This window comes from Mya arenaria, chromosome 17, assembly GCF_026914265.1.
Source record: "Mya arenaria isolate MELC-2E11 chromosome 17, ASM2691426v1".
Classification (NCBI taxonomy): domain Eukaryota; kingdom Metazoa; phylum Mollusca; class Bivalvia; order Myida; family Myidae; genus Mya; species Mya arenaria.
In genome coordinates, this window is record NC_069138.1 from 2,104,924 (window position 1) to 2,163,586 (window position 58,663).

Sequence of the window (58,663 nt, forward strand, 5' to 3'; positions counted from 1 at the left end):
TTGTTGCCATCGACAGCTTTTGCTATGACCTTATTCAAACGTACCATGATTGCCATTTAAGATTATGAAATAAAGGATGTACGCCTACTTGGTCTGTCTGATGAAGTCGGGTTTGTTGAAGTCTTTGTTAACAACAATTGGCGGACATTGTGTAATGATGGCTTTACCAATTACTCTGCAGATATGATATGCCAATATCTTGGATTCAGGTAAAACGTTTAACCAAACTATTTGTAATCGAGCTGGTCATGTTATCCGTGCATGGATCTTACTACTGTACCTGATCAATTGATTTAAGTTTGCTCTTTTTAATATTATAAAATTAAACAAAACACTTATGCTTATTAACGCTATTATCGAAGGCGAAAGCCGATTGCTTTCAATTTCGGGTTTAAATTGTTTTAAGCTGGCCCTAGTTTTATAGACTTGATTAGGGCTGTATTTCTAATCGCATACCTATTTGCTCAGTTCTGCTTTTATAAAACAGGACTCTTGTATATTCGTTGCAGCAATTCGAAATGGTATACAACTGATTTGGATCAAACGAACAGTGATAATCATGTCGGGTCCTTGATTTGCGACCAAAATGATAGATTATTACGAGATTGTGAAATTTTACCTAAGGCATATTTTGTTTATCGATATGGTTCAACTACTGAATGTTCTGGCAACAGAATATCCATTGCATGTTCGAAAGGTTCGTATCCATGGCATCTGCAGCGGATTACATAGATATTTATGTAACTCTTTTGAACAATTATTAAATGTTGCTGTATTGCAAAGTATATAAGCTTTCACCAAATTGAATACAGCTACATGTCCAATACCTGTTTGAGAAAAAAAGTTTTATCACTCATTTTTTCCCAAATTTTAACATATCTGTCTCCAGCTTCCAATTTTCTGATTATTAACATCAATAAACAAAACCGTAGCATATGGAACAATGACGATGGTGTAGCAAAAACAGCCTATATACAATTATTTTGTTTCAAAGACTGCTTCAAAATCAATAAAGATAAAGAATAAATTGTATCAGTATATTTTTAGTATTAATTGATCTTACATTAAAGTTCTCAATATGTCTGGATGTGAACATCTTTACTTACCAGCAAGCATAAAGTTGCGTATTCAATCTAAGACTGATATAAATGTCGTTTTATTCATAATATCTGCAGGTCAGCCAACAAGCACTGATTCGACAGTAAAACAAACCAACAACGAGTGCCTGGATACATATATAGTTGTGATTGTGATGTCCGACAATTTGGGTCTTGCGTTATGTATCCTTGTTGGAAGAATGTGTTATTGCAAGCGGACAAATGTCGGTCAAATGTGATGAAATTACATTTGGATATACAATTGTAATTATATACAAATATATGTGTTCTGCGAAGGTAATACAGCCGGGTTTACCACTTTCCAAATATTTCTTTTTCAAGAAATAAAAATAATAATTCTAAAACATGAATTAAAAAAAAACACACTAGTAAATGCAATCGCATTTAACACCTTATGCTGTTATAATACTTAAACGTTATAGTTTTTACTACTTCCTACTGAAATGAACGCATGTATTTTGTATTTAGTATCACAAATAAGGTAAAGAATACGCTACTCATGCAAGGACCGTACTATTTTATTCAATACAAGTTTAAGCAATTTTAATTTTACTTTTCCAAATAGGTAGGCTTTGTTTTTCAAATCGACACCAAAAGGCCAACGAGGAAAGGTATGATTATAATTTATTTATATTGATGTTTAGGGGAAAATATATATGTCAACACTCATCATCGACATGGTACATTACTAACATTTATGTATTGAGCAAATTTGCACAGTTAAAATTGCCTACGCAAACGCACTGGCTCCAAATTCACTAATGTCTTGAGTCTGGGTTTATGCGTCTTAACGAAGTTTATTTTTGAATGTTCGATTACAGGGCTTACCTAGGTCATTGAGACTCAACATCAAAATCTGTAAATATGAATTGTTAAATGGTTTGTCAAAAGGCAAGATATTATATTGATACCGTTTTGAAAAAAAAATCAAAAAAATCTGAATCTCAAGTTCAGAATCAAGACTGGCCCTGGTCATATCAACCATGGACACAATTAAATTGTGGTGCAAGCGTGAATTCCTTTATTTGGTCCATGGGTCATTTAAACAAACGTTCTCAGAAGACTCGAATGTGGTCATCTTTATTTTCTTTCAAATTAGTGATGGTAGAAGTGTTATAAACGTCCAAGATAGCATGTTTTACTATATGTTCAACTTTACTATTTCTTTCTTACTTACTAACCAACTTTAGATCAACATGTTATGCTAAAAATATCCAAATTGCTGAAAAACAATGATATTACACCGATATGCCATCGGTATTTCGTTGCATAGACAGTTTTCATTTATTTATTTGATACTAGTTTTTGGTTGTTTTTTATCACTGTCGCATTACAGGTGGATCTGAATTTGGCCTCAACGCACATAGTACAAGGCTTAGTCTGCCCTTGGTGTGAAACACACAATGTAACAACATAACATACAAAGGGCATAGGGCAAATATTTTGTATCGCCTTCTATTTCTCTGTTTAGGAAATGCTTTCACTTAGCAAGCTATACACTAAATGGTTGAATAAAATAGCGTTGTCAATAAAATATGAAGTTACCGTCTAGGAACGATAAAAAAAGCTTCTTTATCCCAAAATATCAACATCATGCTTTCAGAGCCCAACCGAATTCGCAGAATAAAACACAATCTGGAGGACGTTCGCCGGTGTCAGTTTTTAACAAAAGTGGTGAATGCAAAGGAGATGACGAAAAGTACAAGAGTTTTGATGACTCTGGTGATTTTGGACTGAATTCCAGGACTGAATATTATCAAATCAGGTATACAAACGACGGTAAAATGCCTACGAACAATTCGATAACGAATACTTCTGATGATTATTTGCAACTGGACATGGGGAACGTCACATCGGATGCAGATGTTCAGCTTGATGACGACGGCTACTTAAAACCCGTTCCAAAAGTTCAAGCAGATGGCAATGTTCCTGGAAAGTTATCTGGTTAGACCCAAATACGGTTGTTTACTCGTTAAACATATGAAATTAGAATATTAACAAAAATGCATGTATCTCACTTGCTTAAACAATTAATATGGAAAATAAGATTCATCTACGTATACCCAGGCGTGGAAAAACACAACTTATATTCAACAGTTAAGCATACCTTTACTGACAGAGCGGACACATGCTAAGCCTACATATAATGGATATCTGTTTAACAAAAATAGTACGTCCTGTGTGCTTCTATGTATATATTTTTTGCATTGAAATACGGGCACACAAGAGATGAAACATAGCTTTATTCCAAAACAATATTGTATATTAGTTTTGATTATTAAAAAGTAACTTTTATGTATTTTTATTTTATATAATAATGATTATGTGTGTTTTAATATAACGTCTGCATTATGCTTATATATTGATCTCTGGTTGTTTAGTTCATGTCAAATGCTCATCTATATAGCCTTGATGTTGAATATAACCTAAACGCGTAAGAACTGATTATGCAAAACATATATATATATATTGTCTGAAGACAGATCTGTGGAGCCATATTTAATCCCATTTAGCTTGTTAAGTAAGTCACGTGCAATCCAATAGAAACATGTACATAATAGCATAGGTGGATGATGTGAGGTAAATCCAGACAAACATTTGACTAACAAATGCTATTCATTTTCATTTATTTGTTTAATTTGTATCATCAACACTAAGTATTTTCTATGTATATCTTCTGTTTGATAGTATTCCTGGGTGTTTTCATACTATGGTTGTATTACAAGTTTGAGAATAACTTCATTTCATATGCTCATATGCGCAATGAAAAAAGCTAAATAAAACTGGCGAACTTGCTTTCTCCAATTTATTGAGAATACATTGTTAGTGCCGTGGATGGAAGACATTTATCCGGCATGGGGGAAGAATCGGGTGAGCCGATTCATAAATTACCTTTAAAAAAATTAACAAGTATGTTTTAAACATAAGCCGGACAACTGTTTTGCCTGTTGACAATGACACATTTGGTGTCTAAATACCCATGTTTAGATGTGTCGAAAAATAGTTCTCAAAACTATTTATTTGTATTCAATACGTCTTTAGTAAAAGTAATTGCATTTTAATACTTCAAGATCTATTTAAAACATAAACATTTTTGAAAGTGCATAAATGTGGTTTAATCTCCAAGCATTATAAGATCATGTAAGACATATTTCTTAAGTCACAGGCTTAAACGTTCACGAGTGTTTACAAGTAAACGCTACGTGTTCAATGAGACTGAGAAGAATGGTTTAGGTTTTAAAGAAGGTCACCTCACATAAATCAAATTATTCAAATAGAAACAAAAAGTAAGGGTTAATAAAACGATCGGTTAAGGTTGAGATATTTCTTTAAAGCAGAAATGATTGACATTTGTTTACTATAACATATATACTACACCAAAGAGACCAAAATAAATGCATATGGTAATTACACTAAAACTTCCTTATCATTTCAGTATGTTGGTTTCTTTTTAATTTTAGTGTAATTCCTACTTTGAATTAAATTTGTTACCGGTTATTAATCATCTGTATGGGGTTGTGATCGAAACAATTTTATATAATTCAATATGGTCGTTGATTCAATGCAGAACTGTCAACAAAAAATCAATTTAAATGTAGAATCTTATTATAATCTTATATTTTTCGTAAATCTAGTACAAAATATTGAAAACATAATGATTAAACCATGTCTTTGTAATTTAATATTTGCGATTTTTGGATATTTGTTTACTGAAGAGATTTGCTATATTAAGTCATAAAACAATCTCATTTGTTGATAGTGCATACTTTGCAAACCGCCCTTCCGTCAAATCTTTTTAAACATTACACTACATTACATTACATTGTGAGCCGATACCATCGACATTTCTTCAAATTATCAGTTTAAAAGTGCTAGACACCAGAAGGTCCCTATAACGGTTAAGATAATATTTTGTCGCAGACTCAGCTAAGCTTACCCGTCTAAAAAAGCGCATAATGGTTTACTAGTTTATAGTGTGTCTATATAGCATTTAAAAGTCATGTGAATATAACGGATACATACACTGAATTTAAAATGGAAAAATACTAAAAAACTGCGAAAGATACATGTGTCGTAAGCAGTATGATACATCAGTATGTAAGGTTCAATACGTTGTATATAGCGATATCAGTTTTATGAATTTTTTTCAGAGTTCCTTTCCCTTTGTTTGTGTCTAGCCTTTTTAAGCACTGCACCGCAAACAACTATACTGGTGAGAACCGATCTCATATCCTACTCCTGAAATATTCCTTTACAACATGATTCCTGGTTAGAAACGATCTCATCGCCTCTTTTCCACCCATCATCTGCTGGTTTGAACAGATAGCATCGGTCTTCCTAAAACTAATTACATATGCTTGTAACAAGAACATTAAGTTACTTAATAGAATATGATGCCCTAGGACCCGAAATCAGGTGATAGTCCACATATATGTTGCCATCCTATTAAAAAGCACACGTTTTCCAGTGCTCCTAAATATCCTAGAAGGACAAAGGTCTTTTGTTTAAAGAGGGATTGAAATCACCATCACAAAAAAACTACTAAACTAATAAACACAAATACATAATAAAGATTCTTTTACATGTAACAAAACATCATTAATTTAGGTGACTATGCATCGTTTATTGTAGCTAGGTCTGTTTTTAATTTATGCATCACTGGTATCAAATGACTTAATAATAGATTTAATTTATGCAAAGTCATAATCAGCAATGGTCAATAAAGTGCACAATTGCATGCAGTTTATAAAGTGTCATAATCTGTTTGGGATTTACATCTGTACTAGTGTTATTCATATATTAACCGAGACTGAACAATGGTGTTTGCAGAAAGGTAAAAGTTTAGTGTGTTATCGGAGTAAAATGTTGCAACGTTATATATATATATATTATTTTGTGATGTTTGACAACTTTTTAATTTATTAGTTTGAAGGTGTCAATTTTTGAAACATGTCATTAGATACCAATTTTGAAAAATGGCTTGAGATTAATTTATCCGTTTATATGTTAGTTTTACTTTGTTCTTCATTATTTTTAAGTTGATGCTAGCTCCTTATAATTTTAACCTTATTAATACATATAACTGTTCGGACAAGTATGAGGTAATGTGCGCCAATTTCTCTATGTAAAAAGGAAATGACGTCATGATCATATTACAAAATTATGACGTCATTTTATTACTTATATTGATGTTTTAACCTTTGATGTACATGCAACTGCAACATATTTGTTTTTAAAAGAAATTTAAAATTATAAATCATTCTTGTTTCATAAATTAAGTCATCAGACATAAATTAAAAAAAAAAAACGTTTTTTAACCTGTCTGAAATAAATGTTTTATATGGCAGGAATACATGTTTTAACCAGTCTGAAATAAAAAAGATACCCGTCTGTAGTGTATCTTTCAAGGTCGAACGCGTCAGTTCCGAATACAAAATGACTTATTGCAAAATATTAACTGAGCCAATTAATTCGAACGGATGTATGCTATATCTAGTTAAACAATCGTTATAGTTAAACCTGAGTAGGAATATTTTAAATTTGATGTAAGGATGTATTATTATTTCTGGGCACGAATAATTTGATAGTATAAAAGGCCAGACCATTTTAATCTTTTCGTCTGACGGATTTACGAAAAGAACGAAATGGAGCTAGCAAGCGGGAAAACAGTAAATTTTCCATTACGCTTAAAATAGTAGCCAGCATAGGTGCACACATTTAGTTTCAATATATAATAATTAATAATAAGAAGGATGGTCGTAAACAATTACAACAAGTTTAAGGAACCAATTAGATATAAAAGCAACTTTATATACATCTTACAGTATTTTGGAAGTTGTCAGTGTCATAACTAAGCATTATTTTTGCAATGCGACATAAAACATGGTTTCACTTAAAATTGATATTTAGAACGCTGGTCGTGAACAATAACAACATAATGCACCCTTTAAAGTATAAGTGAAATCCACCACCAAAGTAGCATTTATTTATTTACACATACTTTAGTCTAGTGGAAGTTTTCAGGGTCTTAACGAAGTATCTGCTTGCGTTGCTACAACTAGCATGGCTTTATTTCGAAGATTTTTTTAAGAATTCGTGGAAGGAAAAAATGATAGCTCGGTAAAACAAACTTATTGTTTTTTCTTCATGTTCTTAGTATGGTATATACATAGAGGATACATTAATTTTGGTGTTACCAAATACCAGTCGTGATGCACCTTGCACTCGTTCATGCCAGGTACTCGTTACATTTAAGGTCAGGGTCAAAAGTTAAAATTAGCTGCGTATCGTATGTTGGTTGTTTGCTTATTAATTGCGCAAATTGAACTTTAGCTATTATTAAAGTTACAACGGTTTAGAAAAAAACAAACAATGTGGGCCCAGTAGTCAAACATTGAATTTCATACCCTGTTTAGAGGATAAGATAGGGGCCAAATATTATTGGACGAGAAACACAAACCAAAAATAACTCCACAAACAGACCACAAAATCATCAAAATTGCAAACCCACTTTTCAGTACATAACTATAAAAGCAAGCTCGCTCGTTTTACTCTGCTTGTTTCCATGTTGATGCTGGCTGCGATGAGGCGAATATTTCTAATTTTAAAATAAGTGATAAACATTAGTCAATTTTGCAGTTAAGTACATAAGGAACTAGTTTAAACCCCTAATATAGTTGTAAACTGATTCTCTTTTTTTCTCCGACCGTTTCGGCGTCGGTAATCACGTCATTTATTGATACGCATATTTTGATTTGTGTAGTGTCTGTTTGAGGTTTTTGAACATTTGTCACTCGTTTTGCAAGACAACAACAAGGCCAAACGGAACACATATAAGACCCACAACTCTTCAATACAGCAAAATGATCAAGGCTTAGCAAATGCCAAACAATAGACACAGGGCTGCTAGACAACACAAAGGTCAACTACAAATACCAAAAAGAGACACAGCGCAACAATATAACTTAAGCATCAAGACCTAGCAAATACAAAACAAGAGACACAGCACTGCAATAAAACACAGTGATCAATGTTTATCAAACACTAAACAAGAGACACAGCCCTTCAATACACAACAGGGATCAAGGTCTATCAGACACCAAACAAGAGAAAGAGAGAGAGAGAGAAAGAGAGAGAGAGAGAGAGAGAGAGAGAGAGAGAGAGAGAGAGAGAGAGAGAGAGAGAGAGAGAGCACTGCAGTACAATACAAGGATCAGAGCCTGGCAAACACCAAAACCAAGATACACTGAGCTGCAAGACAACACAAGGATCATAGCCTAGCTAACACCGAAACCAAGATACACTGAGCTGCAAGACAACACAATGATCATAGCGTAACTAATACCGAAACCAAGATACACTGAGCTGCAATACAACACAAGGATCAGAGCGTAGCTAACACCGAAACCAAGATACACTGAGGTGCAAGACTACACAAGGATCATAGCGTAGCTAATAACGCAACCAAGATACACTGAGCTGCAAGACAACACAATGATCAAGGCCTTGCAAATACCATACAACAGATACAGCGCTTCAATACATACATATATGGGGATAAACCAGTTTGAGGGTGCTCACCAAAGATATATAAATACATTCAAACTTAACAATTAAGCCTCATAAAGCCTAGAATCAACCTGTTTTGTCATTGTGTTATTGTTATTTGCATGTTTTCTACAGATGGCTAGTGTTTATATCTGCATTTCTGGCGAACTTGATATTGCTGGGTGTAATTTTCTCCATGGGGACATTATTGTCAGATATTATGGACACATTTAACGTATCCCGTTCCGACGCTGCACTTGTGCAGTCTGTGAACATTGCAGTCAGTCTTTGTTTTGGTAAGTTGAGTTTGTGTATTTAATCGAATAACCACTTTCAAAGTTTAACATTTTCATTTAATAAACAGTGAAAATTATAGCGTCAATCCCAGTGGCTTAGAGGATTGCGTTTAAAAGCACAATAGTAACAACCAGACAAGCATCATGCACCAACTACTCATCAAATCGTCATTGTTAAGTATTACGATAACCGCATTGGTACTTTTGAAAATCAGAACTCAGAAAATTTGACAAAATTCAGTAAAGCTTATGAAGTTTATGTTCCAGGCGTCTTCCACGGAAGCTTGCTTCATAAGTTTGGTGTACGAAATGTTGCGTTGTGTCTTTCCTTCATCATATCCATAAATTTTGGCATCAGCTTTTTTGCTACGTCAATAACATTTCTAGTGATATCAATTGGAGTATTTGGGGGTAAGTACTGGAGAAAGGGACGGAGTCGTGTAATATACTTAAATTATTTTAATATTTGTTCGTCCGTGTTCCGTACATATGTTCAAGGACGGCATTTTTAAAGCGGCATTTTGTATTAAACACAAAATACGATATTTTTTGTATCATCATCCATAACAGTAGAATTATTCCATGTGATGCCCAAATGTTGAAATAATTTTAAGCGATTTATTTTCAAAAGTATTGCTAAAAACAATTTTTCAAAGAAAAAAAAATGTAAAAAAACACATTCATCTATTGATAAGTGATCGATTCAGATGTGTTGTTATGTTATGTTATGTTTGCACAAAGATTGGTTTCAAGTGACCCATAGGTGTCTTGTAACTGGGCATAGCATTAATATATATATATATATATATATGGTCGGATATACCTTAAGAAATATGTGTAATTGTGTATCATCTGTTTAATTTGTAGGTATTCCAGCCAGTGGTATTTTCATAGCAACTTCCTCTGTTGCCGGTCGTCATTTCCATGGCAAACAGGGACTATTTGTCGTATCCATTGTCAATGTTGGGTCAGGCCTGGGTGGAGTCATTTTTCCTTACGTCTTAAATTATCTGACGTTAGTGTTCACGAGTTCATAGTATTGTTGCTGGCTTAATTAAAAAATGCATAATCATGTTTACCTATACACCAGTATTTTATTTAAGGAACAAAAATATAATTATGGCTGTCGTGTTGAATTTTATAACGAGATGAACAGCGATATATTTCTTACCCTTCTCTGAACGATAAACCAATATGATAACTAATGCCGAGATCTGTTTGAAAACTTAGGAACACACACATCCTTGTTTCAGGGACAACTTTGGGCTACGGGGAACTTATCTGATTACTGGTGGGATTTTCCTTAATATGATACCGTTGTCATTATTATGGAAACCTCCTATAACAACGAAATCGAGGCCGTCAACAAATTTGCAAGATTTAACTGGTGTAGAAAATAAGGCTTATAAGGTCAGTAGCGGTGACCTTGATAATATACCAACGAACAATAGCGATGTTATTGCTATGGAATTAAAAAAAGAAACATTAACGTATGTAAAAAGCGAAATTAATACAGACAAAGGCGGAGAATATACTCTTTGTACTACAATGAAGAAACTCGTTGCAGACAAAGCTTTTATGTGTTTTGCATTTGGACTTGCAGCAGCTTACTCATGTATCACAGTATTTTTGGTGTATGTGGTCGACGTACTTCAGGACTCGGGGCTATCTGAAACCAGTGCTACCCTAGGTCTACTTTTATTGAACCTGGCAGGCATTCTTGGACGTTTTCTCCCAGGGTCTTTGACACAACTTAAACATATAACTGTGTTGACAGTTCCAAAAATTGCATGCATAATGATTATATTATCGCAGCTGGGATTAACACTACTTAATAGTACTTATACACATTTCTTGTCGTGCATAATAGCGGGAACAGCCATTGGAATGTTTGTGTCTACTTTTGGTGTGGTTACTTTGAAACTGGTTGGCATTGAGCGACAATCAAATGCAATGGGACTATGTTTAAGTCTCTCGGGGATAACAAATGCCTTTTTGGGACCATTAGGAGGTATGTGCTTTTATAGACCAGAGAGGGGTTTCTGATAAGCCATAAGACTGAATGTGAAACTGCTCGCGGTGCCCTTTTAATTCTACGTAAACGCAATATAAATGCGATCAATACTTAACAGTGCATGTCTTTTACATTTTGGATAACATTATATTATGAGAACATCTGATAATAATTAAAATGCTATGTGTTTCCAGTCGGATTAGTTTCTTGTTAAGGTATTCTATGAACAACAATGTACAGTTTGGTGCCTAGTGACCCCATATTATTTTGATATCATTTGAAAGGCTTAAATAGGGTCTATGTTAATATTGTAGTGCTATACATATCATTATGACGCTATTTTGGCCTAAAATATTGCCAACCCGTTCATTTACTTCCGAGTTTAGTTGAAACAAAGAACAATAAATGCAAATAGCCATAGTTTTATAATATATTTTCGGTCATTACATTTTTATACTAGAAATCAGTAAGCACTAGACATTCAAGTGAAACCAATATTACAAAGCATCAAAATTGAACATTGCTACCAATGGCTGGATATTACAAGAACATTTGAACATCTGATACCATAAATGTAATCAATTTGGTTTTCAGGCTGGATCCGAGACAATTCAGGATCCTATATGATTCCCTTTCTACTTTCGGCCTCCATGGAAGTCCTGGCGATCGTTCTACTGATTATGGCTCAGTTTTTCCGATCCAAAGATCGAAATAAAAGAGCAGTGAACAGAAAGACGTCTGTGTTTTATAACACACGGTTTTGATGTGCATTGTAACTAGTTTGACGTCCTCAGTTTTATCTGTAATTATCAAACGGACACCAAAAGAAGGACAATCAAAGAAGCCAAGCAGTAACAAGACAAACCCAAGCCTCAAAGATGCACGTGACACACACACGCACGCACGCACGCACGCACGCACGCACGCACGCACGCACGCACGCACGCACGCACGCACGCACGCACGCACACACACACACACACACAATTAGCAATGTGTTCATAATATGCAATCATTGTTTATCAGTCAAATCCAATGTATGTTGAATTAACTAAACAGGCTTATTGTGGTATATGTCTTTCAGTCTGTATATCATACTGAAATTCAGGTACATGTAGCTGATTTTCTTCTGTAACAATAGTGTGTGTATGCTCACATAGTTGTAGAGTGATCATATGTGCTCTGTTGCTGATACTTTCCCTGTTAAAAATGGTCCCCGCTTGCTCACAAAATTGTACAAAGATCCTAGGAGCACCTTCTGTAGCCGATACTTTCATTGTTGCAATGGGCCAGTCGTATAAAATTGGATAAGATATCCGCATAATATTTTGGTTAGTTTGGAAATCAAGCAAATTGAATATTATTTGTAAATTGCCATTATTGGATAAATATAAGTTGACCCATCATAAACATTCCGACTATACCAGAGAATTAATCGGTTTGATACAAGAGGCTGCATATGTTTGCTTAGCAATACATTGTTCCTGGCTGTTCGCAGTAAGTCACGTTTTTTCGATAGAGGAATAAACGAACAACTATATACCGTTACTTTGGCTTCGGCGCGAACCCTGTAGTAAAGTGTCTCTCTATTAAAATTGTTACCATCCATAAAAGGTTTATGGGCTGCCAAAGCTCCGGTCTTATAGCGCATTGTTAAAAGTAACACAATGTTGATCATACTTCAACTATTTAATGTAGTGAATATATCAAGGTATAATAATACGTCGTACTCTGAAAATACAGTAATACGAATCATTATCATAATATAAAGAATTAATACATAGTAATTCACGTATATGCATAGTTAATAAGGTAATGACTTAAAATCGAATATTAGTCGAAACAAATAATTGAAGAGTTAAGCTTGGACTATCTTGTGGCCGCGAGCATTGCTAAAATACATAGAAAACTAAAAACAAAAAACAAACACATAAAACATAAGACTAACACAGCAACAACACATTTTAGATACCGGTTGTGGATCAAGAAGTCTATTGCAACTATATGTTGCTCTCTGCATCGTTTGCACTGTGTTAGTCCGTCTGGTTGTAAAATATGAAGCTGATTAGTGCGCATTAGAAAGTAATATGTATTCCGCCATGTTGAATTGTGAAACAATGAAATTACTACTGTTCAACAGAAACCATTAGCAATAAGACATGATACAATGACACCTTTCTTGAACAATGTTCACATCATATAAAATAAATGTCACCTGTTGTAACCGCAGAAATCAGCTTAACAATGACATCTGAAACTCCTTCCAAAACTGTACAAACAATGGGTCACACCCGATGACAACAAAAGGTCATACAGGTCAATATACCTTATAAAACATCACTTATATTAAACCTAAGGTCGAAGGTAAATAATCACAATAACATCACACTTTAGTGATGACCTGATTAGAAGTATAAAATGTATACAATGTAAAAAGAGTATAATGAGTAGTGTACGGACGAAAGCTGGGCGTGTGGTGTATTGATCTTACTGCCTTTTGTGCGTTTTCTGGTTCAATCTAGCAGTCATTTTATTGGTTGTAGAATCTTTAATTTGACGAACATACAAACTCTTAAATATATGTTTATAATATCATAGGTGTTTTGGTATCGGTAATTTGCATTTACAAAGAACAGAACAAATAACTGACTGCCTACAATATATGTGTATATTGTTGTTTGTGTACTTTGAAACAAAAATATATCAGGTTTCATTAAGCTTTTAATTATAAAAAACGTTTTTAGCAAGATTCATATAAAATTTGTTGACAAACCCATAACATAAGATTGTACCTTGATATTGGAAACGAAGTCCATTTTAAAGCAATTTGTATTAGTGCATTTATCAAAGATAACCAGCGCAATATTGTAACTTATGCAGAATATTTATATTCCCTTTCTAATTATAGGATAAGTACATGTAAAATGAAAAAAAAAGTGTTAAACCGTTCGAATTGAATTGTCAAATATTTCAAATAGTCTATAATAAAGCGGATTTTGGAAAACTATGTTTGTCTAATTTGAGAAGAGATCCAACACGTTTGCTGTTTTTGGAGTTCTGTGCTTCTGTTCCATGTTCCTTGCTTGTGATTTGTTTTGTGTTCTATGTCTTTGGCCACCCCGTTTACCCTGTGCCATTAAACGGGGTTTATGTTTAAACTTCTGGCTACTGAGCTTGTTTCTGTAGTTTTTCACATTAGTATCATTCTCTTGAATAGTATTTGTTACATTAATTTTGCTTTTCTGAACTCAAGTTAAAACGTTAGTGAACACAGAATCTGTATTCATGAATACTGCTAGCGCCATTTACTTGTAAGTCATTCTGTTCATACTTAAACCATTCACAGGTAACATTCATAACATTATGTATCAGAATTCATGCTCAAAACGAGTGATCGTTTTGGTGATGCTTGTTTGTACTGCCGCTGGACGTTTGGGACTGCAATATTATAATATTAGTTATCTAATCGCATCTAGGCTGGACCATGATCTGTTGTGCTTCTTTGATGGCATTAAAGCGAAGCTCCGGAAATGCACCCTCTCCCTGAAACGTCAAAGTATGTTGTGAAACTACCTTTTAAGGGATACAACTAAATAAGAATATATAAAAATATTTCCCTAGACCTTGAAGAATGATAATAATGGAAGTGTTTATAATAGAAAAGTATATTTGATATACATCCACGAGAGGCCAGCGGAGTAAAATATGGCAATGCAATAGGTGGAATACGGACAAATGTATGTTGTGGTATGAACTGTTTGCATCGTGTGGGGGGGAGTTCGATGTCCACCATAAGTACTTTCTCATGACCTCTCAAAACATACACACGTACTGGTTTCTACTCAGATAACGGTCTCGAGCGTATTTGTATCACAATTTAGCTTGAAGCAATTAGTATAAATAAAGAAAAAAACAACTGTTTCCAGATGTATGATGCGTATGTAAAAAATGTAATATAATGTATTAGTATACCATATAGTGTGACGCAGTGACAATTTGAATGTCATATAAGGGCAAATAACTGCTTCAATATTTTAGCTATATCATGACGTGATTGCCTTCCTTATACACATACAGTAGTGAAGTCACAATTCAATGTAATAATATTTATATATTATCGACTACTATTGGTCGACTGTTCAAGCATAATATACACGTTTGAGGAATTTACTAATTGTGAGGTCAGCGTTCTCTGTTAAAATCACTGACTATGATATGTCCAATCAATAAGTAAATAAGTCGAGACCATTTTGACAACACTGAAACCAAGATACCCAATAAATAATTGAACAAGTCTAGACCATTTCGACAACACTGAAACCAAAATACCCGATAAATAATGAGCAAGTCAAGACAATTTCTACAACACTGAAAACAAGTACCAAATCAATGAGTGTACAAGTCGAGCCCATTTCTACAACACTGAAACGAAAATGCCTAGAATATAAGTGAGCAAGTCGAGCCTATTTTGACACACTGAAACCAAGATACTCAATAAATAAGTGAGAAAGTCGAGACCATTTCAACACACCGAAACCAAGATACTCAATAAATAAGTGCGCAAGTCGAGCCCATTTCGACAACACTGAAACCAAGACGCAAAATACATAAGTGAGCAAGTCGAGCCATTTTGACGTCAATGAAACCAAGATACCCAATTAATAAGTGAGCAAGTTGAGCCATTTTTACAACACTGAAACAAAGACGCCCAATACATAAGTGAGCAAGTCGAGCCATTTCAACATCACTGAAACCAAGATACCAAATACATAAGTGAGTAAGTTGAGCTCATTTCGACAACACTGAAACCAAGATACCCAATACATAAGTGAACAAGTCGAGCCATTTTGACGTCACTGAAACCAAGATACCCAATTTATAAGTGAGCAAGTCGAACCATTTCGACAACACTGAAACCAAGATATCCAATAAATAAGTGAGCAAGTCGAGCCATTTTGACAACACTGAAACCAAGATACCCAATTAATAAGTGAGCAAGTCGAACCATTTCGACAACACTGAAACCAAGACGCCCAATACATAAGTGAGCAAGGCGAGCCCATTTCGACGTCACTGAAACCAAGATACCAAATACATAAGTGAGTAAGTCGAGCCCATTTCAACAACACTAAAACCAAGATACCAAATACATAATTGAGTAAGTCGAGCCAATTTCGACAACACTGAAACCAAGATACCAAATACATAAGTGAGTAAGTCGAGCCCATTTCGACAACACTGAAACCAAGATACCCATAAAATAAATGGGTAAATCGAGCCATTTCGTTAACACTGAAACAAAGATATCAAATACATAATTGAGTAAGTCGAGCCAATTTCGACAACACTGAAACCAAGATACCCAATAAATAAGTGAGCAAGTCGAACCATTTCGACAACACTGACACCAAGACGCCCAATGCATAAGTGAACAAGGTGAGCCTATTTCGACATCACTGAACCAAGATACCAAGTACAAAAGTGAGCAAGTCGAGCCCATTTCGACGTCACTGAAACCAAGATACCAAATACATAAATGAGTAAGTCGAGCCCATTTCAACAACACTAAAACCAACATACCAAATACATAATTGAGTAAGTCGAGCCAATTTCGACAACACTGAAACCAAGATACCAAATACATAAGTGAGTAAGTCGAGCCCATTTCGACAACACTGAAACCAAGATACCCAATAAATAAGTGAGTAAATCGATCCATTTCGTTAACACTGAAACAAAGATATCAAATACGTAATTGAGTAAGTCGAGCCAATATCGACAACACTGAAACCAAGATACCAAATACATAAGTGAGTAAGTCGAGCCCATTTCGACAACACTGAAACCAAGATACCCAATAAATAAGTGGGTAAATCGAGCCATTTCGTTAACACTGAACCAAGATACCAAATACATAATTGAGTAAGTCGAGCCAATTTCGACAACACTGAAACCAAGATACCAAATACATAATTGAGTAAGTCGAGCCAATTTCGACAACACTGAAACCAAGATACCCAATCAATAAGTGAGTAAATAGAGCCATTTCGTTAACACTGAAGCAAAGATATCAAATGAATACGTGAACAAGTCGAGCCCATTTCAACAAAACTGAAACGAATATACCCATTGAATAAGTTAATAATTCGACAGAATTTTGCCAACACGTTGTTTTTTATTTCATCATGTAGATACTAAATTGTCTAATTAATCCGTGCGTGTTATAAACGCATTCAAACATATTAGAATAAAAGTCCAAAAACGCACATGATATGATACGATTGCGAGGATACGAGATACTTTATTGGTATTCATTGACAGTGGAGTTTAAATTGAAAAGATTATCAGGACCATGCTATTCGATTTTTAGTTAATACCTATGATACTGCGCAATGTTACTTGTGTCACCCTGTGTGGGATTCTATTGATCATCCCGAAAATTGACAATTCGTATACACATTTAATTAAACCATAATACCCTTAGGTAACTATGATAATGTTTTGTATTTCAATAAAAATATTTTGAAAGATAGTACTGACCGAATAGGGTCTTATCAATCTTCTTGAACATGACAGTACGTTTATACATTCTATGATACCACAATATCCTTACGGTGTTTAAAAGCATGTTCTGAATTTTAATTAAACTTTGGTAAGATATTCTCTTTAGTGCATGGGGTACCATCAATCATTTTAAACATGATAGTTTTATTAAACCTAGGATTATAAGATTATACTGGTATGATATTTTGTGTCGACTGGACACTATAAATTAGAATACCATGCAAACGCCAAACTAAACAGGAATCATGGCCGCTGGAATATTTACCGATATGTAACAGATCGTTATTTACGCAACATTTCTAATATATTAAAAATGTTTATTAACTTAATAATGTTATGGCTTGGTAGTATATTCAAAACTCTTATAGTAAGCATCAACACACATACGCATTTGTACAACGTATGCATAATTTGCTTTATTTTTATCATTTTAATATTATTATACAGTTTGAATTTAATAACTTATCCTTGTAGTGTTCATTATGATGTTACATTTGTAATTTAATTGCATGTCCCTGATGTGTTTTTTTTTCATTACACTAAACATTTGTTATTTACTTGCGTGTCATTGTAATTCATTAAATATTTGAACATGAGTAATTTAGTAGCATTTCCCTTTAGTTTTCTTTACATAAGTGTACTTCGTGTATTTGTGTATTTCATTGCTTGTATATTTAATAGTTGTATTGTATCATTGTAAATGTGTTAATATTGACACTTCAACTTCCAATCTTAAATGAACTGCCTTTTGGCCATTGCGATTATTTTCCGATAAACGCAATATCTCCGGATATGATCCGGTCGCGAATTATCGCTTATTAATATTCAGTGCATAAATGTTATTGTTTACCATGCAATGGATTGTGTCAGCATACTACGAACAGTTTAAATCAACACGTTATAAAGCGTTTATTTATAAAAAAAAATATTAAATGTATTTATGCCAAGAACATTCCAATGGAATATTTTAAAAGTGATTTGTAGTGACTTTTTCCGCAAGATTGTGACTCATTTTGATAAACTGTTTCCGGCAACAGTTGATCGTTATATTTACAGATTGGGTGAGAAATATTTACTGTAAGGCTTTCTTAAATGAAATTAAGTGTTTTTTTAACAATTTTAGAAATGAATTTTGAACTATTGGTGTAAATTTTAGTTATGAATTGAGTGCTTGATGTCGATATCGGGGCTATGAAGGCAGTTGGCATGTTAAAGAACGCGAGAGACTCCCCTCACTTTAACCAGCTCAAGGGAGATTATATCTCGATAATGAAATCAATACCGCATTGTCTTTCTAAATTGAACTGCTTGTACTTGCATTTTACATATATTTTTTGAACATAAGTATTTAAATTGATTGTTCTGTTATTATGAATATCAATTTGTAGATTTGTAATTGAATTGATTGTCCCTCATGGTTTCATTGTATTATTACTGCATATGTTATATTTAATTTACTATTTAAGTATTCCTTTCCAGTGTGCATTTTACTGTTCGTTGCATCAGTAGAAGGTATGTTAATGTAATACCAATTGAACGTATTATTTAATTAAATTTCTTATGGAGAAAAATATCATAAGGTGATGCCCTTTCAATGTGATAATCATGCTATTGAAGAATTGTAGGACCAAGACTGACTTTAGCTTAACAAAAATGTACTATTATGTACAAGTTATTTATCTTGTCAGAAAAAAATGCATTTATTTATTCTTCGGAACATCAAACTCTACGCATCCAATCTTTAAATGCAATGTACAAGTTGTAAATATGTTGTTATATTATGTGTCATATTATGCCTTATTTCTTTAAAAATTAATGAATTACGGCCTGAGAAGATTGTAAAATAGGTTCAGACCGATCAAGTTGATGACAACATACAGTCCATCTAGAATATAATTTTATTCATTTATTTTACGTTTAAGAAATCATCAGATAGTTCTCACTTAAACGAGACCAAGTCATATGCGGTCAACAGGTCTTAACTTTTAACATGATTGATTATAATAAAAGAACAAGCTTATTCGTAAATCTGTTACCTGAATGGTTTTTAACTTTTTCAGGATTCCTTGTTGACGGGATATCGACGGGATATCGACAACACCAAAGGGTAATTTAAGTGTCTAGCCCTTACTCTAATTGGCAAAAATGTTTTTAATTATTACAAATTTAACGCAATGTCAAAACTATTAGTTTATGGTTTGTTTTTTTGTGACAAAAATCATATAATTTTGCTTCGGCTTGATACTCAAGTATTATAAAGAGGGTTAATATTATATTAAGTTAAAAGGTATCACCACAAAATTTTAAACAGTCTACATGATTGAAAACGTTTTCTAAGCGAATGAAACACATTGTTTTTGGGCTTGAATATATTAAGACGCCTCGTTGACCACATTTGTCCAAACCCTAATAAATCCCTGCATTATTTATCCCGCTCTTAATATTTCTACAGCTGTTTGCATTGACAGCAAGAATGACTGCGATTTTGTCAACATGACCTACAACATCTGCAACAATGTTCAGCTTGCAAAGGAGCATTGCCAAAACTTCTGTCATTTATGTGACGCTGGTTTGTGTATTTAAACTACAATATATAAGTGACTAATTCTGAATTAAACAATTGACAGCACTGTCAACGCAAAAAGTCTGAGTCATAGTCATTCATAGAATATTAGACAAAGATACACTCCACTGATATGAGCATATTGGAAAACATTGCGTTTGCTGGCATCCATGATTTATTAAGAAGTTTTCCACCACAACACCACTCACTGAAATTAATAAAATCTGATAAATTAATAGACACCTTTCGAATTAATAACTTCATTTTTTTCCAGTCGACGGTCATTGGTCAGCTTGGGGTCAATGGAGTGGATGTGACGTCTCATGTGGGGATGGAACTAGGTCACGTGTCAGGTCGTGTGACAATCCCGCACCTGCACACGGCGGGGATGACTGTGCAGGTTCCGAACATGAACAAGACGTTTGCTCATTGGACATATGTCCTGGTATTTTTTTACGTTTTGTTGAGAATTATCGGTTATTGTTAAATTGCTTGGGAGCATTTTCGATTCCTAGTATGAACACTTGTCAAAACAATTCTGGTAACCAATTAATTGTTCTGAGGCCACACTTTCGCGTAGCAAAGTATCAAAAAGCGTTATAAATAGACATGTTAGAGACAGGTCTGCAATCATCGTTATATAATTCAGTTTAAATGGAAAAACGAGTTTTAAAAAAAACGACATCAATTGCACGAGTGAAAGAAAAGCTAATCTGAGAACGAAATGATTTATAATATTTTGGTACATGTTTAGCAAATAAAACTTAAATAAACTTGGTTTAAACAAGTTCATGGCGGCTGGAGTGGATGGACCGCATGGGGATCATGTAGCACGTCTTGCGGGGTCGGCCTAGAGAGACGGGACCGCAGTTGTGACAACCTCTGGCTCTCCAAGGACGGTAACCACTGCAATGGGGATAATATGAACTACAGGGTGTGCGCCGATGCTTTATGTACAGGTATATAAACATTTTGGTTTCAAAATTGCGATGATAATATCAGCTAGAGAGCATCAGCTGGGCCTCTTTTTTACCGGTATGCATGTGTGTGAGTTTAAAACAAATCTTACTTAGTTTGTTTCTGAAGTTGGTTGTTTAATTAAGAAGAACATAATTTGTGTATTTTCCGTTTTTGCATTTTCTTAATTAACACATTGATCAGTAAGGTTCTTAAGTACAATATTTTGAAGATGGATGGGATAATTGGTCCGACTGGAGCTCTTGCAGTGTCACCTGTGGACAGGGGCTTCAAAAACGACACCGGACGTGTAGCGACACGCTGGAAACAATGTTAGGGGGAGGATGCATCGGTAATGATCAGGAACAGGTGGAGTGTAAGATGACGTCCTGTTACGCTATTCTTCTGTTTTATGCTCAATCTCCTAAAGCATATTCGATTTCTCTTGGTGAAAAAATTGTATATTCGAGGGAACGAACAAACGTAGGTAGTGAATATAATTCATCTAATGGTGTGTTTACCACTCCACACGAGGGTTTGTATTTGTTCACCTCACAGACTTGCATTTATGGTTTTCATGCATCCGCATATATAGGAATAAAAAGAGAGGGGGTTGTTCTTCAGAGGTCAGCCTTAGAAAAATCAAATACAAATATATGTACAAGTATGAAGGCTGTTGTGGAACATCGTGTTGGGGAAAGAGTCTGGGTCCAGGGAACATCTAATTCTGTTCTCTATGAAGATGCTTATTACCGAGTGTTTAGTTTTAGTGAAATGTTGGTAAAATAAACCACCTATCTTGAAGTTTGTTATCAAATATGTTCTGTTTTTGAGACAATGGAGTGCACGCAAAATATATATACTACATTTAAGTTTTATTACTTTCGGTGGGTAAATGACAATATGTCTATTAAGAATTAAATTTATCGTTATATCGGATGTCGTGTTATAGGTATTTGTTGTTTTAAAAATGTATATATTATATTATAAATGGTATTTCTGTATATGTAAACATTTAGTTGTGTTTGTCTCAGTGTGTATTATTGGTAAAATTACATGTTTGAATGTTATGCGACATTAATTTGTTATGGATTTGGTTTTTTGGTTTTTAATACTTATTGTAATCTATGTTGGTATTGAAATATTTTATCATACTGACCTTGTTTAAACAAAAGTTTTGCTAAATACAAATGTTGTTCATTAAAGTTTTTTTTAGCTCAAACGTCATTAAACATTCAGACCACAAACCTCCATGAACTTGACATTGTCCCGATTAGGTAGTGTACACTGTCCGTTATGTTAGATCGTAGCGATACTCGACAAGTCGTTGCAAAATATTCGACACAGGAACATGATTCAAGAGTACACGTGGAGATTTTATTAAAGTGTCCATACATGGAAAAGAACACATGGTGATAATACTTATTTATTAACTTTTAATTGCAAGATCCCTTTGTTTTGCTTGTAATACCCACGCACTATACTCGAATTTATATTATCTTTTTTATATTTTGAATTAATCAAACCTTCTCATGACCGGTTGTGTCATTTTTGACTCTGCAAAGTATCCGACTAAAATTCCCCGACAAGCTAGTAATGACTTAAAAAGTTGTATCAAATTGTCTCATGTGTGATTGGGGATTAATACATGTTTTAATCGCTTAATATCTAACTCTCTAATACCTCAAATACTAGCATGTTACTATATGAAATATCAGGTTTTATGAAGACCACTTGCTTGAACAAATAGCACATACACTACAGGTCCGAGTAGGCCTCTTGTGACTATTAACGTACTACTTTTGCTTAAGTAATTGATGCGTTGAATCTTATGTTGCACTCAGATAAAGATATAACATATTGCAATGAATACATTTTAGAAAATCTTAAAAATAAATGATAAACTAACGTAGCCTTAATGCAGTCCATTGATTTGTTGTAGATTCTATTCTAAATTGCGTCTAATATCAGCTAAGTGGATTCGCAAATATTAAAGTTATGCTTCTTTAATAAAAGTATCTTCACAACTTGTATAATCATCCCTTTAAATTAGATTGTAGTTTTCAATATTCTAAAGGATTATGTATTCGAAATTAGCTTTTGATTTGAATGTATCCAGATAGTCTATATTGATATATTGGCAAAGTGTGTAACGTCCATTTAATGGACTCTGAATTAACTACTGACAATGTAAATTCTTCAGTTATTTTACTTTTTCAGACGTTTAACCCCTATTCATGATATGAAACGAACGTAAACGCTCACAGTCCATGGAATAACACTCAGTGAAGTCATTATCGGTATTTAGCAAATTTTGCGCGTTTTCAGAATTAATGTTTATTACATATTTAGTGAATTACAAGCATTACATTTCCGGTATGACGTCATTTAGCTAAAGTTTTGCACGGATTTTGGAGTTTATGTAAGTCAAAAAGTATCTTTAACGAATTACAAGCATGAACATAAAGCTATATGAAAATTCTTGTTTCTGTGCAAGATTGCAATTGTTTCACTGAGTAAGGTTTTAATAAACTGGTTGCTTTTCACAAGTATATTTTCTTTTCTGTAAACGTGGTGAAATAAATTTCTATCTTACATTGAAACAAAAATTGAAACAATTATTCCTAGTGACATCATTTTAATCGAGAAAACATATCCTTTTAAAAGATATGAACATTCACGAAAGTTAAATATGTATGATTGAACACCACAAATCAAAGCTTGACATTTAAAATATTCATTTTGCAACACTATATGGTTTAAAAATGGTTAACATATACAAACCATATACCGATCCTAACGTGTTGAATGTTTCTCTTTATCCATTGTATTCAATTCCATTTAAGTATGACCGACAAATTATATATGTTTTTTTTAGGTCTTGGTTGTGTATCTAAACACATTTAATGTAACTCGCATAGATCAAGTCTTATTTTTTTACGATTTGGGCCAATATGCACGTACATAATAATTTAACATATTATGTATGTGTCAGTAAATATATCATTTGCAAATGACTTAATCTGGGACTTTAGTTCTGGTATTTAATTTTGGTACACAATAATTAATTTACATTTTATAATAACTGAATGCTGACTAACAATAAACTGTGTGGCTGTGTCATTTCATGTGCGACTGATAGTGGTGTACATAACTTAATTACACCCAATGATGCCACTGCTTGATTTATAATGATAACGCGGTCTGTTTACATCATATAATAAATAATTAATGAACTTAGCATGCTTCCATTTGAAATACTATCAGGAAAATAGTTGTTTGCAGTCAACACTTCAGTTTAAATTACGCTGTCGTAAAGAGTATATCTATACATGTTTCTGATGATGGCTTCTGCCATTGCAAACACGTTTAGTATCTCTATTGTGACTTCTGACTGGGCCATGTACGTCATTTATGAATTTTCAACATCCACATATTGACCTGCACTTGCTTTATGTCCTGACAATCCATTCTATGAACTTGGTAGTGTAACTACTATCACCGATTCTTATTTACAGTTTAACCTATTTTTTATTACTTTTGAAATTACGAACAAGACCGATTGTTCGTTTTGCATCATTAGTTCTAGTAAACAATCAACGCATGCATTATTTGAAAAAAAAATATGACATTTTAAATATGTAAGACTATACTTTATTATCACTCTTCATTTCCGTGTTCGAATGTATACTGTGTTGTAGACCGTGGTCTACCAACCACTGATCGACCATGGACCGACTGACCTACTATAATATAACTACTTATACTAAGTGAAACATTGCAGAATGTCAACCATGATCACATTACATATGTCCATAAAAAAACAATATACTACGTGCATGACAAAAAATAAATTAAACTTAAACAATGTGAAATTAGCAATATATGCACTAATTGCAGTAATGGATTGAACCCAGAGAGGCTTATTTGAACACATATGAAATAATTTTGTTATGAAATACTTTAATGAGCTCCAGAACTTTACAACTATTAAATGAATTATCATTTACTTTATAATGTTGATTGGTTTATTATTAAATACAATGCTATGACACAATATCCCAAAATAAGTCATAAAAGCGTATAACGACTGTGCCATTTGTACACGAAAAGGCAGTATTGATTTTTAGAATATTTAGGGTGAAAGTTATTTGTTGTATCAAATTCTAAATTCTATCATTAGACATGTTGCTTACTTAATACTTATGTGAACAACTATAGAAACAAGCTCAGTAGCCAAAAGTTTACACATAACTTGTGTTTAATGCGGAGATTCTACAGTATCTTCATTTCAATGTTTCTTTTACAGTGATGACACAAATACATCAACATCATACTGAAGATTAGCGATATCAGATGTTTAAATGTTGCAATTTTTTTAATCGATTAGTTAGTTTACATTTTAAAAGTAGATCTGCAGTAAATGATGTTTATTCTGTTTATATACACGCAGACTTCTCATACGAACGTATATACTGTTGTTTAAAGCTCCAAGAACTAAAACCATTGCGTGACGAAAAATAAATATGTTATATTGTACGATATTTTATTTGGTAATATGTCAGAAATGAGTATCTTATACAAGGGTATGAGTATGCATGCATTAGCTAACATCGTGTCTTCAGTATAATCATAGAATTGATCCCTGTGGCCAAGTGTGACTGTAACAGTGTTGAGAATCAGATAAGCAATGAAGAGGCAAAGACAGTGCTTTAGAATAATATATATTGAATATTTTCTTTCATCACGGATGCTTTTTGTCCCCAGTTGTATTATCTATTGAAATTTTTATTTACATGTGCAACTCAGCTGGTTGCAGTTGGATAGTAGTATTCTGTTGAAGTATGGTTTTAAATAAAGTTTTATACTCAACTATTCTTCTGCGGCCGACTGTATAACAATTGGATAAATTGTAAAGAAGTCATCTTCGTCCATTTTGTGCATTAAAATGATTTGATTGGTCAACAAATCAATACATTTATAGTGACCAGTCAGTATGCGTTTATTGTAATGTTGACCAACAACGGATTAATCTGATTTATACAATTATTGCTGCGTGTTTAATTACTAAATGATAAGAAGGCTACACGTATATGTTGCCCTATCAATTTTAGCCAATCGTATGACCATAGTGTGAAACAAATATTTTTTCTACTGGGAAACATTTGTTGTTATGCTATAAGCAAACATACTTTTATCTGTGTAGCATGTGTGGTAATATAATGATTAATTTGTCGATATATACTTTATCGTTTCTGAATTTAGTACTAAGGAATGATAAAAAACATCCATAACAGAACTCGGTAGTTTGTAAAAGAGTTGGTTATGATATACCTAAAATACACTTACTCACATCTGAAATGCAAAAAAAAAACATATTCATACTAGGAGAATAGTCAAATAAAAAATATAATTAGAACACGAAACAAGATAACTACTAAGACCAGCAATAGCAAAATAACCGCGGGGTTATCAAGTTAACTACAAACGAACCCGGTTAGGCAACAAATCTCAATGCGCTCACAACAGCGACCCCTTACAGAGAATTATAGGGAAATAATGACGTCAGAGCTCGCAGGGCAATTATCGGAATATTATAAATACTTAAATGCTCATGATACATTAATCATGGGTTTTAGTTTGCAGTTAATAAAATTATATCTATATTAGAATACAATTTAAATTAAGAACTAGAACGATATTTCTTAATTGATAACCAACACATGTCACATTTGTAAAAGAATCAGAGATACGTTATGACGACGTGTGTGAGGAAGCCGCAACGATTCAAGTTTACCATTTCTCTGAAGGTTTGCAAGAGGAAGTAGAGTAAACTTTAACCATTACTAAGAACGGTCCGCGAATTGTTCATTTATTTAAAAGTATGGCAAAATCATAAGGCTGGATTATTCGATTTGAAGGGTATAATATCTTTAGGAGTAAACAATCATTTTTCAGAATTTACATATGGGATCAGAATTAATCCTCATTTCATGAGGGTAACCATCACAACAATTTGAACAGAGTCAGAAATAACACAGCTTTTTTCAGCGGTGCATTCCTGAGGCTGATAGAAAAAGGTCAGCTATTGCAAAACACATTTTCTATAGGAATGTAGAAACACAATTAATCAAGCTTTATGCGGATTTCTTACCGGAGTGTACTATTTCGCTGCGCCTGTACGATAGTGCGATACTGTTACTAATGTTTGGAAATAAATAGACAGTAGACAATATAATTTTGCGTTTAATGTCATAACGTCGCATTTGCGTTTGCAGTTATGTCGTTGAAGTTATCTTAATTATACTCAGAGTGTAGTATATTCGCTGTGGTAATATTATACTACCTGGTGTTTCCCAGCCAGAGAAGCCTCTATGATAGCAGTTTATGTTTGCGATGCAATGTATTAAGACCTATATTAAATGTATAGTAAAACTCTGTGGTTTGTTGATTCTCTTTGGTACCAAGATATTACATCTGGCGACGAGGATAAAACTTTCAAAATTAATATACTGGATTTTAATTTTGAGATGAATAACCTTTAAATTACTATCATGGCTAGTTTTGGAAAATTGGGAGAATATAGGCCAGACAAAGAAAGTGTAACAAATTATGTTGAACGATTGGAACAATTTTTCTGTGCGAATGGGACACATAATGACAAGAAGGTGTCAATGTTACTGTCAGTTATTGGTGCGGAACCATATGGTGTTTTACGGAACTTGGTTCAACCGGCGTTACCAAAAGACAAGACGTTTGAACAGTTAGTAAAGACGCTCATGGATCACTACATGCCCAAGCCGTTGGTTATTTCGGAACGTTTTAAGTTCAATAAACGTAATCAAAGGGACGGGGAAAAAGTTTTGGACTATGTAGTGGCGCTAAAGAAACTGGCAACCCATTGTGAGTTCAAGGACTTCTTAAATGATGCATTGCGTGATTGGCTTGTCTGTGGATTACATTCAGAGCTGATTCAAAGAAAACTGTTGTCAGAGGACAATTTGACATTTGACAAGGCTTGCCAAATTGCAACTGCAATGGAGATGGCTGAGAGGGACACGGCTTACTTCCAGCCACAAGGAGCGTCGGGTGTCGTTGCATCTGAAGTGAACATTTTGCACAGAGGGAAATCGGCAAAACAACAGAAAGGCAGCAAACAGGCTCAACAGTGGAAAAAGGGTTCATCGAAGCGTTGCTTCCGTTGTGGAGATGAACATGATCCTGAAAAATGCCGATTCAAGGGATCGAAGTGCTATAAGTGTAATCGCAAGGGACATATAGCAAAAAGGTGTCCTTCGATCAAAGAACGGCAAACACGTTACCTCGGGGAGGAAACTTCATCAGATGAGAGCGACTTAAATAGTATATATCAGTCGTCGTCTTCGGGTCCATCTGCAAGGAAAATCATAGTGACACTGATTCTAGGCGGTACCAAAGTCGATATGGAGCTCGATACAGGAAGTTCTGTGTCAATAGTTCCTGAGGATATATACGAACAAGTTCTTGGCAAGTATCCATTGAGGGATACAAATGTAAAATTGAAGTCATATTCTGGAAATAGGATCGAGTTGCTTGGGAAATGCGAAGTTCCTGTGGAGTATGAAAGCCAGAAATATAAGCTTTCGCTGTTAGTGGCCAAAGGAAAGCGACCAGCACTTTTCGGTAGAAATTGGCTGGAGAAAATACCACTCAATTGGAGAGACATTTTCCATGTTCAGGAGAGCACAAAAGAAATTTCATTGGAGTGTGTGAAAAAGGAGTTTGAACACCTCTGGAATAATGAAAGTTCACGGAATCTACCAATTAAAGGTTTCAAGGCGCATATCAGAATGAAAGACGGAGCAAAACCTATCTTCTGTAAGGCTAGACCAGTGCCTTATGCAATTAAGGAAACGGTAGAACGAGAATTTGAGCGCATGGAAAAAGAAGGGATTGTTTACAAGGTGAAACACAGCGAATGGGCTACGCCACTGGTTGTGGTTCCAAAGCCAGATAAAGGCGTGCGAATTTGTGGAGACTACAAAGTTACAGTAAATCGCGAAATAAGTGAGGAACAGTATCCAATACCTAATACAGAGGATTTATTTGCGACATTAGCAGGAGGGCAAAAGTTCACTAAATTGGATCTGTCTCAGGCATATTCACAACTTGAGGTGGACAAAGATTCAGAGCAATTGTTAACTGTGAACACATCAAAGGGACTTTATCGCTACTGCAGATTGGTTTACGGAATAAGTAGCAGTCCATCGATTTTTCAGTCAGTAATGGACAAAATTTTGGCTAAAATTCCAAATGTGGTGTGTAGAATTGATGACATATTGATTACGGGGCCGAATGATCAATCGCATTTGACTAGTTTGAGAGAAGTTCTAAAAAGATTGAGTGAACACAACATAAAACTGAACGAAAAGAAGTGTTCTTTTATGCAGGACGAGGTGGTGTACATGGGACATTTGGTGAACAAACACGGCGTTCAGGCCACGAAAGACAAAATCGATGCCATCAGAAACTGCCCGAAACCTGAAAATGTGAGTCAGCTGAAATCTTATTTGGGCTTAATTGGATACTACCGGTCATTTTTGCAAAATCTTGCATCACTCTTGCATCCACTTCATGGTCTCTTAAAAAAGGGAGAAAAATGGGCGTGGTCGGCAGTTTGCGACAAGGCGTTCAATGAAAGCAAGGACCTGGTAGTGAACAGTGGCTTATTGGTTCACTGTGACATGAAATTGCCGGTGACGTTAGCTTGTGATTCGTCATCTTACGGCATTGGTGCAGTGTTATCGCATATTATGGAAGATGGGCAAGAGCGGCCTATTGCTTTTGCTTCTAGGACACTGACGGACAGTGAGAAAAACTATAGTCAGATTCACAGAAAATCACTATCTCTAGTGTATGGTGTGAAAAAGTTTCACAAGTACTTGTACGGACGCAAGTTTACCTTGATAACCGATCACAAAAGTTTGACAACTATTTTGGGTCCGAAGAAAGGTATTCCAACTATGGCAGCAGCGCGTTTGCAGCGTTGGGCAGTTACGCTATCCGCGTATGAGTATGACATTGTGTACAGGAAATCTGCAGATCATGGAAATTGCGACTTTCTGTCACGTTTACCAGTAGCTGGTACGGACGCGTGTTACATCGAAGATGAGGGAAATGTGTCCTATGTCGAAGAAATTCCCATTTCTGCCAATGATATTGCAGAAATAACTAGAAAGCACCCGGTGTTGAGCAAAGTGTACGAGTATACAATGAATGGTTGGCCAAACCATGTTACTGAAACGGAATTAAAATTGTATTTCAACCGGAGAAACGAATTGTCAACGGACAATGGAGTTATATTATGGGGATTACGCGTTGTTATACCGGATACTTTCAGGCAAAGAATATTAGAAGAGTTGCATGATCAACATCTGGGTATGTGCCGAATGAAGGCGGTGGCTCGAAGCTATGTTTGGTGGGAAAACAGAGATAGGGACATTGAATATATGGTACGGGCATGTGATACATGTATGTCAGTTCAAAATTTGCCACACAAAGCACCGCTACATCCCTGGAAGTGGGCTAAAAGACCATGGCAGAGAGTACACATCGACTTTGCTGAATTCAGGCAACAAAATTTCTTGGTGGTTATAGATTCATATTCCAAATGGATCGAGGTCATGCCGATTAAATTAACCACGAGTGCAAAAACCATTGAGAAGTTGCGTGGACTATTCAGTACATGGGGCTTACCAGAAGAACTAGTTATTGATAATGATCCAAGATTTACATCTGTGTATTTCAAAGACTTCATGGTAAACAATGGTATTAAACATACCACAAAAAATGATTTCAGTGTCAGCGCATTCGACAGTTAATATTTAGCGTTTTTGTCACATGATATTTCAGTTTCTGACGGTATGTTTATGTTTTTGAAATTCAGTTATCAAAAGAGAATCGTAGATTTGGGCATATAATTTAAGAACTTGCCACTATTGTATGATTCAAAACCTAGATACGCACTTTCATTTGCAAACAACATTCAACTCTTAAATAACATATATTGCATTAGAATGAATAATTTAAAAGAAGCAACCTCTTTTCATTAGAGTTGTATCATCGAATTTCCTTAAGAGCCATGTAAGTAATGTAAGTAATGAAAACAAAATATAACCATGTCTTGAAAAAAAATAATGTTCTATTTAACTAAAATGAATTTCGTTTCAGTTGAGTCTTTACTGTTTCCCCTTAGAGAACCCCAAATATATTGAGAGCCCAGAAGACGAATGTGAACGTGTGGCCCGGATAAGTATAGATGGCTCGCACGATTTGACAGAGTGAAAAGTACAGCTTGCTGTGAAATACCCTAATCTTGTGTTCATTGTGGTCAATGAGAACACTGGACATGAGTGGTTGAGGGTTATATACCCACGTGAACCTTAAGGATCGGATAACACATATATTTGCCTTGAGGAATCAGGGCATGCTCGAGAACACTGATAATATAAATCCGACACTTACAGTACACAACATCATAATTCATAAATGTGTATCAATGGTTCAATATTTTTTTTCAGGATCTGTACGTTTAAATGAGCTATATCATCATGTTTAATCTTATAAAAAACGCAACGTTGCTGTTATTAGGTACGTAGCTGATACCTGTTCTTTGATTTTATAAGCTTGTAAACATCAGTTATAATGGTACGGATTTTATTTGACACATAGTTTTCTTTTTCAAACAATTCGTCATAGAAGCTTCAATGAAATGGAGAGCCTGACCTTTGGGCATATTGGGTAGCCAGAATCTCGACAAGCCTCATTACAGGCTTCCGTATGAGAGCTGGAGTCAAATCATGAAAGGTATATATATCAGACATTCGGTACACGCAGTTATGAACATTAGCGACCTTTACAATAATGATCATCTTTAAGTTCTAAGAATGGACATATTTAAATTATGAAGATATGTGGAGTATACATATTGTGAAATGTTAATGATAAACAGGGCGAATAAGTGCAGACTGTTTAACATGTATCAGCAAACACATTGATAAAGCTATGTTTTTGCAACTTAAGACTAAATAAATTTCACCGCAATACACAATATATGGACTCTAGATAACCTTCAAGTGTATCAATATTTAAATCATTTAAGTTGTTAATGTGTCTCAGATAAGAGTTCTTGTTTACTACTGCATTTGTGTGCAACTCAAGATAAATAGACTGCACGGCATTTTAATACTAGACACTTAAACACAATTGAGGTGTTATCAGTGTAAGCGTATGAAGTGGTAAACGGGTTGATGGATGAAACTCTGCTTTAATGTAAATAATTCAGCCCATTCTCATTTGTAATTGTGCATATCAATTGCTAAATTCCGAGGATATTTGTTTAATTTAATTTAAGGTCGTATTTTATTTCTCGAGCTTCATAGAAAAAAGTATTTTCAAGACAAACACAAGTAGGTTTTTTGGGTGTCTCCAGAATTAAACGTACTGATTTTCTGGGCACATATTTCGATACATCTTACAAACTATATCGATACTTTCAGTCTTTCTTTCATCGGAAACGTATCAACAATTATTTAACCCTAACAAGTAGGTTTTTGGGGTGTCTCCATAATTAAATGTTCTGATTTTTTGGGCACATATTCCGATACATCTTACAAACTATATCGATACTTTCAGACTTTCTTTCATTGGAAACGTATCAACAATGATATAACCCAAATTACATTTGATTGACAGCCCATATACTTGTGTGAAACTGATGTTTATAAGCATTTTCTCAGACGTTGCACATAATGAACGCAGACAAATGCCTGAAATTATAATAGTACCACATTCAAAAATCCGTCAATAAGAAAAAGATGACCGAGCAATTGATAACAATACTTCCTTTTCATGTTAAATCCCGATTATTTAAATTCGATATGATAGTGGATAAGGTAGCTCAGTGAACACTGGATAAGAGTGGTAGAGGGTTATATAAACACAAGCAACTAAAGGATCGGATTACAAATATGTATTTGCTCAGAGGAAGCAGGAAATGCTGGAGAGCACTGATGATATCAATATTTTTGTAAAAAAAAACCTTCAGAAACAAGCTCAGTGGCCAAACGTTTATAGATAAACCCCGTGTAATGGCACCGGGTTAACGCCAAAGACATAGAACACAAACAAAATCTCAAACAAGAAACATGGAAGAACAGCACAAAACTCACAGTGCATATATACTATATAATAATAATAGGTATGTTTATCAAGGGTTGTTAGGTACTGCCTTGAAACGGTCAAATGTTTATTTACTGGGGTTTTAAGCCAGTTTACGTGCACAAACCCTCATCTCAACAATCATGAAAAAGTAAAAACGTAAAGGTAAGTCTAATAAAAGTATGCATTAACTTCAGGAAACTTAATAAAACAAATAATAATAAACGTATATGTAAACCCCAAGTACTTAGATTAGGGATTAGGGATCCCAACTATATCTGCAGACGGAGGAATACAATTCAGAGTACCTAATGCAGCAAACTTTTTTAAAGATAAGATGCAGTTATTGTTTGAAACTATGAGCATCACACACAGTCTGCCTTAGAAAATAAAAGGTTTCAGTCTGTGTGATAATAGAGTTTCATAGAGTTTCATAATAAAATAACACCATTACACTAAAACTGGAAACAAATAAAGAAAACATTATTACAAATAAAAACGACCTGAATTAGCTAAACCTTTCTGCCAAATGATTACCTATGTAAAATATTTCTATCCAGCTAAAGACGGTTTTAAATATAACTGGAATGCAATTTTAGTTATGAAAGGACGCTATATTCAACCTTATATTTTGTTTGAGAAACTCATCTTTATAAACTTGAAAGCAAGTACTCTTCAAGGTATTACCGTTATGTACACAGTTTTAATAGAATCCAAGCATTTCATTGAGGGTATCTTCCCAACTACCTACTGGAAACATTTTAATTTTACAAATTTTCTTTAAAACATTACCATAGCAATCGGGATGAGCAATACTATTAGCAATCAGCAGTTTAAGACTACTATTGTACTTTGATATAATATTATATTGACCATTAACAAATTTAGAGAATATTTTCCTTAATTTATGGTATCTGAAATCCTGTTTTAGAAGGTTTTTTCCGTCATAAGTTTACTGAGAGAGCTGAAATATTTGACATCTGTACATATTCTAGCGACTCTTAACAATTGTGCAATAAAAACACTAGATGATGGTGAACTTGGAACATATCCATCTAAATTAAAATTATCAAACCGACACTTGGTAACGACATTGAGTAAATATACGAGTATACATGTCCTTGACCGTTTCCATATCATGTCAATAATATAGCAATGCACTAGGAAAGCAACTTTGACCTTGAAATGACCTTGATAATACAAATACAACATCTTTGATTACAGTGCAATTAATGGCGGCTATCTTAGTAATGTGTTTTTTTATCGACAACACTGTAATCAATCAGTAAACAAATTGACACAATTTCGACAACGTGTGTTTTATTTCGTCATGTATGTCCTCACTAAAATATCTCGACCATAATGTATTTTATTATCAACAATTAGTGTTTACAATATACGCTTTTATAAAATTAGAGTAAACACTCAAAAAACGCACATTCTGTGATAACATTGCGAGAATACAAAAAACAAAAAACAGCATTGTTATTCAATGTCATTGGAATTAAAATAGTAATGACAAACAGGATATTTTTTGTGTGATAACAAACGAGAATGCGAAAAAAAAAACTGTTATTCAATGACATTAGAATTAAAAGAATAATGACAACCAAGCTATTTCTTTAAAATTTGAAACTTTGATAATACACGGTGTTACTGGCAGTCCCACTGCGGGGTATGTTTTTAATCATCCTTAAAGTGACAATTTACTGACATCAATATCTTTAAGGTTTTGCATTATGCCCTTGAGATAAACAGGTTGCTTTTTGACAAACATATTTGGGAAGATAACCGAATAACTGTATGGGGTTCTATCAATAATCTTGAATATGACGTTTACACAGGTGTATCGCATTGTACTCGTATCAGATATATTGTCACTGGACACTATAAGAGAGTATACGATGTGAACGTTAAATTAGAAGGAAACATGGCGGCCGGACTATTGATGGGTATGTATCAAATTGTGCTTAATGCGTTGATGATAATGAATAACATAGAAGTCTTAAATCCATTTATTTAAAAATTGTTAAGGTTATGTATAGATATACGTATAACTGTATTGCCATTTAAACATACACGCTAATATACCAATTCTCTTCCAGAAGTTTAGTGATGCATTTTGAAATTGGATATTTGCTTCAGCCGATGCTTGGTTCGTTGACCAGCAAGGGGCGTAGCTTTCTTCAGGTCACACTTTATGTTTGGTTTGCTAAATTAAAAATTAAATTGTCGTCAACTTTAGTTACAAAGCTAACCACATTTTTAACCATTTTGAAATAGCACGCACTATAACTCGGCCAACACATTAGCGCGACTGACAGTGATGAACATAAGGTGACTGCCGATAACACAGTCTTTCATCCAAACACTGCCATTGCCATTAATATTTACTTGCATTGCAGTTTTATCTTCTGAATTATCTCCTTTCCAAAATATCAGCATCATTTTATATATCTGTCTAAGAATACAATTACCCAAAAATCATAATGAGGCATTTGCAATAGACTATATTGAATAGTAACCGGCAAACTAAATGTTAATATATTTGTCTTAGGCATTTTTCCTTAAAACAGAAGAGAGGTTCACGCTCACTACGTTTGCGTGAACCTCATGTGTAGCGACCAGTATTGATAAAATTTGCAATTGAGTTTGCGAAATTGCTCTTTCAACCTTTACTTGTAGACTCATTTTTATTCGGCTAAATCTCTTTCCTTGAGCTGTGCATGTCATTCTAATCTTAAACACTGTTCACATGCCTGTATGACCTTTTGCACAAAACGAAGACCATACGTACCCGTACAAGTAGTGTTTAACGACCGTCACATCAATTTCTTTCTTTCTGCTGTTTATGTAATTCAACTGCTTCTCTCTTAAATTAGTATCTTAATTTGGTTTGTATTGTATTATTGTATATTTGTAATCTAATTGCTTGTACCTGTATTTTGTTTTCTGTTATAGTTTATTTGTAATGTAACTTCTTGTCCCTGTATTTTGTAGTGTATTATTGTACATTTGTAATTTAATTCCTTATCCCTGCATTTTGGATAATATAATGGTATATTTGTAATTCAATTGCTTGTCCCTGTACTGTGTATTGTATTATTGTAGATTTGTAATCTATTTCCTTGTCCCTGTATTTTGTTTTGTATGTTTGTATACATGTATTTGTAATGTAATTGCTTATCCTTGTATTTTGTTTTCTATTAGTGTACATTTGTAATGTAATTGCTTGTACCTTTATTTTGTATTGTATAATTGTATATTTGTAATTTAATTGCTTGTCCCTGTATTTTGTATTATATTATTGTACATTTGTAAATTAATTGCTTGTCCCTCGAATTCGTTTTTTTAGTATTGTATATTTGTAATTTAATTGTTTGTCCCTGTAGTGTGTGTTGTATCATAACTGTATAAGTATTATTCTAATGACAATTATATTCCTCTTTTCCAGCATGCATTTTACTGCTTGTTGTATCAGTAAAAGGTATGTAAATATTGTTAACTACAGTTTTGTATTCGCAAACAAATATTGTTTCATTAAAAGTAAACCAACTGGGTTTTCAAAAGAGTTATGTTTATCCATTTTGTTATACCATTTATTGGTTTGCAATGCACAGTTATGTGCATTTCGAATGAAAACTGTCCCCATATTATGTTGGCACTATAACAAATAGGCTTGCGAGTAGATTACGAATATGTTAAAACTATCTTGGAAAACAAAAACAATTGGTATGCCTTGGAATAATTTAAGTTTTTTTTAAATTTTTAAGTAAACCAAATATCAAAAGTAGTTTTTCTACTATTCCTTTGCTTTCATTTATCCTACGTACTAGCAAACACCAGACAATAACGCTTGAATCAAGACAAATATCAAATGGAGTCATCAGGCCTTTATGTAACAAAAAGTTACCAAAGGCATGAACAAACAAACAAAAATATATCACTCGTACTTCGGTAATTTAAAGGGCATTCCACTGTTTTAGGCTTTGTGGTTGACGAGGCGATGACAACGCCAAAATGTATTTGTTTTAATGTATCTTACCCTAACCCATACAATGGGATATTTTATTCAAACTATAACCAAGTTAAAATTGTGTAAAAAATATTTGTATTCTTTAATTAAAGTTGGGATAAATTAAAATTAAATATTTTTTTTCTCTTTTTAAATGCCGGAAACAGCATCATTTGCGCATTCAACCTTTAAATACATTGTACATATAGTAAATTATATTGTTAACTAGAGTTTTGCATTCGAAAACAAATAAATTTAATAAAAAGTAAACCAACTTTTGTGTTTTCACAAGAGTTATATTTATCCATTTTGATATACATTTTTTAGGTTTCCAATGTACTGTTATGTAAATTTCGAATCAAAATTGACCCCATATTACGTTGGCTATAAATCAAATAGGTTTGTAAGTAGCTAAATAATATTTTAAAATTTTACTGGAAAAGTAAAACAGTTGGTATGCCTTGGAAGATTGCAATATAGGTAATTTCATATTCTAAGTAAAGCAAATAACAAAAGTAGATTTTCTACAGTTCCTTTGCTTTCATTTAATATCCTACGTAATCGCAAACACCAGACAATTACACTTGAAGCAAGACAAATATTAAATGGTGTCACCAGGCCTCAACTTTATATATAGTTGGCATGATAAAACAAAACAAAATATGACTCGTACATTTAAAGGGCATTCTTCTATTTCAGGCTTTGTGGTTGACGAGGCGATGACAACGCCTAAAGGTATTTGTTTGAATGTATCTTACCCTAACCCATACAATGGGATATTTTATTAAAATTATAACTAAGTTAAAATGGTGTAAAAAATATTTGTATTCTTTAATGACATATCACGTTACTTTACTAGTTTGTTTGGTTCTGATATTGCGTAATCAAACTTACTGCACGTACGTCGTCTTTTTCGATAATGTGAAAAGTGTTATACCTACCGTTAAAAAGCCCTACTCCCATCATTTCATCGATTAAGTTATTTTGATGCGAGTGGGGTCTGTTTGAATTTGTGTGTCTCTCGTTCAAGTTATTTTCAGCAAGTTCAAAGGACAGTGGTTCTGTTTGCAAATATTGTCTTTGCGAGACATCCACATTTTTCTTCCGGCTTGGACAGCTTACACGCCTTTTTTATTTATTCTGGTTTACCGTAGATGTTACATCTTCCATTGATGTGTAATACTCCTGTATTAATATCCCGCACTTTATATTTCCACAGTCAATTGCGTCGACACGGATAACTGCGATTTTCTTAACGTGACATACCACATCTGCAACGATGTTCAGCTTGCCAAGGAGCATTGCAAACTATTTTGTCGGCTTTGTGATGCGGGTAATCTATGTGCATTTCACTACAATAGATATGTGACCTAATCTGAATTAAAACAGAAAACATAACGCACAACAAATAATAGTACTGTCAATACAAAAATTGTATGTCATTATATATCAAACCAAGATGAATAAGTTGATGAAAACATATTGGAAATCGCACCGTTCCGTTGCAGCTATGATATATTTTGAAGTGTACTACATCAACACTTCGCTCTTAAGTTTAACAAAAATAACATTATTCATAATTGAACACTATTCGACTTCCTTAACTGTTCCTATTTTTCAGTCGACGGCTATTGGTCAGACTGGGGTCAATGGAGCGGATGTGACGTTTCATGTGGGAAAGGAACTAGGTCACGTGTCAGATTGTGTGACAATCCCGCGCCTACACATGGTGGGGATGACTGTGCAGGTTCCAAAGATGAGCATGACGTTTGCGTATTAGAGAGTTGTCCGGGTATGTTTAACTTTGAGTTGACAACTATCGGTTATTGTAGAATTTTTAGAGAGCACAGTGATATTTAACGCAGTGTTCTCGATTCTCGGTCTGAACGCTTTTAAATGGTAATCATTTTAAACCAATACATTTATATTTTATATATATTCAGACAACATCACGTTGTATGGTGTCAACGAGTGTAATTATTAAGAACACGCAAAAACGTGTTTTTCATCAATCTTATGAACGTTTAGATGTAAACTCGATATTTAATGGCAAAACAACAATGACTACATTGAAAACATTATTTTTGCTACTATAGCATTTAAATTACTAATACAATCAAGTACATGGCGGCTGGAGTGGATGGACGGCCTGGGGATCATGTAGCGTCCCCTGCGGAGTCGGCCTTGAAAGACGGGACCGCAGTTGTGACAATCCCTGGCCCTCCAAGGATGGTAACCACTGCAACGGTGACAACATGAACTACAGGGTGTGCGCCGATGCTCTATGTACAGGTTTGTAAATATACAAGTGTTTATGACAATCAGTTCGAGAGTGGGTAACGGTATGTAAGTAAATGGGAACATGTGCGTTTAAATGAAAATTTGCTTGACTTGTCTATGTTGTAAGTAGTGATGGCATCACGGCGAGGTCAGGCAGCCAATGGGCGCGCGCAGATCTTGATAAAAATTAAATAAAGAAACATTGTCTATGCTGATTCCAATGTTGAATACAAGCATGGCCGTTTTGGCAATAGGGTTTTTGTGCATTGTAGGTAGGGCAGCTTTTCTTATAAAATATACTCGTTAAGGGTATCGTATTCTCTACATGTAGATGGATGGGACAACTGGTCCGCCTGGAGCTCCTGCACTGTCACCTGTGGACAGGGACTGAAGAATAGACACAGAGCGTGTAACGCCACAATGGGGACTATGTTAGGTGGAGGATGCATCGGCAACGACCAGGAACAGATAGCGTGTAATATGACATCTTGTGATGTTGTTGTTCTGTTTTATGCTCGCTCTCCTACAGACAGGTCGATTTCTTCTAATGAAAAAATAGTGTATGTGACAGTAACGACCAACAAAGGTGGTGGATATAATTCATCAAACGGCGTGTTTACTGCTCCACACAATGGTTTGTATTTGTTTACATCACATACCTGCGTTTATGGTTCTAATTACGCGTATACAGGAATAGTAAAAGAGGGCACTGTGCTTCAGCAGTCAGCTTCAAGAAGCATAAATTACGAGGAGTGCAACAGTATTCAAGCTGCAGTCGAACTTGGTGTTGGCGAAAGAGTCTGGGTTCAGGGAACTAGTACAAGTACGCTCTATGAAGATAGTCTCCTAATATGCAGTTTTAGTGGGATGTTGATAAATTAAACCGCCAGTCTTTATGGTTAATCTGAATGCTGAGAGCTTTCTAATTAGTACACATAGCTTAATTTCGAACGGTGAGCATTTGGACGCATTTGGAACTATTTGTTTGCAGTAAGTTCGATATATAATGCAATTTTGAAGTTGTGTTACCTGTACTTGTAATAATGAGATAAATATAAATGATATCATTCTATATATATATATATATATATATATATATATATATATATATATATATATATATATATATATATATATATATATATATATATATATATATATATATATATATATATATATATATATATATATATATATATATATATATATATATATATATATATATATATATATATATATATATATATAAGCTTTAAGTAATTGATGACGGAATAAGTTGGTATTTCGTGGACTGATTACTTGTTTGGATGTTATGTAACGAATATTCGTTATTAAAACACACTGCTTCTATGTTTCATTTTATACGCCTTTCTATATCATAGTTTATGTATTGTAATATTTGATCATTTTGACATTCTTTACACAATTGGTTTGCTGAATAAAATATTGTTTTTTAAAGTTCTTCTTCATTGTTCAAACGTCATTTAAACATTTAGACCTCAAACTGTTTTGCCAATAAATTGTCTCGATTGTTCGTTTGTTAATTAAGCCTTGCATCACAGTAAAGTGTACAGGATACATCGTAACCATACTCGAAATGCTATCGTTGCAGATATTCGAAAAAAATAAATAATCACACTGTTCTATGAAGATTATTCTAATAAGTGTATCAATACAATTCACCAAAATATTTATAATGATTTATGTAAATGCAATATTGATGCCAGTAACATAGTAAACGCAAACTACAGTGGTATACGCGGAGTTTTATATGTACTTGGGCAACCATGGAGTAATCCTATATACGACCAGAAGAGTAATTTCCGTCGATGATTCAGTGAAAACCTCCATCCGGCTAAATATGCCATTAAAAACCAATGCTTAACTTTAAAAAAAATACCAATATTTTTTTAGCCATATCGGGGATTGGGCATTGCCCATGTTAATTATCTAGCTTCATAGAACTAGCATACATACATCCTAGTTAAATATCAGATCTCGATATAACACCTTATTCAAAAGAAAAATAAAGCATTCAAAAATGAACACAGGTCAGAAGAGGCATTTTTTGTTGGAAATTGAAGATATATGTGCTATTCTTGTTTAATTACATAGCAAGTTAAAACTTATTTCAATTAACAGAAGTTTTGCTTTAACGATACACAAGTTAACTTACCTTAGTGGTTCTTATACTTAAACAAAACCAAATAAGCCACACTTTGGCAATATATAGGGGACATTATCATTTTTATTCATTTATCATAAACCCTGCTATTTATTCCTTTTGTTCGGTTTAAATTTGATTTAATGTTACCGCTGTCTGTCAAATGTTTAAATATTGAATATCTTGGGCATATGAATATGTAACGTATTTTTGTGTTTTGAAGTAATGGGAGGCTACTCCAGCGAAACAAGTCAGAAGTTACAGAATTCGCTTAATTGAGCAAAATAAGAAGGCAATGTCTTATATATCAGCAGAATATACATATTGTTAATAAGAAAATAATTATTAAATGTCACAGCACACAAAACAACAAAAATAAACGATGCTAATTTTACGTGTATAAATAAATCGTCTTTTCCGGAAGAAGTAAGTCGGCTATTTTAACATCAACGAGTGTTCGCAGGATATTTTGACGATCATTATATAAACGTTTTATGTTAAACGTTTCACGTGTTTATTTGATAAAACGCCTTTTTCTATACATAATATTCAATGTCGTTATACTATACATACACTTATTTATCTAACATATAATTTGAACATATATGGATATAACCACAATAGAAAGAAATTAAACATAATATTAAAACTTGCAACATCCAATATATCAAAGATGACTGCAGTAGTAATATCGATACGTTAATAAAAATCATAATTTGTCAAAGCAAACGACAAAACAATGTAAAAAACTCTAAGTCGGTAAACAATAAAATATAATAGCTGACATTTCCGAACCTGTTTTAAAACAAGTCATAAACCGTTAAATAGTGAGTTTTGAGGTTTTTCTTGAACACATCTACAGACACAGACTACTAAATATACAACTGCAGGTTATTCCATATTATTGGTCCGATTGTGCATTTTTTTGTTAAGTTTTAAGCAACATGTTAAAATGAAAATAAATATGTTCCACTCAGTGTGAGATTGCTCGTGAAATAATTCTTTTGTAGGTTTCTCGGTGAAATATATTGCTTATGAAATAGAACAGTTGATGGACACACATTCAATGGTACAAAAAATATTCGTTCCATTTGTTTGAACTTGAAACATCAATGTGTGTGTTATGATGAACATCTTGCTTAGTGATCTGGATATTTAAGTATTGGTTAAGGTTATAAACTATACCTGACATCGACTTACACTGTGTATAATCATTAGTAACCAAAAACATAATATCAATGCATATCCAGATAGATGTTTTACTGATTCACGACATTCAAACATCTTATGTTGATAGTCACTTATTTCATTTGTTACCAGGGCTTTTGCAATGACTAAAACATTTATGATCAGGTAAATGCAGATATTTATATGTAAATATATGTAGAAGCTTTAAAGGGAATGGCGATCGCAAAGGATTTGGATATAATAGTGCCCACTGACATTGATTTTTGGATAAGTTGAATGGAAATAAATTTCGTAACCTCCATTATGTGCAGTGAGGAGAAAAATACAGGGTGTTAGAAAATGAAAAAAAACGTTACAAAATAGAACGACTCAATCTGATTTAGACCGTATCCTCAATACAGTCCGCAGCAACGAATATCGTTTGGCTGAGTCAAAATGTTAGTCCGGGTTCCAAGTCCTCATTTTTGAGAAAAAAGTGTCCGGCATGTTATACAAATTATTTTTATATGTCGTGTTAGGAGAATGTCTATTGTTTATGAAAAGTGCCTTTGGCCACATGGCGGCTCTTGCGAATTCGCTAAATTCAAGATGGCGTTCAAAATGGCCGCCAAAATTTGTAATATGAGAAATAATCAAATAATAGGTTGATAAGATATTTTGAAAGTAAATATTAAAACTAAATCACTTTTAAATATATACATACACTCACTACTGTTCAGATTCAAGTTTATTTACATTTTTATATTTTAAAGGTCAAGGTCATTTTAGAGGTCAAAATGTAAATTTTGAGAAAAATACACTATCGGACTGGCTTCTTTCTTTAATTATTTAAAAATGGTAATGTGTATTAAGCTTATATATATACCAAAATGAACTGCTATGTATGTTCTTTCAATATTTTATTTTGAATGCACCCTATATGCTGTTTCCAAGGAGATATTCAAAATGGCGTACAAACAGTCACTATTCAGAATAAGCAAAAAATGATAAAAACAGATGGCTATTATAAATTGCTAATTCGGTAAAAATGTAATGCTTGAATATATGGAGAAACATTCTCGTGGATATGACTCCTCTCATAATGTTCTTCAAATTAACATACAACCTTAACTACTTCAAGGTCAAGGTCATTTTTTTCAAGGTCAAATAATAAAATGTACCCGAAAATTAGATTTTTTTCCTGCAATATTGTTGATTTTTTTTAATTTATGTGTAGTTTGTGTCAAAAAGAGGCCACAGAACTGCAATTTGTATCGTCCTTCATTTTAAACATATTAATTACGTAAAGGTTTTAGATTTTGTTGAATAGGTGCAGATTTAATACTATTTCAGAGTGCCAAAAGTGTTGATATTGCTGTAAGAGTCTTAATAATAAGGCAAATTGTGCAAGTGTTACACTCTAAGTCTTAGTCAATAGTATATCTAAATGCTAGAATGCAACTATTTCATAATGTGTTTCATGCTACCATGCGTGAATGATCTCTTCAATGTCAAGGTCAAGTTCATTTCAAGGTCAAAATACAAATACGCAAAAAGTTTGTATCTTTAAGATATTAAGTCTATTGTTTATTTTCTTCTCTTTTTAAAGTTTACTATTGCATGTTCATTTACAACATGTGATTGCAGAACTAAATATCATGAATATATATATCAATATTAGGTCAGTTTTCAGAGAACAGTGTCAGAGTTTCTAAAAACATTTTGGTGCCATAGCAGTACACGTTGCATAATGAAAGTGCAGAAATTGGCGTTACCATTAAGTTTTCCAGTTAAATTTTTTGAATATATACCTATGTCTTAAATCTAAATATAAGCAGTGTTTCTATTTCATAATATGCTTAAAATTACAAATAATGGTTATTATATGGTCACAAAACACAAAATTGTACCTTGTTTGAGTGTTTCTTTGTTTTCGTCTATAAAGTAACTCTGAAATCCGAACGGTAACTAGTAGGCGGATCCTAACCATAGAGTAACTTGAGTCAAGTAAATAAGATAAGCAATTCACTTATATACATGATATTTGATGACATTTTCCTTGACAACAAATTGGTCACCATCTACACTAATTATTGAAATATGTATAAGGTTGATGATACACTAATACATACCTTACTCTTAGAGATTGCCAATCTATATACTAGTTTTATCGTTTTGAAGATATTTCAAGCTCAGTTTGGTTAAAAAATATTGCCAAATTCTGTATTTCTACTTCATTTTATTTAATTCATACTAATGTGTAAAGAGAAAGCAGTTCTTAATTGAAAGGTGGTCGAATGTTTTGAATAAAAATGTGGAATGAAGGGAAACTAGTCGAAATACGAAAAAAAGCCTATAGGATATACAAGTTAATTTAAAACGAAGAACAAACTTCGGATTTCATTGGACAAATATATCATATCATATAAATATGAATCTCCTGTTATGTGTCTTGCTTGGGTTTGTTTTGCTCTAGATATACTATATCGTTCCGAAAATGTTGTCTTAAGGCCATTGTGTATGCTTACTTAAGAGCTTCACATGGGTTTGTTTGGATCTAAATGGGCTCTCTGGTTTCCAAAATGTGGTCTATTTGACACTGAGTAGGATTATTTAGTGCTGCACATCAATTTGTTTGGCTCTAAACAGGCTTTATATTTGCCAAACTGTAGTCTAATGCGTACTTTATATGCTAATTTACAGCTGCACATTGGTTTGTTTTGATCTTAACGGGCTTAATATTTTCCAAAATGTGGTCTAATGGGCACTGTGTATGCTGACTTAGAGCTGCACATATGTTTGTTTTTATCTAAATGGGCTTTATGGTTTCCAAAATGTGGTCCATTTGACACTGAGTTGGCTTATTTTGAGCTGCCCATGGGTTTGGTTTGGATCTAAATGGGCTTTATGGTTTCCAAAATGTGGTCCATTTGACACTGAGTTGGCTTATTTTGAGCTGCCCGTGGGTTTGGTTTGGATCTAAATGGGCTTTATGGTTTCCAAAATGTGGTCTTTTTGACACTGAGTAGGCTTACATAGAGCTGCACATGGGTTTGTTTGGCTCTAAACAGGCTTTATGGTTTCCCAAATGTGGTCCATTTGACACTGAGAATGCTTACTCAGCTTAGAATGCCTACTAGAGCTTCAAATGGATTTGTTTGGATCTAAATAGGCTGCCAAATATGTATTTTTATGACACTGAGTAGGTTGAATGAGAGCTTCACATGGGTGTGTTTGGTTATGAATGGGCTTAATGGTTTCTAAATGTGGTCTATTTGACACTGAGTAGGCTTACTTAGAGCTGAACATGGGTTTGGTTTTATTTAAATGGGCTTAATGGTTTCCAAAATGTGGTCTTAAGAGCACGGTGTATGCTTATTTAAAACTTCAAATGGGTTTGCTTGGATCTATACGGGCTTTATGGTTTCCAAAATGGAGTCTATTTCACACTGGGCAAGCTTACTAAGTAGTGCTGCACATGGGTTTGCTTTTATCTAAACTAGCTTCATATTTGCCAAAATGTGGTCTAATGGGTACTGTGTAAGCTTATTTAGAGCTTCACATGGGTTTGTTTGGATCTAAACGGGCTTAATGGTTGCCAAATGTGGTCTATTTGACACTTAGTAGGCTTAATAAGAGCTACACATGGGTATGTTTGGCTCTAAATAAGCATTATTGTAGTCACAATTGACTTGATAGATAATTGAACCTACTTAATTACTTAATACTATCGAGTTTTAACCTATTGATATGCTTGACTTTACACTGGTACTGGTACTGTTTCGGCTCGTATTGAACCTACATGGTCTTGAATATGGCAACTTTATGGATCACTTGACACTCGATTAGTTTCATACGGTCTATATTTGGCGGATATCAGAAATGAAAAAAGTTTATTGGACACAAAGTGGACTTGCGAACAGCCATAGTGTGATGATGGTCTGGAAGATTGGGTTAGGTTACAGCCCAAAAGCGGTTGAATGACCACTGGCTTGGCTTTCGTAGAGCCCGTATGAGTTTATTTGATAATGAAAGCGTTTGTCTGTTAACTACCATAATAGTGATTTTTGAGCTCTTGACGAACCCTTCTGTAGTAAGAAAGGTACAAAATGGGCTTTATTGCAATCATTCAGAGGGCTGTTGGGGACCTTTTGTGTCATGTGGATTCTTTTTTTTTTTGGCGCATAGAAGGGCACAAAATGAGCCATAATGGGGTGTCGGGCATTCAGTAGGCTTATATATAAACACTTCATGGCCTGCTTAGCAGGTATTATACCTAGAACGAACTGATTTTGGATTATGATATCAATACATTCAGTTAGCAAAACATTGGATGGACTTGAAAAGGCTGGATGTGCTTACATCGGACTCATAAAAATATATGTCATGTAGCATGTTTAAATTGGCTCAAGAATGGACATTTTCTGGTTGACTTGACTTTTAATATGAGAAATATATTAACTATGGTTAAAACTGCTTGGTGATTTTGGTAATGTATAGACCAAATTTAACCAATATATAAATAAATTAAATAATAACAACGTCGATTTGAACATATTTGCAGTTTGACATTCAGATGACATTCAAATGAGTTTGACTTTGATTTTGAAAAGCTTAATTTTGTATTTAATGTGAACTACTTTATAAAATAGTTAACATCTATTCGTATGCATATATATATATGTTTAAAAATGAAACAGTTACAATGTACTAATAATGAAATCTCTTGGAATCAACAAATTGTTGTAACTGCCTTGGGTAACATGTACAAGGACGACACCTAGTTGTCTCCATATCATCTTTAAAACATTTCACTTAAAAGTAACTGAACAGAGATCAAAAAAGAGAAAACTATCAATTACTTTTCTGCAAACATGAATTAATTAACAAAATTTAAAAAATAAAAAGGCGAAAATAACAATACTCTCAACTGTTTGTGTTTCAATATATTTTGACCTTGAACTGACCTTGACCTTGAAGCAATCAGATAAGTATGTCAACATGAAGCACAGTATGAAATTGATACATGCCATGAATTTAGATATACATATTAATTGACTGTAACACTAGCACATCTTGCCATAAGACTCCTTCAGCAATAACAATCTTGCGATCACCTTTAATTGGCACACTCTAACGGTATGATCATTGGCGGTGGCGGTTTCAAAAAATAAAAAAGCTATACCCTAAACAATTGTTTTAAATGAGGGAACATACAATTTACAATTCTGTCTACGCCTTTAGACACATACTAAATGTAAATTGAAATGAAAATGGAAAAAAATATATAGAAAAAAACATATTTTGAGTTATTTTGCATATCTTGACCTTGAAATGACCATGACCTTGAAATGGCTGAAATTAGCTTAAACTTGACATTGGAGAGGTCAGATGGATATGTCAACATAAAACATACAATTTAATAGATACAAGCCATGCAATTAGACTTTCAGAGTAACACTAGCACAGTTTGCTATAAGACTCTTACAGCAATAGCAATCTTGCGACCACCTTTGACATGCTATTATAGTATGAAACCTTGGCGTTTTCAAAAAATATAGAAACTATATCCTAAAATATTGTTTTAAATGAAGTAACATACAATTTACAATTCATCCAGCACTTTTTGACACACACTTTACATAAATGAATTAAAAAAGAAGAAAAGTGAACGGGAAAAATAGAATTTTAGGGCATTTTTTATACTTTGACCGTGAAAATGACCTTGACAATGACCTTGACTTATTTAAGGTTATATGTCAATTTGAAGTACATTATGAGAAAAGTAATATCCATGTGAATATATTTTCTTATTTATTTAATGAAAATAGCTATATTCGAATATAGTATTTTTACTGAAATGGCAATTAATGGCGGCCATCTTGGGCGCCATCTTGGATATTTCCTTTTCGCAAGAGCCGCCAAGTGGCCAAACGCACTTTTCATAATCTACAGACTTTAACCTACAATTTGATACCAAATTATTTTGTATAGCAGAGGGGTGCAGTAAATTTCCTTATTTTTCACATTTTTCTGCCTTGGAACCCAGACTATGTATGTACAATTATACATATTTAAAGTAGATAACATAACAGAATTATGCAGCAACCACCTTCATATGATCTATTTGACTGTCGTCCTTAATAATTAGATCAGCAAATAGTTCGGATGCGGTGAAATAGATACACCCGACTGTGCGTCGCTTCGTTCAAACTAGTTATAATAAAACATTAAACGATGTATTTAGTAAGGACTTCACAAAGTAAATATAATTGTCAGGTGCTATGTCAAAACACCTTGGTAAGTAAAGATTAACAGTAAGACAAAAAGCACACATTCGAATTGCCTGACAACGATATTTTATATTCATTGTAATCACGAACAGAGCAGAAGCATTGATGTGTAAGTTGATGTCAGTTATAATGGAGGGAACTATTCTACTTGGTAAATATTTCTAACACTTTTATAACATTGTTGATAAGACTATGATTAACACTTTGAAATGCAATCTGCATTAAACGCATTCATATTGATAATCACATGGTATATTTGTTGCTAATGGATGTCAAAATAGAGAGAATTATACTACCCGTTAAATATTTTTATTATATTATTGATAAGACTATATTAAACAATTTTAAAATACAATCTGTATAAAACGCATCCGTAAAGGTAATTATACGTACTATTCCGTTGTAAACATATTGTAGACCACGTAATTATATTGTATTCATATTTATCCATGACAATTCATGACAATTCATGTTTATAGCGGATATTTGTCATACTAATACAGTTCAACATTAGACGACCATTAAAATAACTTGTATCAACGAATTTTAAGTATACAAGGAATTGGCTTGTTTTACAAAGTTTGTCATGATGTTGTTTATTTATTTTAGCATTCTGTGTTGCCTTCATGGTGCATCAGTGTCGAGGTATGTCGAAAACATGTGTAAATATATAGTATCAAACGTAACATCTTCTGAGCGTTTCATGAAACTTTATTGTATGCTGAAATAGCCAAGATGGAATTGGTCCTTCAATACCCTTCCATACTTTTATTTTAACATCCCAAAACATTTAAGATGCTTGTAGTTCTTGTAAATGCTGCTATATTTTCTAGTGTTTTGCTTTGACCAATTAATTTTATTAAAGACGACACATATTTAAATGCATTTGTGACTAGTATCAAAGTATTTTATATATACAATTATAAAATTAGTTTTATACTCAATATGTTTGTATATGTTTGTTTTGGAATTACATGTGTGTAGGGTTTAGAGTATATATTATCGTTTTATTTTAGGGTTTATTGTAGACAACACGCCAACTGCACATACTGGTAGGATTTCATTGTGCTTATTTAAGTTTTTTGTGTTTTTTTAAAAACACCATAATTAAAAATGCACTCCTACTCCCGAATGATTTGTACCACAATTAATACAATTGTTTTAATTTTCCAAACATGATGAATTAATACCGAAAAGAGTGGTTCTTATAAAAACTATCGTGTTAAATATCAAACATAGGTGCAGAAAACACGGTATTTCTACCTTATGAGACAAAAGTTGATCCCTGTAAATCTTTAAGGACTCACCAGTCATTTAATATATGTGCGTTTTCAACTATCAAATACACGATTACAATATTGGTATCAATGATTAATATTTTCTATAAATATATTATTTAGAAGGTAGTGAAATGTGTATCTCTCAAACTTTATGTTTGTTATACATGTGTATGTATTAATTTTAAATGCGAGTGTTATTTAAGGATTATCCATATGTGTTCTTATGCACACATGAAATTCACTTTCGAACGAAATCTTATGTTTTCAGCAACTTGTATGGATATCAAGCCTATGTGTGATTTCCTCAACATGACGTACAGTATCTGCAACAATACACAACTAGCTAGAGAACATTGCAAACTCTTCTGTAAGCTATGTGATGCAAGTAAGCACATGTTCGTATCTATATTACCGTAGCTGTTGTTAGACATAGAATTGGGTTGAGCGTTCCAAAAGAATTATCATTAAATTAAAAAAAGTTTCCAAATGTCGCGCTACTTTACCAAATTGGCTAAAGAATATAGAAAAAAGTTTTGAATATTAGCATAACAACCATTGTCTTGTTTCAGTCACGTGATTGTGTGTAATAAAATCCGTTGTTGTATTATTCGCAAAAACAGACACATTAAAGAACATTATGCTTTAAATGATTTCCAGGTTTGCTGTTTAATGAACAATTTAAAATATATATGTGCGGCTAAAAAGTGCAGTGAAAAACTACCGAAACATGCTCAGTAGCAATAAGTTTAAAAAAAAAAAAACCTTGTTTGATGGCACTGACATAGAACAGAAAAACAAAAATCGCAAACAAGAACGATGGAAGAAAACGGCACAAAACTCCACAATCAGCACAGTGCATAAATACTATATATAAAAACTAGATATGTTAAACATGGATTGCTAGGCAAGAGTCATATCAGTTTAGCTTCAAGGGTAGATAACTAACTCTTTTATAAAATGTGCTACATGCTGTTAATAGTGTGACTGGTTGTGCGAAACTGCGTGTTTAATTAATAGCGACGCAAATAGTTGTGTTTTGTTTTCTTCAATTTCTGAATTTTAGTCGACGGACATTGGTCGGACTGGGGTCTATGGAGCGGATGTGATGTCACGTGTGGTGATGGATCTCGGTCACGTGTCAGAACATGTGACAATCCCGCAGCTGAGCATGGAGGAGTTGACTGTGTCGGTTCACAGAATGATCAAGATGTTTGCGCATTGGAAACCTGTCCAGGTATGTGCCAGAATGGTCATATGTGATGTTTTAATCAATCAATGAATCATTATGTCAAGAACGATTGAAAAGTCTGAAGAGGAGGTGATAGACTGGACAAACTTGCAATATTATACGTCAATATACATGTACATTTTGCCATTTTTGCAAGTACACGGATAGCTATACTAATTATCATAGCGTCGGTGTCAGCGTCGTTGTTACACCAAGGTATCACCTGTAGGTATATTTTAGTTAATCATTCATCTTATACTTAATGTTTTGTGATGATCGTTAAGACAAATGTTGAAACCATATATACCCTACCTATTTAATCACGTAAGATAATTATATTTTGCATAACATGCAACTTTCTGATTAAGATTGTGCATGTCATTACATATCAATACATCAGAAAGTTCTTATTGCATTACAACAATTTTACAGGGCTTTTCAATCTACTAGTTTTGACCAATCAAATCAGATTATTAACTTGCGTGAAATGCAAACTCAGGCACTTTATTATTCGACCTAAGAATTCTGGTGAAAGCGACGAAATAATCGAGCTCGCTGTCAATGTGACCCCTCGTGTAAGGAGATATGGGTTTTTTTACAGTACATGGCGGCTGGAGTGGATGGATGCATTGGGGCTCCTGTAGCGCCTCATGCGGAGTCGGCCTACAGAGACGGGATCGCAGTTGTGACAACCCCTGGCCGTCCAAGGACGGCAACCCCTGTAATGGAGACAACATCAATTACAGAGTGTGTGCCTATGCTTTATGCGCAGGTATGTAAACAAACTGGGCTCAATGGTATGAATACAATATCAGATGGAGAGAGTAAACAGAGTGTGTAAGTTTAATGGTGCCTGTGCGTTTAAACTGGATTTTGCTGATCCATGTAGTTAAGATTGTTATATTTATACGAATGTAACGCAATATGTCGAGTAGAAAGTTTATTGTTAAGGGTTATGAAATCTCTGCTCGTAGATGGATGGGAAAACTGGTCCGACTGGAGCTCTTGCAGTGTCACCTGCGGACAGGGGCTGAAACATAGACACCGGACATGCAACGACACGATGGGGGCAATGTTAGGAGGAGGATGCATCGGCAGCGACCAGGAACGGATGGAGTGTAATATGAAATCCTGTAACGCCATTGTTCTGTTTTATGCTCACGCTCCTAAAAACAAGCTAATTTACACAAATGAGAAAATAGTGTATGGGGATGTAGCGACAAACAAAGGTGGTGGATATTATTCATCTAACGGTGTGTTTACAACTCCTCGTGAGGGTTTGTATTTGTTTACATCACAGATATGTCTTAACGTTGCAAACGCGTATACAGGAATAACAAAGTAAGGGACACTGCTTCAGGCGTCAACATTAAGAGTTGCAAATTTAGACACATGCAACACTTTAAAAGCTGCAGTGGGACTTCGCGTTGGTGAACGAGTCTGGGTCCAGGGAACAGCAGAATCTAGGCTCTTTGAAGATTCTCATCATATATGTAGTTTTAGTGGGATGATGTTAAATTAAACCGCCGAACTTGCATATTCGAACTGATATAGCTTTTGAAAGCATGTCTTTCTAAGAACAAATGGAGTCCATAACGTAGCAGTTTCGCCAAAGAATATTGAATTTTTTATTTATAAGTATGCTCGATTACCTGAAAAACTTTTCGTTAAAGTTAGTTGGAGCTTTATATATAGCATATTTTATAAATAATTACTAAAGTAAATCAGTATTAATTTATTGAATCATATGATAAAATTACACGTTTGAATGTTGTATAACGTATATCTTGTTATTGATTACGTCCATGTTCACTTATTCACAAATGTAGTTTATTATACGCCTGTCCATAACGTGTTATATGTCATAAAATGTAAGAGCAAGATAACGTTGATTAAACAAATGCTTTGCGAAATTAAAATTTTGTTCTTCAAGATCATTATCATAGTTCAAAATTCACTAAGACATTCTGACCTTACACCGCTATATTCGACACACATACCAGAGATTGATTGAAACAGTATTTGAATGTGTACTGGCACAAGTGAATAATGAGGTTGGCCAAAATAGCCACTTGCGAAATATATGTGTCCATATAATCCAGTAGGATCGATGAATCACCACTCTCGTGATTTTGTATTTTTCGTTATCATTTACCTTGCTTGAGCCTTTTCATGATGCAGATAACAAATAGCATACGCCAACTGGATATCGACTACATGCCCTATACGTACACAAAGTACCAATACATGGATGACGTAGAACACACGAAGCAGACCATATGTTCACGTGCCTGTACATGTAGCGTTTAACAACCTCTCTGTTGGTCATATTATACTAGATGGGTAATGTATGGTGTCTAATAACGCTTTATCTCTTGCTTATGTTTGTCTGAATGTTATGTTAAATGAACATAGTTTAAGTTAAGTCTACATCGCTTGTCTCTGTAGATTCCAATGGTAGATACATAATTGATAAAATACGAGCAAATTTATGCACAAATGAATAAAGACCAGTGATATAAGACTGCTGAAAAAAATCAGATCGCAGATTTTTGTATATGAGTTCACAAATTGATGTTTTATGCATTTTTCTTGAACCGTTAATAACGCTTTAAGCCATTAAACATGAACAGAAATATGAAAATCTGCGTTCTGATATTTTATCAGCAGTCTTATATCACTGGTTTGCAGATATTTAGGCAAAAATGGCTCATTCAAAGACAAAATAATGAGGAAAAAAGTTGTCAAAACGGTAAATCTGTGAGAGTGCAGCATAAAAGGTTTGAAGTGGTTAGAAAACTATTGACAAACATACTTACGTGAATTTCGAGTCTTAGGTGAAATATAATTATCATAATCTACAGTTACAGAATAAAACAAGTATCTGTCTAACATTTTATGATAAATAAGTGGAATAATAAACTAGAGACATATCTTAATAAACTACAAACCATATACATATTATTATATGATAAAAGTTATCATAACATGTATGTCTGTCTTGGCAAAAGGGATTATGGAGCAACATTTCAATGAAGTGTTATTCTTCTTATTATGTTTCTGAAACATCCAAGGTTGTATTTTAGATTAGGTAAATGTTTACATCATTTCGTACATAACAAATCCAAACTTATTCAAGTAAAGCAACAAACCTTTTATGTTTGACATTTTGTCATTTTAATCACTCATGGAAAGCGGGGATTTAATCAATATATTTTTCAGAATACTTGAACGCAAGGAAGTTTTAATCATAAAACCATGCTGTTTGATGTCATCTATGATTATGCATTAATACATATCGTTGACGATGCATATAAACAGCTTTTTTTAAATATGACCGAGTAGGCTTTATTCTAATCTGGAGTTTTCAAAAGTGGGATGATATATAGCCACATAATTGTGCAGTAAGCAAAACTTTATAGTCCTTTTTACATTGACTGTTGTGGATTTAATTGTGCATTAGGTGTATATTTTTACTAAGGCTTCAATATGTTGATCGATGAATGGATAGAATTAAGTTTATTCTAGTAGAAGAATACATAATTATATATTTTGTCTGGTCGTTCGAAATTTTTAATTACGACTTTGTTTTTTTTTTAATTTTGAAACGTACTTTCAGATATCAGTATTGAAATATGTCATCTGATATCAGTATTGAAACCGAATTTCAAATATCTGATTTAAAACACGTCTTTAGATATTTGTTTGACAACATGTCTTCAGATATTTGTTTTAAAACGTGTCTTTAGATATCTGCATTGAAAGATGTCTTCAGATACCTGTTTTGAGACAAGTCTTCAGTTATCTGTTTTGAAACTTGTCTCCGGATATCAGTTTTGAAACAGGACTGTAGATAAGTGTTATATATTTGAGAAAACTACGAGCTTGAAACCGAGAGAACCACTGCGGAGACCTGTTAAGGCTACATGTGTGTATTTGAATATCACTTTCACTTTCTTTAAAAAGTTCTCCTACTAGGAACATTATACTTAGACGTAAACATTTTCGCTTCACAAACTATATTTATCGTGTCGATGTCGGACATCAAATTTATCAGACCATGACGAAGCTGCGTTCAGTATTTTTAGTCACCGCGCCAAAACACATTCTTTAAACTAAATACATGAAACTTACAGCCATGACTGCAACATTGTGCAATATGAGTTCAGGTTTGTATCGTTTGATATGTAGTTTTAAATTTTAATGTCAAGGATAACAAAGTTGAAAAAGTAGTCCATATAATTATACAAAGTAGGTCTTATTAAATGTTACAGAATGTCAATCAAATAATTCAAACTACAGGGGCATAACCAGGATTTGGCGTTATCGGTGAAACCGTGCACTACCTACTCAACCGGAATTGGTTTTCATGATTTTGAATCGCGTTTCTGAAGACGAGTTATCCTTTTGTTATTTTATAAAAGTGGTTAATGATGAATATGGGGATGCGGTGCATAAGTGCAATAGTTCGATAGACATAAATACGAACATATATGCAATATATGAATACATTTTAAGCATAGAATAATGTATCATGGTTATTCCTTTTGGAGAATTGAATTTCAGAATGTATCTTAAGGCCTGTATAAAGTTATTTGGCATCATCGTTATATGTAACTTTTGTTTAGCCTATTTAAAATTGTTGCCATGAAATTGATGTGAAATTGTCAAAATGATTATTTGGTCAATATGGCCTTTTGATGAAAAATGTGTTTGAATGAAGAACGAGAGTGAAACAATGATTCAAGCGTAAAACAAATACTTCATATCATTTAAAAAACTTTTAAGTAATTCTTTCTTACTCATTCTGTAAATAAAACGACTCGACTGTAACCGAAAACATATTATCAAATAACGTCACAATTACGTGGGAAAAGAACAACCACTTGACATCACTTTTAAATGTAAAATTAAAATACTAGTGGCAACGCAACATTTAACATATCGTGAATTAACACTTTCTAAAATTTCACTTACTGTACCTACCAACACAATATAAACAATAACAATATATATTCATGTATATGGTTATGCAATGAATTCCGATCCGAACATATCCGAAGATGTTGCGTTCATCGGATGATATTCGCAATTGCCGAACGGCAGTTCATTTACGGAATGAAATTTCAGGTGTAAATACATTATGTTAAATATCATTATTCAAATCAGTTTGAAAGAAAATATAATTTTATTTTTCATTTTTTATTCAAGCTGATGCTTCCTCAGAAAATATTAAACGTTTTAGCTTTTTATTTATTGCAAAATATTTTAACTAGTGTTAGGTTATGTGAATAAACACTGGTTCAATCCCTAAGTAAACTCGTGTTCAAGTATACTCATGTTTCATTGACTGTCCAAAAGCGTAGATCTCGTCATGTATTGCTAATGCCCATTTGATGCGGTCGTGATGTTTGTACCTTGGTTTTTTGTACAGTGTAATGTTCCTTGGGTCCGTTCGCTATCTGGATAACTTTATTTGCAAGGTCGATGGAAACTAAGTTTCATCTTCTATGGTGTTTAATCCTGTTCCTGGGCATCCATCAACAAAATGTCAATAAGTTTAAAATTAAAGGGGCTAGTCACCAGATGATTCATTAATCGGCAAATACAGTATTTCCTTAAAACAAGCCTAGAATAAATGTGAGATAGTAAGAGGCCGATGATACATGTATGTCACAATACATGGTTAGGATAATAAACGCAACAACCATGTTGCTGAATTTCCTGTGTGTACCCGTTTGAAAGGTATTCAATTTACGTAGAATAATTGGGTTATGACAATTGTGTAATATGTTATAAACACATGAACGGATAAACATTAGTTTTAGAATTATTTAAATGATTTAATAATTTAAATAATCAATAATGCGAAATGTTTGGAAACAAGTTCGTGTTACAGGGACACCCTTGGGCTACGGTGAACCTTTCTGATTACTGGTGGGATTCTCCTAAATATCACACTATCGGCATTGCTATAGACGCCACCTATTACATAGAAATCGAGGCAGCCAACAAATGTGCAAAACTTGTGCGATGTTAGCGCTATTGGGATCGAAAATGAAAACATGACTTTTGTGGAAAACGAAGTAAACACCGGCGGTACTGACAGAGATACGCTTTGTACAGCCATTAAGAAACTTGCAGCAAACAAAGCCTTTGTTTTCTTTGCATTTGGACTAGCAGCAGCACACTCATGTGTCACGGCGTTCGTGGTATACGTGGTCGACGCGCTTCAGGATTCCGGACTGTCTGAAACCAATGCTACGCTGGGTCTACTTTTATTGAACCTAGCAGGCATTATTGGACGGATTCTCTATAACACAATTTAAATATATAACTGTGTTGACCGTTCCAATAATTGCATGCATAATCGTAATTTTATCGCAGCTCGGATTAACACTACTTAAGATAATTTCAACAAATTTCCTGTTGTGCATATTAGCGGGGACAGCAATTGGAATTTTTGTGTCTATTTTTGGTGTGGTCACGTTAAAACTTGTTGGCATTGAGCAACACGCCACTGCAATGGGACTATGTTTAAGGGGATAACGAATGCCTGTTTGGGAGCATTAGGAGGTTATTTGATATTTTAGGCCTGATATGATTTTCTATGCATTCAGTTTGTAGATTGTGAGGACTTAATGTCGAGGATAAAGATGTAAAGAAATCCGTAGACCTCTTTGACACCCATTTAACATATCAGGTTTCTTTGAAAAAAATGCTTCTATGTGTACGTATATACGTATACATGTGCGTGTCATTAACATTCTGGTAAATGATACAGGTATTCGTGGGCATTTTCAGATGTTCCGTTATTTAATGTACCCCCTACTATTTCGTTATATTTTAACGGGTTCAATGATGACTAGATATAGATGATAATGTCATGTACACCCTGCTTAGGCCTTTGAAGAAAAAAAAAACTGTTCATTTACTTCCGATTTCATTTGAAATAAGAATACAATAAAAATTGCCATT

At 33.8% G+C, this 58,663-nt stretch overlaps 2 protein-coding genes across 2 annotated transcripts; both read left to right on the forward strand.

Moving 5' to 3' along the window:
• Window positions 1-5,881: 5,881 nt before the first annotated feature.
• LOC128224325 (monocarboxylate transporter 5-like) lies at window positions 5,882-11,740 on the forward strand. Its single transcript, XM_052934139.1, has 6 exons — window positions 5,882-5,952; window positions 8,802-8,962; window positions 9,230-9,373; window positions 9,830-9,977; window positions 10,216-10,502; window positions 11,571-11,740. The coding sequence occupies exons 1-6, from the start codon at window positions 5,936-5,938 to the stop codon at window positions 11,738-11,740; spliced, it is 927 nt and encodes a 308-aa protein (XP_052790099.1). The 5' UTR covers window positions 5,882-5,935.
• A 15,874-nt stretch (window positions 11,741-27,614) lies between these two features.
• LOC128224326 (uncharacterized) lies at window positions 27,615-52,719 on the forward strand. Its single transcript, XM_052934140.1, has 9 exons — window positions 27,615-30,318; window positions 37,973-38,008; window positions 38,493-38,606; window positions 38,895-39,065; window positions 39,395-39,565; window positions 39,885-40,123; window positions 51,521-51,691; window positions 52,287-52,457; window positions 52,660-52,719. The coding sequence occupies exons 1-9, from the start codon at window positions 27,615-27,617 to the stop codon at window positions 52,717-52,719; spliced, it is 3,837 nt and encodes a 1,278-aa protein (XP_052790100.1).
• The last annotated feature ends 5,944 nt before the right edge of the window (window positions 52,720-58,663 follow it).

Excerpts from the sequence above, each read along its gene's own strand:
- LOC128224326 (XM_052934140.1), top strand. The coding sequence starts at position 27,615 with ATGGCTAGTTTTGGAAAATTGGGAGAATATAGGCCAGACAAAGAAAGT. Across the intron at positions 40,124-51,520 it reads AAAAAATAGTGTATGTGACA|TCGACGGACATTGGTCGGAC; the intron begins GTAACGACCAAC and ends TCTGAATTTTAG. Across the intron at positions 51,692-52,286 it reads CGCATTGGAAACCTGTCCAG|TACATGGCGGCTGGAGTGGA; the intron begins GTATGTGCCAGA and ends GTTTTTTTACAG.
- LOC128224325 (XM_052934139.1), top strand. Across the intron at positions 9,374-9,829 it reads ATCAATTGGAGTATTTGGGG|GTATTCCAGCCAGTGGTATT; the intron begins GTAAGTACTGGA and ends TTTAATTTGTAG. Across the intron at positions 10,503-11,570 it reads AGGCGGAGAATATACTCTTT|GCTGGATCCGAGACAATTCA; the intron begins GTACTACAATGA and ends TTTGGTTTTCAG.